Source organism: Miscanthus floridulus, chromosome 2 (genome assembly GCF_019320115.1).
Source record: "Miscanthus floridulus cultivar M001 chromosome 2, ASM1932011v1, whole genome shotgun sequence".
Taxonomy (NCBI): Eukaryota; Viridiplantae; Streptophyta; class Magnoliopsida; order Poales; family Poaceae; genus Miscanthus; species Miscanthus floridulus.
The window spans coordinates 142,334,684-142,406,772 of record NC_089581.1 but is presented as its reverse complement, the minus strand read 5'-3'; the positions used below and the strand labels follow the sequence as shown (position 1 = coordinate 142,406,772).

The 72,089-nt window shown below is 52.5% G+C and overlaps 3 protein-coding genes across 3 annotated transcripts; all 3 read left to right on the top strand.

The window, feature by feature from the left end:
- Nucleotides 1-24,562: 24,562 nt before the first annotated feature.
- Nucleotides 24,563-24,886, top strand: LOC136537193 (large ribosomal subunit protein uL2x-like). The gene has a single exon (XM_066529244.1). It carries the CDS (start codon nt 24,563-24,565, stop codon nt 24,884-24,886), a length of 324 nt encoding a protein of 107 aa, XP_066385341.1.
- A 25,000-nt stretch (nt 24,887-49,886) lies between these two features.
- Nucleotides 49,887-50,864, top strand: LOC136537192 (uncharacterized). The gene has a single exon (XM_066529243.1). It carries the CDS (start codon nt 49,887-49,889, stop codon nt 50,862-50,864), a length of 978 nt encoding a protein of 325 aa, XP_066385340.1.
- A 183-nt stretch (nt 50,865-51,047) lies between these two features.
- Nucleotides 51,048-51,350, top strand: LOC136537190 (uncharacterized). Its single transcript, XM_066529242.1, has one exon. The coding sequence runs from the start codon at nt 51,048-51,050 to the stop codon at nt 51,348-51,350; it is 303 nt and encodes a 100-aa protein (XP_066385339.1).
- Nucleotides 51,351-72,089: the final 20,739 nt, after the last annotated feature.

Genomic DNA, 72,089 nt, shown 5'->3' with positions numbered 1-72,089 from the left:
ATAGCCCTCGGAATATAGCTTCTCTTGCAAGAGAGACCGCAATTGAAACAATCCATCTTCTCATCAGTATCCACATGAGTCCTAGCATACTGTGTAAGGGGGTTGAACTTGTTCACAAATTCCATCACAGTCATGTTTCCTTGCTTCAGCTCCAGAAACTCAGACAACTTCCTGTTCGGCAAACTAACATGAATATAGTACTGATGGAAAGCAGTGGTAAACTCTCGCCAAGTCACATGGTGGTCCATAGGCTGCATGGTGTTGAAAGTGTCCCACCAAGCACTAGCAGATCCTAGAAGCTATTGTGCGGCAAAGTGCACATTCTGCTCATCCGTCACATTGAGCAGCTGAAACTTCTGCTCTAGAATACAAAGCCAATGCCCCATGTCTAGAGGCTCAGCAGTCAGCGTGAATATGGGCAGGTGCGTCCCCAAGAAGTCCTAATAGGAATAGGGCCTCTCGGGACCGCAGGCACCACCCCCGTTCTCGACATTGCCACCGGGGGCTCCACGGGAGAAGCCACCAATAGCCTGTGCCAGCATCTCCAAGGCACGGGCTGACTCACGATGAGCAGCCAACATCTCAGCCATCATCTCGGTATCAGTCATCAGAGGCGATGGCTGTAACACCCTAGGTGTTTGGCTTCCACTAATTGCATTTCATTTCATAAGCATGTGTATCATCTATGTCATCATTTCCATTGTCACTGAAACATACATATGCAACATTCGCACATTCTGTTTGTTTCGTATTTGAGTGCTTATGAATGATAGTATTGCAACATATGAATGCAGCATAAATTTCTCATACCTTGCAACATGGCAACATGGTAGAAATATGACAAGTGTAGAATAACAACCAAGCCATGAAACATATGAAACATTTCATTGCAACATATGATTGAATTGTTTGTTTTAGTTGTTTTATTCCATGTGATCATTAGAAGTGGTATAACAAGTTTGTAAAGTGGTTGATTATGGTCTAATACACCTTAACTACACTTAGGTTACTTGTTGGAACATTGTTCATGTAGATCAAAATGACCAAAATGCCCTCAAGTGCAAGTTTGACTTGAATTGACCCTTGGAGTCTCACTGTTTGACTGTTTAAAAAGTGTAACTTAGAGTCTATGCATGCTTGAGCAACCTAAAGCAAAGTGGTAGCTAATTTAGTAAGGAACAAAAGTTGTTTTATGGTCAACTCATGAAAATGTCTAGAACATGGTCAAACATGGCCCACAAGTCAGAATTTCATGCTAATCAACACTGAAAAATCTTGCTAAGTCATTGATGTCATTTCAGTGTGATCGAGCCATCTTTGGCTTGTTGTAACTTCTGATCCATGGCGAATTAGGTGATGGTTCTTGAAAGTAAATTGCAGATGGATGTTTGGTCTACATTTTTCATGAACACTGTTTTTGCAAACCAGCAACGGATTAGCCAGTTTACCGCGAGGAAGTCACGCTGTCAGGCTGCTCACCCCGACTGAATGGAAGCTACAGTGGTCGCGTTTTTCAGAAAACGCCGGACGCGTGTGCGCCGCGCGTCGACGGCCGGCTGACCGCGCTGGCCACGCGCCGTGCGCCTCCTGGCGTCGCAGATGCGCCTTGAAGCCACTCGCGCCTGCCCGAACGCACTCGCCTCCCCATTTCGCTTTTCCTCTCCTCCCACAGCACGCAGCGACGAGAGCTCTGCCGTCCGCCATTGCCGACCAAGCATCGCCGCTGCCGTACGAGCAAACCACCGCAAAAACACGTTGCCCCGTCCGCCTGTAGCCTCGCCGTGTTCCCCTCCATCACCTCCACCGTTCAATCGAGTCGATTGAGCCTCGGTAAGAGCGCATTGCCGTTTTCCCCCACCGCAGCCATGGCGGGAGCTCGCCGGAGTTGGCGCTCCACGTGGCCAGATGCCCTCGCGCCGCTCCCATTCCTTCCTCTGCCACGCGCTAGGTCATGGCGAACGTCGTAGAGTAGATGGTGTCGCCGGAGAAGCCACCGGCGTTGAGTTCCACCGTCGCCGAGGCCGCCTCCCCTGTTTCCCTCGCTGACGCGCGGGCCCTTCTTGTCAGCCGTCGCGGCTGAGGCGGGAGCCCAGCGTGGGCCGCGTCGCGTTGGGCCGCGCCAGCGCGTGAGTCGCGGGCCGCCGGTTCTTGGGCTGGCCCGTGTAGGGCTGAGTGTTGTTTTCCTATTTTATTTCATTTATTTATTTCATAGATTTATGTACATCTTGAAAAATATGTAGCTCCTAGTATATAGATCCAAACGCTATGGTTCTAATTTTGTTAAGTTCCTGGTCATGTCTAGTATTTAATAAAAATATAATAGGAGCACATGTTTTAGAAAACTTGGATGAATTAAATAGGAGTTTGAAATGTGTTTTTAGAAGCATGCAAACTTGTTTGAATTTTATCTTGAGTTTCTGTGGTCCAAAAATTATGAAATTTTGTGGGTCCTCTATTTTTGTTTATTAGAAGCTCTGGTAAAAATTTCAGAGCTAGTGCATGTGTAGTTTTTAAGTTATAGAATTTCCTTTTATTAATAGGTGGATCTTGTGTGAATTTTCATAATTTTTCTATAGATCCAGTGAAGGTGAAATTTTATGGGTGCTATTCTTATGCTAGAAGGATGCTAGGAAAGATGGGAAATCTATTGCTTGACACTTTTTAATAAGGTTTCCTAATTATGCTAGAAATAGACATGTCATCTGTTATTTTGGATACAGCAAGTTATGTTGGTCCAATGGCTTTGAAATTTTTATGGTAGTCTATGTGCAGCATGAGATAGCTACTGTAATTTTTGTAGATGTTTATGAATAGTTTTACTATATATTGCTTAAATCACCTAATTAACTAAATAAATTGGAAAAGGATATTAAATAATTTATTTAGAAGTTGGCACTATACTTTCTGATGTTTCTTAGGTATGAAAAACAAGTTGGTAAACTTGGTTTGGTCAAATTAGGCTTTTGCACCATCGTTAAATAATTAAGTTAGCAACCCTGTCATTGCGGGACAGATTCTAGGTCTACTGGAATTGGAATTGGTCAACTTCAGAATCATGCTTTGATGTTTACAAATAAATTGTAGAGAATTTCATAAGCTTTCCAGAATGTCCTCTTGCAAGTCATTTGGAGTTATAGAACTCTGGTTATGATAGAATTAAGTTACTACTTGTTGCATATGAAGCTTTAACTGTTGTTTTAAGTATGTCTTTACTATTCTAAATTCATGGTACTGTTCCTAGGTGTTAGGCCTTTAACTGAAGATGAGCATCTTTATCTTAGGTTATGCAAGTTAGGTAAGTTGCTCTTGTTATTTAAGTTAAGTTGAGTACATGCTTAAAGTGATTTGAATAGAGCTAATTACTCGGTAAACGAGTGTCCAGTGACGTTTTCTTAAACACCCATTGTGCTTCATTCATCATGAGCATCATGTCATCCCTTATGCATCCATGATATTTATCTCGTGCATCGGCATGCAATAGGTGTACCGGAAGGAGTAACCCTGCTGGAATTCGAGGAACTGAACGAGCAGCAGCAGCCGACACCGGAAGTTCAGGAGGAGCAGCCTTCAGGAGAAGTGCCAGACGAGGTCGCCGTTGAGTGCCCTGACCACCGTCCTTGCAACTTTGTGAAAGGCAAGCCCCGGAGCATATTAAGCCTCCTATTTTCCGAACTGCAGTTACAGTATTATTATTACATATATTGTTGCATTAAGTTTAGGTGTTGGATGCAAACACTTGCTGCATTGGTTACCCATTCCTTGTCCAGATATTGTTACCCTGAATCCTATGTAGCTCAGGCTCGAGTAGTGCTTAGCCCTGCTTTAACGCGGTAGAAGTCGGGTGATTTCCTATCACCTGCGAGATATAGGAAGATACATGTGGCACGGTTGGCTATATTTGCTATCGTGGAAAAGAACCAGTCCTAATTTGAAATGAAGACCGGACGGAGGCTTGCCGGTTTGCAGTGACTCCGTCTGTGTCGCTTAAGGACTAATTCTTGGAGCCTTTCCTGTTCATGTTGAACGCATGCCTCTCTCTTAGTTGGCCGGCCCGATGACCGACCGCGAAGCCGAGTAGCTCACCTCAGGCCGGGAGTCGATAAGTATAAAGTGCGCCTCGGAAGGGAGCCGTAGGCGTGAGTCCAAGGGCAGGTGATTTAAAAGTCCTGGTCGTCCTGGCAAAAGGGTAATCCCTGAGAGTGTTGGCGCTGATCGAACCCGCGAATTTGGTTCCTGAGATGTTCCAAAGGTGACCCACGGCTACCCTTGCAAAGTATGCCAGGGTGAGAGTTAGGAATATCCCCTCAGCTGAGTTGTAATTCGATTCGAATCGCCGTCTCTCCCGGTTAGTGAGAACTTGACGGGCTTATCTCCAATGTAGATACACTTAATAACTTAATGGTTCGGAAATGATGATATGATGATAACAGCCTTATTATACCTGCTATGGTTAATATTGTTTGCTCCTAATAAGTGAGTGCTCTAGTACAGGTGCTAATCTAGCGGACAGGTAAATAATGATAAGCTTGATGCTAAGTTTAAATTGGTTACTATAATCTTAAGCTCTTTTATGCAACTGTGTCAAGCTAGCCCACCTGAAAAGCCTTGCATGATCCTTGGTGTCCTTTATTCTGATTTTTGTCGGGTAAGTCTAGCTGAGTACCTTCTCGTACTCAGGGTTTATTTCCCACCTGTTGCAGATGACCAATTCTTCTTTGGTTGCTGCAAGTACTGCCTTCTCCCTGCTGGGGATGAAGACTAGACCGTTGGGCACGGTCTCTACTAGTTCTCGTACCTGATAATGCTTTTGTGGGACATGACTCTGATCTTGGCAATGTATTTGAAAACTATGGTGTTTTGTACTAAACTATGTTGCTTCCGCACACTCAAACTTGGTTTGTAATATTTATTTGAACTCTGATGGATGTAATCCGAATGCTACTTATGAAATGTTGTAACGGATGATGTGTTGTGTTGAATCACTACGATCTTGGTTTGTATGTCGAGAGTTGGTTGAAATCCTTCGTGGTTTCCGGACTACCGGGATTATGGGAGCTTAAGTACAGGAATTTGATCACTTCGGTGATTGTTTTTGTACTTACGTTCTTATGATTTGGTCGGTTCTGTTACAGTGGTGGAGGAGGAGGACCAAGGAATGGAGCCTCGTGTCTTTCCCCATTGGCATTGCCATGACCATCGCCATGACCATTTTTGCCCTAGTCTTCACCAAGACCACGGCCCATCCTAGCACTAGCGCTCCTGTGACCAGACCTCAGGTTCATCTATAAACATATAGGAACCCACCGTTAGGGACTAGGTCTCCGTAAGAGTGAGTGGCTAGCACAAGCCTCACTGTGTCCGTCTGAGTTTTAACAAACAACTACGCACCCGAGGTTCTAATTCTATAGGCAATAGGAATAGCCATAGTAGATATATTGTGCCTTTGTGCAAACCCCATACTCATGAATGAATGTGATGCACTAGAATCAAATAATATATATGCTGGGTGGGAATCAATGGTGAACATACCAGCCATCATAGGCTCTCCCTGTGGGATCTCCTCAACCTCGGTGAAGTTAAACTGTCCCGAGCGGCTCACAGGCACCTTCTTCCTGATGATAGTCCTCTTGACCAAATGAGAGTTGGCTGAAGGCTGAGAAGACTGAGTAAGCTGGTTCTAGGGGCACTCACGAGCATAGTGGCCTTCCTTGCCACACTTGAAACAAGCACCCAGCTTGTTCCCCTATCCCTGACAAGGTGGAACATGTTGTCCTTGAGGCTGCCGCACCTGCTAAGTAGGTACATGGTACTAGGCGGGAGGCTTGGTAAGTCTACTGAGTCTGACGAGATGACTGTCCACCCAGAGAGTGATAGGACACCCTCCTCACAACCTGTACCTTTTGCAGCTATGGGTGACTAGAAGACCCAGTGATCACCCTCTTATGTTTCCACTCAGCCTAAGAGTCACGCTGGAGTCCCTCCATAGCAATGGCAGCATTTATCAAAGCACCAAAGGTCTAATAGCCCTCGGTATACAGCTTCTCTTGCAAGAGAGACCGCAATTGAAATAGTCCATCTTCTTCTCATCAGTATCCACATGAGTCCCAGCATACTGTGCAAGGTGGTTGAACTTGTTCACATATTCCATCACAGTCATGTTTCCTTGCTTCAGCTCTAGAAACTCGGACAACTTCCTGTTCAGCAAACTAATAGGAATATAGTATTGATGGAAAGCAGTGGTAAACTCTCGCCAAGTCACATGGTGGTCCATAGGCTGCATGGTGTTGAAAGTGTCCCACCAAGCACTAGCAGATCCCAGAAGCTATTATGCGGCAAAGCACACATTCTGCTCATCTGTCACATTGAGCAGCTAAAACTTTTGCTCCAGAATACAAAGCCAATGCCCCGCGTCTAGAGGCTCTGCAGTTGGCGTGAACATGGGTAGGTGCATCCCCAAGAAGTCCTAATAGGAATAGGGCCTCTCGAGACCGCGGGCACCACCCTCGTTCTCGACATTGCCACCGGGGGCTCCACGAGAGAAGCCACCAATAGCCTACGCCAGCATCTCTAAGGCACGAGCTGACTCACGATGAGTAGCCAACATCTCAGCCATCATCTCAGCATCAGTCATCGAAGGCGGTGGTGGTGGAGGAAGAGGACCAAGGAATGGAGCCTCGTGGCTCTCCCCATTGGCATTGCCATGATCATCGCCACGACCATTTTTTCCCTGGTCTTCACCAAGACCACGACCCATGCCAGCACTAGCGCTCCCACGACCAGACCTCAGGTTCATCTATAAACATATAGGAACCCACCATTAGGGACCAGACCTCCATACTTAGAAACAAACGGCTAGAGAGATGATAAGGCCCAACAAATGGTTACTAGCACGACTTTTCCTTAAGAGTTAAAACATTTCTCTTTATTTATTATCCTATCAATTTACTACCCAAAATTATACGTGTGGAGAGAGTTTAATTTAAACAAGATTCTCTTCTCATGATGCATGGATCGACCTATTCATTCGCTCAAGCCAGAATATAGCGGCATTTGCACATAATTTTTGGCACAGCGCACACTCACTTCTCGTACGCTAAATGATTCTTATGCAGTGTAAGTTAGTGTACCTACAGAAGATTGATTAGATAAAACTAGTGCCACTATCCTAGATAGACCATATTACTAGGGCTTATACTTATTTACATAATTTATCGCATCCTACTTTTCACAAAGCTTTTGTTGGTCAAATTTTAGGTTTTGAAAAGGGTTTTAAACTCGTAGACTCATTATTGGGCTCTGATACCACCTGTGGCAGAACCACCCAAAATAACACGCTTTCAGAGGTGCTCATCTTCCACTAGACACTAAGCACCCTAAAAGTTTGCTACACCGAACAGTTCCATCGAGCACACCCCATTGGAGAACTCGAATTAGTCCACATTTTACCTCTAGAATCCGATAATGAGTACGCGTTTACAATACTTAGTCTATTTCATACAACAAGAGTTCTTGGAAATTATTTATTACAATACTAGGGTTTAGAGTGAGATAATGAAACAGTGGAATAAAAATAAACATCTAGCGAAAATGATACAAGAATCCATCTGTGCCCACCAGAAGAATCCTCCACATAAGAGCTACTCCTCAAGCTGCACCTGCAATAGGGGTAAAATAAACCCTAAGTACACAATGTACTTGCAAGACTTACCCGACTAGTGGGAATACTTTCTCGACTCCAATGAGTATGATAGGCAATATGGGTTTGCTGTTTTCTTTTTGTTTGCGAAAAGCATTACTAGGAGTATGTCCTTCAGATCAAGTTTTATTAGCAGTCATGGTTACTTCATTAGCTAACCATTCTAAGTAAGAACCTATTCTACTTTCAAGCAGGGGTTGAGCAATCAGAACCATTTTACCATCTTTTATCTTTCAGTTCTTACTATGGTGCTAGACTATAGCCAAGTTGTACCGTCTCACAGAAATGGCGATTCGCGAACCAATGTATCCCAGCTGGGTACCTCGAAACACATGCCCTGTTTATACCCAGGCACAAACAAGACTAACCCATCCCACTCCTATCAAGGAGTCCAGATCCCCGTCCAAACTTGGACTCCAAGCCCCCACACTTGAGACCCGGTCTCAGTATGGTGCTTAGACCTTCACCTTTCCCCGCCTCCAATTAGTCGGTCCAAAAAGAGCCGAAACCCACAACAAGAACGTAACAAGCCTCCCCGCTCCCATAAGCAAGTATGTGCTTAGGATAATAAGTCTGTGACTTGACTACCATCCACAGCAACAGACGGTCCTTAATCGACACGGACATGGAAAATAGTGTAACCAAGCTAAGCCCCATGGCCATGGGACACAACTCGTCACACCCAGCAATACCCATACCATATCCCTGCATGGTCTCCATTTTTTTCCTTTCATCATTTTATCATGAGAGTAAATATAATAATCACTTATTATGAGTAACGGCAGGTTACTCACGCTACCGAAAACCTAAGCATGCCATCTACTCAAACCTGCACTAGTAAGACTCATAGGACAGATATATCTATGCATGTGGTTTTCATAAAAATTCCTGTAACATAAATGCACATCATATATATATATATATATATTCAGTGATTATAAAAAATAAAGGTTATGCACCAGGGCTTGCTGCCTCACGAGGATCTCCTCCTTGTATTCCTGCCTCACGAGGATCTCCTCCTTGTATTCCTCGATGATCTCCTCGAACTCGCAATCATCGATGGTCACTATCTCCACCAACTTGTTCTCTACATGCATGCGATGATGATGCAACACTTAACATTTAGGCAACAACAACTCTTAAAATAAGAATATGCATACTAAGCTAGCTCAAATGACTAAGATACTAAGCTAACTATCATCTTCATCAAGCATGGTGTTGGATTCAACTAACAAACCCTTAGCTTGGAAAATTAAGGATATATCTTTATTTCTTCTAGTGATTTAATGTATATTGAAACAAAGAGCATTTAACGACACTAATGCTTAGTCTACCCTAAGGCTACAAAAATTATAGTGAGCATGCAATAATACCATGAAGCTACTATAAAAATTTCAAGACCAAAGCTAGCACCAATTTACCACAAAATTTCCTACAATGATTAATTTAATAATATGAAGCATTCTCAAATGATTTAATAGCTCCTGGTATCAACATGTATATATATGAACTACATACACCAACAGATAGAGCACAATTTTATGAATGTAACAAAATTTGTTTCACAATTTTTGGACACATACATGATTTTATATTAATTGCCAAAGATCAGCTCAGAAATTAAATTAGAAAACTATTTCTAATTCCTTATGAAAAGAAAAACTATTTCTCCCGCACGGCCTAGGCGACGCAGCGCGCGTGTGGCGGCCCGTGGTGCGGCCCACGTGAGGCCGGCCAATAGCGCGAGATGGACGGAGGCAGCGGCCTCAACATCATGTATGCCAAGACGCTCGACGAGATGGGCGTCGACCGAACCAACCTCCGCCCCGTCCAAGCGCCTTTCCATGGCGTCGTGCCTGGTAGGCAGGCCATGCCACTGGGGCAGATCAATCTGCCCGTCACTTTTGGGGATCGGTCCAATTATCGGACTGAGACCCTCACCTTCGACGTAGTGGGGTTCCCGGGTACTTTCCATGCCATCCTAGGACGACCATGCTACGCAAAGTTCATGGCCGTCCCCAATTATACGTACCTTAAGCTGAAGATGTCGGGCCCCCGCGGGGTCATCACCATCGGCACCTCCTTCCAGCGCACTTATGAGTGCGAAGTCGAATGCTGCGGACACGCATCCGTAGTCATCGCCTCCGAAGAGCTCGCCACCCTCAGGGAGGAGGTCGTTGAAGAGGCACCCGACGCGAAGAGGTCATCCGGGTCGTTCAAATTGGCGGAAGGACCCAAGGAGGTCCTCTTGGACCCCAGCAACTCCGAGGGCAAAAAAGTCCGTATCGGGACCACGCTCTCTTCCGAATAGGAAAGCACGCTCGTCGACTTCCTCCGCGATAAGAAAGACATCTTTGCGTGGAAACCCTCGGATATGCCAGGCATCCTGAGGGAGGTCGCCGAGCATACTCTCTAGATCCTCCTGGGCTCCAAGCCAGTGAAGCAACGCCTGCGCCACTTCGACAAGGAAAAACACCGAGCCATCAGTGAAGAGATAGCAAAATTGTTAGCTGCTGCGTTCATCAGGGAAGTACACCACCTAGAGTGGTTAGCAAATCCTGTTCTTGTGCGAAAAAAGAGCGAGAAATGGAGAATGTGTGTCGATTACACAGGCCTCAACAAGGAGTGTCCAAAGGATCCGTTTCCTTTGCCACGAATAGACCAAATAGTTGATTCCACCTCAGGGTGCGAAACCCTCTATTTCCTTGACGCATACTCTGGTTACCACCAGATCGCGATGAAAGAGTCCGACCAGCTCGCGACATCTTTTATCACCCCCTTCGGATCGTTCTGCTACATTTCAATGCCGTTCGGTCTGAAGAACGCTGGGGCAACTTACCAGCACTGTATGCTCAGTTGCTTTGGAGACCTCATCGGGCGGACCATAGAGGCCTACGTCGACGACATCGTAGTCAAGTCCAAGCGAGCTGACCACCTTGTCGCCGATCTTGAAAGAACCTTTGTGAAACTCTGGGCAAACAGCATCAAACTCAATCCCGAAAATGTGTTTTCGGGGTTCCGAGGGGCATGCTGCTCGGCTTCATTGTTTCCGAGCGTGACATCGAAGCCAACCCAGAAAAAATATCAGCCATTGCAAAGATGGGCCCGATCCAAAACATAAAGGGGGTTCAGTGGATCATAGGGTGCCTTGCCGCCCTCAGCCGATTCATTTCGTGCCTCGGTGAACGAGGACTCCCCCTGTAGCCAGGACGCTATGGGAAGAACCGCAAAGTGGGCACTCGAGCTGATGGATCAAGGCATTTCTTATGCCCCCAAATAGTGATCAAATCTCAGGTACTGGCTGACTTCATCGCGGAGTGGACCGAGGTCCAGATGCCACCAGCAGTCATCGATCAAGAGTACTGGACAATGTACTTCGACGGATCGCTGATGAAGAAGGGCGCCAGAGCAGGACTAGTTTTTGTATCTCCCCTCAGGGTCCACATGAGGTACATGGTTTAGCTCCATTTCCCCTCATCAAACAATACTGCAGAATATGAAGCGCTCATCAATGGCCTACGAATCGCCATCGAGCTGGGCATCCGACGCCTCGATGTCAGGGGTGACTCCCAGCTAGTCGTCAACCAGGTCATGAAGGAGTCATGCTGCCACGACGCCAAGATGGAGGCATACTGTCAAGAAGTCCGATGGCTGGAGGACAGATTCGATGGCCTCGAACTCAATCACATCCCAAGGCACCTCAACGAAGCAGCCGACACGCTCACGAAAGCAGCGTCCGGCCGAGAGCCAGTCCCGGCAGGCGTCTTTGCCAGCGATCAACACAAACCCTCGATACGCTACGCGGGGTCGGAACAAGGCGACGATGGGCCATCTAGTCCGACCCCAAGGGCCGATCCGCCAACTGCTCCGCCTGACCCCGAGGTTATGGAGCTTGGAGAGGACCCAGCGGCAGAGTCCGACCCTCCTGACAACTGGAGAACGCTTTACCTCAACTACCTCCTCCACGACATACTACCAGCGGACAAGACGGAAGCCCGATGGCTAGCACGATGCACCAAGTCCTTCATCCTTGTAGAGGGCGAACTCTACAAACAGAGTCATATCGGGATTCTGCAACTTTGTATCCCTAGCGAACAGGGAAAACTTCTGCTAAGCGATATCCACAGTGGAGTCTGCGGTCATCATGCCGCACCAAGGACCTTGGTTGGGAATGCATTCCGACAAGGCTTCTACTGGCCCACAGCAGTATCCGATGCCGAGCAAATTGTACGCACCTGCGAAGGGTGTCAGTACTATGCTCGGTAGATTCACCTCCCAGCCCAGGCCCTCCAGATGATCCCCATCATGTGGCCCTTCACGGTCTGGGGGCTCGACCTGGTTGGGCCACTCAAAAAGGAGCCCAGGGGCTTCACCCACCTACTTGTCACCATAGACAAGTTTACAAAATGGATTGAAGCTCGACCAATATCCATGATCAAATCCGAGCAAGCTGTGCTATTCTTCCTCGACATCATCCATCGCTTTGGAGTACCGAACTCCATCATCACAGACAATGGCACGTAGTTCACCGGCAGGAAATTCATTCGATTCTACGATGAACAACACATCCGGATCGATTGGGCAGCCGTCGCGCACCCCCGGACAAATGGGTAGGTCGAGCGCGCAAATGGCATGGTCCTACAAGGCCTCAAGCTGAGAATTTTCAACCGGTTGAACAAGTTCGGCGCGCGCTGGCTCGCTGAGCTTCCGGCCATACTCTAGAGCCTTAGGACAACTCCTAGCCGAGCCACTGGCTACACACCCTTCTTCATGGTCTATGGTTCCGAGGCCATTCTCCCAATGGAACTTGACTATGGAGCACCAAGAATTAGAGCATATGACGAACAGGGGGCCGAGGCATCCCACCAAGACGCCATGGACCAGCTAGATGAAGCCCGCGATATTGCCCTCCTCCGTTCGGCTAAGTACCAGCAGGCGTTGCGACGGTCCCACAGCCGACGGATACGGGGTCAAGCCTTCAATGTCGGGGACCTCATCCTCCGCCTTGTGTAGAGCAACAAGGACCGCCACAAACTCTCACCGCCTTGGGAGGGTCCCTACGTCGTCATGGAAGTACTTCGCCCGGGCGCCTACAGGTTGAAAACCATCAACGGCGAGGTCTTCACCAACGCCTGGAACATTGAGCAGCTACATCGTTTTTACCCTAAAAAAAGCGCATACTCTTCCTTATCAGTTTTTGTCATTACAAAACCTCGATCCTTAGTGTCTTCCGACCCCTGCAAATCGCAAGGGGTCAGACCTCACTCGGGGGCTGACATGAATGATACAAGTGTGCTTGCAAAAAACTTCCTGTGTTATATTTGCAAACATTCTCTAAGTTTTCCGTTCTTCTCATAAACAAGTCCTAAGGGCTAAGATTTTAGGAACAAATTCTGAATACAACTGGTAGGACTGCGGGAGACCCACGCCCCAGCGGCTGCAACCTCTTTGCTCACCAGCGCAATCAGAATTAGTTCACCCGCGTTCCTAGTTTCTTACGACTTAGACCATGAGAAGGGTCGGAGGGCACTAAAACCACTTCTACAAAAAAGAGAAAGTTAAAAAAACTGCTTGCCATAAGCAAAGGATGAAAATTTGTTCATTTTTGCACAAACTCGCCACTTACAAAGTGATTTCATTAAAAAAGGACTAATATACTTGTAAATTCAGAGGACTGTTTACTTGGGGGCTTCCCCACAAAATTATTCAATTACAGTCTCTGCCTAGCTTTACTACAAGTACTGCTGCGGTCGCCGCGCCACGCTCTCCATCGGCAACACCCGGGGCATGTACATGGGCCGGTTCGTCTACTGCGGCCGCCACGCCATGCTCTCCATCGGCAACGCCTGGGGCATGTGCACGGGCTAGTTCATCTACTATGCCCACTGCGCCATGCTCTCCATCGGCGATGTCCCGCCGCTCCATGGGATCCTCGAAGGCGCCGTCATCTGCAATGTCGAGCACCACGCCGCTGACGGTGGCGCCCCTCCACTGGGGACTACGCCATCATCGTCAGCCGCAACCCCAATAGTGATGCCTCCGCCGGGGCGTCCGGGGACTGCGCCATCGTCGTCAGCCGCAACCCTGACAGCGACGCCTTCGCCGGGGCATCTAGGGACTACGCCATCGTTGTTAGCCGCAACCCTGACCACGACGTCAGGGTAGGAAGCCCCTCCCGCCAAAAGAGGAACACAGCAAACGACGGCAAAGTCGACGACGTACGGCGCCCACCAGCGCTCCTTCTCCTTCGGCAGCAGCGACTCCTCAGCAAGGGCGGCACGCACCATCTCATCTATGTTGGATGACCTCTGGCTCGACATCACGCTCTAGATTCACGAGCAGATTTGTGAGTTTTCTCTCTCTCTGGCATTACCCTTCCTCACTCAAGAACTGCCGCGACACACGGACGCATTCGGTGGAAAGGAAGAAGAAGGAGAGGTAGCGGCTCAGAGGCAGAAGAAGAGGTGGGATGAGAACTCCCCTCCCCCTCCCTATTTAAAGAGGAGGTGCTGCAGCTAAGGAAAGGCGAAAGGTTGGATGAAAAATTCTCTCCCTTCCCCTCCTTAAATACGGAATCAATGCTGATAGACACCTGAGGGGACACGCCGGAACTGACGGGACGTGCCCCGGTCGACGAGGCGTCCCCCCCGGTCAAACTGGACACTGCCTGGGTATGGCCCGCCGCTGACCCGCTCCAGACACGGCAATTAAGGCGCCCACATGGGCAGACGACCCTTCGCCTCCCCATGCAGGACCACGGAACGATCCGACGATAGGACCTCTGTAAAGGGGAGCCCAACAAATCTCCTAGGTCGACCATGCGGCCCAGGAGAGACGACGAATGAACGTCCAAAGAAAGATAAGCATCTCTACCTTCTTACTTTACGCGTTAAAATTCATTACCGAGCTTCCGACCCCGTCAAACGGCGGGGACACGAACATCACTCGGGGGCTACCGAGGATGTCTACCAGTCTAGACATCCTCCTCACCCGACCCCTCCGTACGCTTGAAACCAGGGGCGCGAAATACGGACATAACTTTGAGTAAAACTGGATGAACTAGCAGACCCTATGCCTCGATGGCTATGGTGTTTCTGTTCACCAGAAAAATCATACTCAACGCCCCCTGCGTCTCCAGCTTCGACATCTGCCTTCTCAAGAAGGGTTCGGAGGGGTCCGCCTATAGAATCTCCCCCAAAGGAGAAGCTGTCAGGTTGCCCAAGTCAATCGAATGGCTCGGACTGCCACCGAGATACGAAAAACAAAGAATAGCAATTCTTATGTAGGTTACTCCAACCTCGTCGCAAACATCAGGGCCCGAACCCATCTGGTAGGAGCTTTTCTGTCACTCATGCCACCAAGGTAACGTTACCAACCCTGCCTTTATTTTGATTAAATTATGTGTTCAAACATTACATATGCAAAACGTTGCATCCCAACGCTTCGTGTCGCGTCATGAAACAGCCGTCGCCTCATTCGATATAGGTGGTAGCAGGCCGAGGTTCAAAGGCCAGCCCGCAAAGGGCTCGAGGTCGCCTCGTGCCGAACAAAGCCAGGGAGAAATAACTGAGACGAGCCCCAGCGGCCCTGCCCAACCCCGCTCAGAAGCGGACAGGGATGTCTCAACCTTTTCTCGTTCGATTCTAACCCCGAGCTAAACCCACAGAATCTCCATCGAGGAAAGGCCATCGAGCCACCTAAGCCTATCGAACGGCTCGGGCATCTATCGGGAGGCGGGTTAAGAAGGTATGGAATGCCACCAGAGGGCTCTACCTACCCCATCAGTAAATGATGGACCCGGATTCCACACGAACGTACCCGTTAGCGAGCTCATTGAGCGTGATACTCGAGCCGTCGAGGCAAGTGTCGTCTACTCAGCCCCTCCGATTACGAAAATCGAGGATGGGGTAACGCGCGAAACACGGCTGACCCCTATTAGACCCTAACAGGGTTCAGGGGCTTGAGCCGCTCGATGCAGGGACATAGGTTCAAAGACCCCTTTTGCTGAGCTCATAGAGTCCCCATTTAGGGAATTCTGTTGGAAGGCAGGGCGGGGAATAGTGGAACGCCATCCAAGGACTTTGCTGACCCTATCACAAAACCACGGAACGAGGTTCTGTCTAAACATCCCTGTTGGCAAGCTCATCGGGCACACCATCACTCTGGTCTCTAGTAACACCCGACCCCAGCAACCCCAAGGGGTCGGATCTCACTCGGGGGCTGGTAAAGGTACGGCTACCTCCCTTCCTCTTTTCGAAACAATCATTACATCAGATTCCCTCCTCGCGTCAAGACCAGCGGCAAGATTTGGGGGAACAGATTGCTAAGACCGCAAAAAAAAACAAACGACCAGACGGCTACGGTATGTTTTGCTCAAGCAGCACAACCAAAACTTTTTCCTGGAAGCACCACCAGCCCTACGGCCTTAGGCAAAGGGAAGGTGTCGGGGACCTAATACCGGGGTACCCCAGAAGGTGGAACCAATAACCACCGAACGTTAAAAACTTCTGGACGCATAAGAGCGCCGTTTCATCCCTTGTTTGAATGACAGGAGTTTGGTTCTGCCTCGCCCGACGCCTTTTGAGATAGCTCTGCCTCGCCTAAGGGCTCAGGGCTAGTCTTCGTCTCGCCCGACGCCTTTAGGGCAGGCTCGGTCTCGCCCGAGGGCTGGGGGACTCGGTCTCGCCTGAGGGCCGAGGGATAGACTCCGTCTCGCCCGACACCTTTGAGGTGGCTCTGCCTCACACGAGGGCTCAGGGCTAGTCTCTGTCTCGCCCGACATCTTTAGGGCGGGCTCGGTCTCGCCCGAGGGCTAAGGGATAGATTCCGCCTCGCCCGACCCCGGAGGGGCAGGGTCGGTCTCGCCCAAGAGATAGGGATTGGTCTCCATTTCGCCCAATGGCAAGGAATGAGCCTCACCCTGCTCCATATTTAAAGACTGGATTCATCTTACCTGACTACTTCTCCCCGTTCCCTCAAAATGATAGGTACAGGGCAAGATAAGACGTTTGGGTCAACCATGGCTCCAAGGACCATACCCTGCGCCCTGGCAGGAAAAGTACTGCTAGGGGATGACGGGACAGGTGCTTTAGACCCTTCTAGGCGCCGTAGAGCCCGAAAGGTATTACAGGTGCGTACTCCTCGCCCTGTAGAGTTATAGGCGCCGCCTTCAGCCCTAGGACACAGAACCCGACGAAGATATACGACAACCGCCATGCTCCAGAAAAGGATTTGCCATATCCACGAACGACGGATATTCCATCACCACGCCATGGACCCGAGGGAGCAGCGCCCGCTTCCCGACCCCTAAGGTCCACCAAGTCAGAAGACCTTGACCATGATGTTACTCCGGACCTCGACCCCTCATCCCTTCGACAAAGACTCATAGGAACCAGAAGGCGTGCGGAGCAAGGCTGGGAGAGGCTAATAAGTCAAAACCACTGTACTACAGCCCATACCCTGCGTAGGGTAGCATTCTGTAATCAACCTGACATCAACAGTATTGTAGGCACTTATCTTCCTTCATACTCATTAGAATGAAGAACCAGACCAGGTAGACGTGAGCCACAAGACTAAGTAGAGTACGCATCCTAAAACCCTCACCCTTGTAAAAGCCAGCCCCTTCATCTATAAAAGGGGATGCGCTTCCTACATCAAAGGGGCGGACTTTTGACCGAATAATACAAGACACACACACACAGTCAAGCTGCTACCAAGCTCTTGACCTCCTTTCAACCCTTCCATCAGAGACTTGGGACCAGTCCCTCTCTCGATCATTTGTACCCCCTACTACAACCGTTCACGGTGCTAATAACACAAGCAGCAACCAACTGGACGTAGGGACATTCAGCCCAAACCAGTATAAATCTTGTGTCCTTTAGCGCACCATCCGAGCCTAACGTGCATTACTATAAATTTACTTGCCGGTGTTCGTACGAAACACCGACAGTTGGCGCGCCAGGTAGGGGTGCTTGCGCATTCCAAATCAGGCCTCGGATGGCCACCCATGCAATCATTTGGGCGCCGGGCGCACATGTGCGTTTCGGCGACCTAGATTTCATCATCACACTAGGAGGAGAGCTGGCGCTGACTCACACAGCCGCCCTGTCTCTCCCTTCCATCGACCTCAGCCGTCTTAGGCTTGAGGGCCCGCCGGGCGACTCCCTTGGACCCCAGTCATCAAGGGACGCCTCGCACAACATCACTCTGTGTCCGGAAGGTCCCGTACGGAGCGCCCCGATAGCGTTTCCGTTCGGTCTCTGCAACGCTGCGGCAACCGCTGGCCACCTTCTGGCACTACGCATGGTTCAGCCGCCTACGGACAGCGAGTTCATGGGGGTAATCGAACACGATCCGGAGACACTCTACGGGCTCCTCGCGGAGGAACCAGAGTCGTCCTCCGGCTCTAAATCCAGCAAGGGGAGCCATCACCCTTCCCGGGAATGCTTCATGACGCAAACCCCCTGAGGGGCACGTCCAAAGCGTCTCCAGAGAGGAGACAACCCCAACAGGCAACCCCAACACTAGGATCGAGGAGGAGACGGCGGCTCCATCCCACGTAAGGATGGAGCAACTAAGAGCACAAAAGCTAGAAATCGATGACGCCAGACAACAGCTTGTCCGAGAGTACCGAAACATCGAGGAGGAGATCAAGCGTCGCGGAGACGGTGGGCACACACGTGCCTCGGCCCGTGATGTGCACTGAAGGATCCTCACCGATGATGGGACTCTCCCTCACTTCGCTCGGGCAAGCCAGAACATCGCCGCTGCAACAGCCTTGCTTCACGGCCTCCCAAACACCGCGACATCTGAGGATCGCCGGGCCCACAGGGAGATTCACACGTTGCTTGAACGTGCGGTAGCGCAGCAGGCAGAAAGTTCGTTGTCTCGATGACGCGAACCCGACACCAGCCAGTGCACGCCCTCAGTGCGTCCCACCAGGGACGCATCTGTTCACCAAACACCGCCAGCCGGCAGGCAGCCCTCCACCGTCCCAGTACATCAACGCCTTAGCCATGGCCGCGACGTACGCAACATCATCGACGCTCGGAAACACGCCCATGGTGACGATGGAGAAGCAGCACGCCGCGGCTACCATCCCCGATGTGGCGAACACTACGACAGCAACGAGGACCGAAGCCCGAGCCCCGGCCTCCCAGGTCCTCAGGCCTTCGGTCGGCACATCCTCAACGCCGCGTTCCCCCTAAGGTATCGACCGCCTACCAACATCCCTAAATATTATGGCAAAACAAATCCTGGGCTTTGGCTCGAAGACTATCGGCTTGCATGTCAGGCCAGTGGTGCGAGTGATGATGATTTCACTATTCACAATCTCCCGCTGTTCTTGGCCGATTCGGCGCGAGCATGGCTGGAGCACCTACCGTCCAATACCATTTAGAGTTGGGCGGATCTTCTTGAGATCTTCGTGGGCAACTTCTAGGGCACGTACAAACGCCCTGGAAACCCATGGGACCTCAAGAACTGTCGCCAGAAGGCCAATGAAACCCTTCGCGGGTACATCCGGCACTTCTCTCGGCAGTGCAACGAGCTCCCTAATGTCGCCGACGCCGACGTGATAGGAGCTTTTCTATCTGGGACAACCTGCGAATCCCTGGTCCACAAGCTCAGACACAGGGGCCCATGGACTACCAAGGAACTCCTGGACATCGCCACCAGTCACGCCTCTAGAGAAGAGGCGGTCGGAGCCATCTTTGATCGCTCCGATGGAAAGATGAGGCGGGACGAGGACGCCGGCGAAGGCGCCTCCAACCATCCCGCCAAAGGGAAAAATAAGAAGCAATGGCACGACAACTCGCTCGTGGCCGCGGCCGACCGCAAAGGTGGCCGGAAGCCCGCGAAGGGCACTCCGAACCACTTCGAGAAGATGCTCGAGAGGCCATGCCCAAACCACGCCTTCCTGGCCAAGCATCTATACAAGGATTGCGGCCTCATGCACAAATACTTGGCCGGGGGCCTTAACAAAGGGGAGCAGGGGAAGGAACATGTTCCCACCATAGACGACGCAGAGGAGAAGGACAACGCCATCCCAACACCGACCGTCTCCCTCATGATCTTCGAAGGATCAACGGCCTACGACTCCAAGCGCCGCCAGAAGGTCGCGCGCCGCGAGGTCTACACGGCCAGACCGGTCACACCTGCCTTCCTCCGATGGTCGGAATCCGCCATAACCTTCGACCAGACCGACCATCCGGATGCCGTCCCACACCCGGGAAGGTACCCGCTTGTCGTCGATCTAATCGTCGGTCCAAAGCGACTCACGAAAGTACTGATGGACGGAGGCAGCGGCCTCAACATCATGTATGCCAAGAACCTTAACAAGATGGGCGTTGACCGAACAAACCTCCGTCCCATCCGAGCGCCTTTCCATGGCGTCGTGCCTGGCAGGCAAGCTATGCCACTGGGGCAGATCGACCTGCCCGTCACTTTCGGGGATCGGTCCAATTACCAGACCGAGACCCTCACCTTCGACGTAGTAGGATTCCCAGGGACTTTCCACGCCATCCTAGGATGACCATGCTACGCGAAGTTCATGGCCGTCCCCAATTATACATACCTCAAGTTGAAAATGCCGGGCCCCCGCGGGGTCATCACCATCGGCACCTCCTTCCAGCGCGCTTACGAGTGTGAAGTCGAATGCTGCGGACACGCATCCGCAGTCATTGTCTCCGAAGAGCTCACCACCCTCAGGGAAGAGGTCTTGAAGAGGCACCCGACATGAAGAAATCAACCGGGTCATTTGAATCGGCAGAAGGCTCCAGGGAGGTCCTCCTGGACCCCAGCAGCTCCGAGGGCAAAAAAGTCCGTATCGGGACCGCGCTCTCCTCCGAATAGGAAAGCGCACTCGTCGACTTCCTCCATGAGAACAAAGACATCTTTGCGTGGAAACCCTCGGATATGCCAGGCATCCCGAGGAAGGTCGCCGAGCATACCTTAAAAATTCACCCGGGCTCCAAGCCGGTGAAGCAACGCCTGCGCCGCTTCAACGAGGAGAAATGCAGGGCCATCGGCGAGGAGATAGCCAAACTGTTGGCCGCAGGATTCATTAAGGAAGTATACCACCCAGAGTGGTTAGTAAATCCCATTCTTGTGCGAAAGAAGAGCGGGAAATGGAGAATGTGTGTCGATTATACCGGCCTCAACAAAGCGTGTCCAAAGGATCCATTTCCTTTGCCATGAATAGACCAAATAGTCGATTCCACCTCAGGGTGCGAAACCCTCTGCTTCCTTGACGCATACTCCAGCTACCACCAAATCGGGTTGAAAGAGTCCGACCAGCTGGCGACATCTTTTATCACCCCCTTCGGATCGTTTTGCTACGTTTCAATGCCGTTCGGTCTGAAGAATGCTGGGGCAACGTACCAGCGCTGTATGCTCAATTGCCTCGGAGACCTCATCGGATGGACCATTGAGGCCTATGTCGATGACATCGTAGTCAAATCCAAGCGAACTGACCATCTTGTCGCCGACCTTGAACAAACCTTTGCGAAACTCCGGGCAAACGGCATCAAACTCAATCCCAAAAAATGTGTTTTTGGGGTCTCGAGGGGCATGTTGCTTGGCTTCATCGTCTCCGAGCGTGGCATCGAAGCCAACCTAGAGAAAATATCAGCCATCACAAGGATGGGTCCAATCCAAAACATAAAGGGGGTTCAGCGGATCATAGGGTGCCTTGCCACCCTCAGCCGATTCATTTTGTGCCTCGGTGAACGAGGACTCCCCCTTTATCGACTCCTGAAGAAATCTGACCACTTCGAGTGGACAGCCGAGGCTCAGGAGGCGCTTGACATGGTCAAGCGATTTTTAACTAAACCTCCAGTCCTAGTTCCTCCATGCAACGGAGAATCCCTCCTACTGTATATATCGGCCACCACCCAGGTGGTTAGCTCCGCCTTAGTAGTAGAGCGAGAGGAAGAGGGGCACGCCTTCAAGGTACAGCGCCCTGTATATTTCATCAGCGAGGTGTTATCCGACTCCAAAACCCGCTACTCCCAAATCCAGAAACTCCTCTACACCGTCCTCATCACCAAAAGGAAGCGACGCCACTACTTTGAGTCACACCCCATGATAGTAGTGACGTCATTCCCCCTCGGTGAGGTCGTCCGTAGCCATGATGCTACAGGAAGAACCGCAAAGTGGGCGCTCGAGCTGATGGATCAGGGCATTTCTTATGCCCCCCGAACAGCGATCAAATCTCAGGTACTGGCTGACTTCATCATGGAGTGGACCGAGGTCCAGATGCCACCAGTAGTCGTCGATCAAGAGTACTGGACAATGTACTTTGATGGATCACTGATGAAGAAGGGTGCCGGAGCAGGACTAGTTTTTGTATCTCCCCTCGGGGTCCACATGAGGTACATGGTTCGGCTCCATTTCCCCTCATCAAACAATACTGCAGAATACGAAGCGCTAGTCAACAGCCTACGAATCGCCATTGAGCTGGGCATCCGACGCCTCGACGTCAGGGGCGACTCTCAGTTGGTCGTCAACCAGGTCATGAAAGAGTCATGCTACCACGACGCCAAGATGGAGGCATACTGTCAAGAAGTCCGATGGCTGGAGGACAAATTCGACGGCCTCGAACTCAATCACATCCCAAGGCGCCTCAACAAAGCAGCCGACACGCTTGCGAAAGCAGCATCCAGCCGAGAGCTAGTCCCGGCAGGCGTCTTTGCCAGCGACCAACACAAACCCTCAGTACGCTACACGGGGTCAGAACAAGCCGACGATGGCCCATCTAGTCCGACCCCAGGGGCCGATCCTACAACTGCTTCGCCCAACCCCGAGGTCTTGGAGCTTGAAGAGGACCCAGTAGCGGAGTCTGACCCTCCCGATGACTGGAGAACGCTTTACCTCGACTACCTCCTCCACGACATACTACCGGCAGACAAGACGGAAGCCCGACGACTCGCACGACGCGCCAAGTCCTTCGTTCTTGTAGAGGGCGAACTCTACAAACGGAGTCACATCGGGATTCTGCAACTCTGTATCCCTGGCAAACAGGGAAAACTCCTGCTGGGTGACATCCACGGTGGAGTCTGCGGTCGTCATGCCGCACCAAGAACCTTGGTTGGGAATGCATTCTGACAAGGTTTCTACTGGCCCACCGCAATAGCCGATGCCGAGCAAATTGTACGCACCTGCGAAGGGTGCCAGTACTACGCTCGGCAAACACACCTCCCGGCCCAAGCTCTCCAGATGATCCCCATCACATGGCCCTTCATGGTCTGGGGGCTCGACCTGGTTGGGCCACTCAAAAAGGTGCCCGGGGGCTTCACCCACCTGCTTGTCACCATAGAAAAGTTTACAAAATGGATTGAAGCTCGACCAATATCCACGATCAAATCCGAGCAAGCGGTGCTGTTCTTCCTCGACGTCATCCATCGCTTTGGAGTACCGAACTCCATCATCATAGACAACGGCACGCAGTTCACCGGCAGGAAATTCGTTCGATTCTGTGATGAACAACACATCCGAATCGATTGGGCAGCCGTCGCACACCCCCGGACGAACGGGCAGGTCGAGCACACAAACGGCATGCTCCTTCAAGGCCTCAAACCCAGAATTTTCAACCGGTTGAGCAAGTTCGGTGCGCGCTGGCTCGCTGAGCTCGCAGCCGTGCTCTGGAGCCTAAGGACAACTCCTAGCCGGGCCACCGGCTACACGCCCTTCTTCATGGTCTATGGTTCCGAGGCCGTTCTTCCAACGGACCTTGACTATGGAGCGCCGAGAATCAGAGCATACGATGAATAGGGGGCCCAGACATCCCACCAAGACACCATGGACTAGCTAGATGAAGCCCACGACGTCGCCCTCCTCCGTTCGGCTAAGTACCAACAGGCGTTGCGACGGTACCACAGCCGACGGGTGCGGGGTCGAGCCTTCAACGTCGGAGACCTCGTCCTCCGTCTTGTGCAGAGCAACAAGAACCGCCACGAACTCTCCCCGCCCTGGGAAGGGCCCTATGTCATCGTGGAAGTACTTCGCCCAGGCGCCTACCGGTTGAAAACCATCAACGGCGAGGTCTTCACCAACGCCTGGAACATTGAGCAGCTACGTCGTTTTTACCCTTAAAAATAAGCGTATACTCTTCCTTATTAGTTTTTATCATAACAAAACCCCGATCCTTAGTGACTTCCGACCCCTACAAATCACGAGGGGTCAGACCTCACTCGGGGGCTGGCATGTGATCATAACATATGACATATGTAATACAAGTATTACGCTTGCAAAAACCTCTTGTGTTATAGTTACAAACATTCTCTAAGTTTTCCATTCGTCTCATAAACGAGTCCTAAGGGCTAAGATTTTGGGAACTAATTCTGAATACAACTGGTAGGACTGCAGGGACACCCACACCCCAGCGGCTGCAACCCCTTTGCTCACTAGTTCAATCAGAATTAGTTCGCCCATGTTCCTAGTTTCGTATGACTTAGACCATGAGAAGGGTCGGAAAGCACTAAAATCATTTCTACAAAAAGGAGAAAGATAAAAATTGCTTGCAATAAGCAAAAGATGTAAATTTGTTCATTTTTGCACAAATTCGTCACTTACAAAGTGATTTCATTACAAAAAGGAACAATATACTTGTAAATTCAGAGGACTATTTACTTGGGAGCTTCCCCACAAAGTTATTCAATTACAGTCTTTGCTTAGCTCTACTACAAGTACTGTTGCGGTCGCCGCGCCACGCTCTCCATCGGCGACGCCCGGGGCGTGTACACGGGCCAGCTTGTCTACTACGGTCGCCGCGCCACGCTCTCCATCGGCGACGCCCGGGGCGTGTACACGGGCCAGCTCGTCTACTGCGGTCGCCGCGCCACGCTCTCCATCGGCGACGCCCGGGGCATGTACATGGGCCAGCTCGTCTACTGTGGTCGCCGCGCCACGCTCTCCATTGGCGATATCCCACCGCTTCACGGGATCCTCGAGGGTGTCATCATCTGCAACGCCTCCGCCGGGGCGTCCGGGGACTACGCCATCGTCGTCAGCCGCAACCCCGACAGCGACGCCTCCGCCAGGGCGTTCGGGGACTATGCCATCGTCACCAGCCACAACTCTGACAACGGCGTAAGGGTAGGAAACGCCTCCCGCCAAAGGAGGAGCACAGCGAACGACGGGGCAGTCGACGACATACGGCGCCCACCGGCGCCTCTTCTTCTTCGGCAGTAGCGACTCCTCAGCAAGGGTGGCACGCACCATCTCATCTACGCTGGATAACCTCTGGCTCGACATCATGCTCCAGATTCACGAGCGAATTTGTGAGTTTTCTCTCTCTCTGGCATTACTCTTCCTCACTCAGGAACCGCCGCGATGCACGGACGCATTCGGCGGAAAGGAAGAAGAAGGAGAGATAGCGGCTCAGAGGCAGAAGAGGAGGCGGGAGGAGAACTCCCCTCCCCCTCCCTATTTAAAGAGGAGGCGCTATAGCTAAGGAAAGGCGAAAGGTTGGACGAAAAACCCTCTCTCTTCCCCTCCTTAAATACAAAATTAATGCTGATAGATACATGAGGGGACGCGCCCCGGTCGACGAGGCGTCCCCCCTGGTCAAACTGGACACTGCCTGGGTATGGCCCGCCACTGACCCGCTCCGGACACGGCAATTAAGGCGCCCACATAGGCAGACAACCCTTCGCCTCCCCATGTAGGACCACGGGACGATCCGACGACAGGACCTCTATGAAGCGGAGCCCCAACGGATCTCCTGGGCCGGCCATTCGGCCCAGAAGAGACGACGAACGAACGTCCAAAGAAAGATAAGCATCTCTGCCTTCTTACTTTACGCGTTAAAATTCATTCTCGAGCTTCCGACCCCGTCAAACGGCGGGGACACGAACATCACTCGGGGGCTGCCGAGGATGTCTACTAGTCTAGACATCCTCCTCACCCGACCCCCCCCGTACGCTTGAAACTAAGGGCGCGAAATACGGGCATAAAACTTTGAGTAAAACTAGATGAACTAGCAGACCCTATGCCTCGGTAGCTACGGTGTTTCTGTTCACCAGAAAAATCATGCTCAACGCCTCTCGCGTCTCCAGCTTCGACGTCTGCCTTCTCAAGAAGGGTTCGGAGGGGTCCACCTATAGAATCTCCCCCCAAAGGAGAAGCTGTCAGGTTACCCAAGTTAATTAAATGGCTCGGACCACCACCGAGATACGAAAAACAAAGAATAGCGATTCTTATGCAGGTTACTCCAACCTCATCACGAACATCAGGGCCCGAACCCCGCATGGACACATCTGGTCGTCACTCATACCGCCAAGGTAACGTTACTGACCCCGCCTTCATTTCGATTATATTATACGTATGCAAAACATCCCAATGCTTCGTGTTGCATCACCAAACGACTGTCGCCTCATTCGATATAGGCGGCCGCAGGCCAAGGTTCGAAGGCCAGCCCGTGAAGGGCTCGAGGCCGCCTTGTGCCGAAAAGAGCCAGGGAGAAATAACTGAGACAAACCCCAGCGGCCCTGCCCGACCCCACTTAGAAGCGGTCAGGGACGTCTCAACCTTTTCTCGTTCGATTCTAACCCTGAGCCAAACCCACAGAATCTCCATCGAGGAGAGGCCATCGGGCCGCCTGAGCCTACCGAACGGCTCGGGCATCTGCCGGGAGGCGGGTTAAGAAGTTGTGGAGTGCCACCAGAGGGCTCTGCCGACCCCATCAGCAAATGATGGACCCAGATTCCACACGAACGTACCCGTTAGTGAGCTCGTTGAGTGCGATACTCGAGCCGTCAAAGCAAGTGTCATTTACTCAGCCCCTCCGATTGCGAAAATCGAGGACGGGGTAACACGCAAATTACGGCCGACCCCTATCAGACCCTGACAAGGCTCGGGGGCTCGAGCCACTCAATACAGGGACATAGGTTCAAAGGCCCTACCTTGCCGAGCCCATAGAGTCCCCAGTTGGGGATTTCTGTTGGAAGACAGGGCGGGGAATATTGCAATGCCATCCAAGGACTTCATCGACCCTATCACCAAAACCACGGTTCCGGTCTCCAGTAACCCTCGACCCCAGCAAATGCAGGGGGTCAGACCTTACTCAGGGGCTGGTTAAGGTATGGCTACCTCCTTTCTTTCTTTCGAAATAATCTCCTCGCATCAGGACTAGCGGCAAGATTCGGGGGAACAGATTGGTAAGATCGCAAAAAATCAAACAAAATGAAATTACGAAGTAAAATCACGAAACTGCGTCCAGACTCGAAAATACCAACACTTGTTCACATATTACATATAAGTTGTTCTCAAAATTATTCGACTAACTACTCCCACGAAGGGAGAACCATCTCTTTCAGACTATCCGCCAGGTTTTTCGCAAGGGGAGCAACCATCTTCTCCATTTCCTCCAGCTCTTCATCCTCATAGGTGGACGGGAAACCTTCGCTCATCACCTTCAGGTTGATTTCCTTCTCGTAATGGGCATGGGCGATGGTGAAGGCCTAGGTGATCCCGGCGTGAAAAGCACTCTCCTCAAGCTGGCCCACCCGAGCCGTGATACCTGCGGCACGAGCCACGAGCGGGCTGGTCTCCACTGGCTCCACCACCTTTGGGGCATTAAGGACCACCCCGACCGCAGCTTGCAGAAGATCGTGCTCATCGCTCTCAACCTGAAGGGCCCTTCATGCATGGGCAACCTCCTTTTCTAGCTTGACGGAGATGTTTTCGGCGCTCAACCTTTGGCTCACCGCGTCACCGAGCTCCGCCCAGAGAGAGCGGACCACCTCGATGTCCTCGTTCACCTTCTGCTGAAGGGCCATGGCCCTACTCTTGGCCTTCCGCTGGAGGTCCCGCTCCATCTCCAGCTCCTTCAGGACTTCGCCGACCTTCTCATTAGCCATGGCATTCCTCTGCAACAGCTTGTCTCGCTCCTTTTGGAGCCTAGCGATTTCCTCCCCATCCAGCTTGGACCTCGCCGACAAATCCTCGAACATCCTGTGGGCCTCCTCCATGTCTTGACGCGCCTGGGCCTCCCACTCCTGGGTGGCAGCAAGCTGTGCGGCCATGTCTGCTCGCAGCCGGGCCTCCTCGGAGAGGCGATCCCACTCCGCCTTCTGCTCGCGGAGGAATCGGGATTTATTCTGGCTACGAGCAACAAGAACCTGAAGAGGAAGAAGACTGGTATCATAAATGCGAAAACACAAAAACATGCGAAGAAAGAAGAAAATCAAGCAAATACCTGGGTAGTAGGAACAACGATTTCACGCAGGGCTCCTCTGGCTTGGTCTAGGGCCTCCAACATGGTCGAAATTCTGATGTCAAGACCCTCCCGCTCCATACTCTCAGAATGATCATCGGGCGAGAAAAGAGCCGACGTCGGGTCCTGAGCGGCCATCCACTGAAGCGGCGGCTCCCCCCGCGCGGGGGAGCGGCTTCCTCCCGACAAAGGGGCCGGGGGCGGCTCCCTCCTGACCCTATGCGGCACCACCGCCGTGCTCGAGGACCCTCCGACTGGACCCTCCTCCATCTGGGCTGCCTCGGGTGCCACGGGCGAATCCACCTGGGCCCCCGGTGGTGCGGATAGCACTACGCCCTCGAGCGCCACCATGGCCGCGCCCGGTTGATCCTGGCTTAGCGCGGTCACGACCACCTCCACCGGCGGTATGCGGCCCTCGGCCGGCTGTACCACGTCTGCCATGGAGGAAGCCGCCTGCTCGGTAACCTCCGTGGGCGTGGGCGCCACCACAGACGCCGTCGGGTTGGCCAACGCAGATCCAGCGTCAGCACCACTCCTGCCCGAAACAGGGGTGACGCCAGGCGACGCCATCTGTCCCACTTGAATGGCGAGACTCTTCTTAGGCGCTAGCCCCAGGGGGTGACCCGTCCACAAGAACCTACACAAAGGTAATAGCCATTAGATCAAAATAGAAATGGAAAAAGGATGAAAACAGGGGAATCAGTAGCTCACGTTGACGTCCTCGGCCGGCGGAAGCGTTTTGGGGATGGATCCCCAGATCCTTGCCCCGACTCATTTGGGCAGGACCATTTCGAGCCTGCCCCCTGCTCCAGGGCAGGGGGGCTCACCTCGTGGGGTGCAGCACCAGAGCCGCTCCCCTCCATCGTCTCATGGGGCATGGCACTAGAGCCACTCCCCTCCACCATCACCTCGTGGTCGGCAGCGGTAGGCCCGCTTTCCTCCAACCACCGGTCCTCGACCGGCACACCGTGCGAAGCGGCGGACTCGCCGGCCTCCACCGACCTCACCGATTCACTTCCCTCCACGTGGAACGAGAAGGGTCCCTGCACGGACGGGTGGCCACTTGTCAGCATGTCCTTGTCCTCCAGGATGTCCCAATCCACGCCGACGGCTACCTCGTCGTCATCGTCATCGTCGTCGTCGTCATCCTCACTGCTCACGTCCTCTCCCCGATCCTGTGCCTCCTGCTTCAGTCATTTCGCCTTCTTCATCTGCTCCCTTGCTTCCTTGTCCCGCTCGGCCATGAGTCGATTCGCCGCCGCCACGGCCTTGTCCTTCGGCAGCAGAACTGGACTATCCTTGAAGACTAGCCCCCTCGGCTGGTCCCAACGTCACAAAAGCAAGTATTAAAAAATGGAGATTCAGTAAAAAGAAAAGAGCACGGGAGAAGAGGGCTTATGAATTCGAAGAACCCAGGTTCTGGCTGCATTGGGGGATGTCCAGGCACCGGATACACAATGTCGAGGACGCTGCCTTTGGAATCCTTCGTCGGCTCCATCGCCTCCTTAATGTGCTGCGCCACTTCTGAAAAAGGGAGTGCCTCATCAACAAGCACCGTCCCCTCGAACGACATTCCGGGCATCATCCGATGCAGGGGAACCACGCGCGCCATCAGCGGCGCCACCCTCCTCGCATGATAGGCACCGATAATCCCCGTCCCCTTTAGGCCCCGATCCTTCAGGGCTTGAAGGGCGGAAAGAAGGTCAGAGAGATGTTTCTTGTCTTTGGATTGGACGCCCCAGCTCCACGACTCCGGAGCCTCTTCGATAAGGCGTCCAGTGTACCTTGGTAGGGTGGCACTCGCATCATCCCTAACATAAAACCACTGCGAATGCCATCCCTTGTTGGATGTCGCCAGACGCATGTATGGGTAACCCCTCGACCAGGTATGGCGCAGATGAATGCTGGCACATCCCATTGGCGCGTTCACATCTTTCACCCCAATCTTCCTCTTCGACAAACTAATGTTAAAGAAATACCGCCACAGATCAAAATGGGGATCGATCCCTAGGAAACCCTCGCACAGGGCAACAAACGCCGCCATATGTTGAACCCCGTTGGGAGTTAGATGCTGCAGCTCCACCTCATAATAATCCAGCAGCCCCCGAAGGAATCTATGTGCGGGTACCGCAAATCCCCGCACATGGAAGATGGCGAAAGAAACGACATACCCTTCGGGCGGCACCGGCTCACCCTCGTCGCCAGGTAGCAGCCACTCTTGGACAGCGGGCGGAGAAGGCCACGGCGGACGAGGCCCTCCAAATGCCGTGGGGTGATGCTAGATCTGCCCCACAACTCCATCAAAGCAATTGGGGAGAAAGGTGGGCGCGAGCTCAACGACGGCTATGGGGTAGGCGCAAGCTTGACGGCGGCTGCAACATGAATGCAAGCCAGCTGACGGTGGTGGTGCGGGCACAGGAGGCTGGGGCGATTGGCGGCGGGTGTCTCGAGACGCAGAGGCAAGGGAGGAAAATACGGAACCATGGGGGTGAACCCCGTGGTTTTATAGGGGCGACGGACGCAAGAAGGGCAACCGTCCGCCTTGATCTCCGGGCCTGCCATGCGCCCTGCCACGTCACGTCGTGGGACATGCGCCCGCAGTCCCTATCCTCTCACCCCAAAAATCGCGGTGGATGGTTCGCCTTCCCTAGGCGAATCCAGACTCTCTACCCATCTAGGAAATGTAGGTCATGGAGATTTTCTCTCTCTTTGGCCCACCTAAGGCCTAGAAGCTCGGCGACCGGCCCAACTGAGGAAGGGTCCGCGAACGATCCAAAATCAAGGGCGCAAGCACCAGTTAGGTCAACCCTGAATGAGTTCCCCACGAACGGGATGCCACGATCCCCTCGGAAAAACATCTAGTTGATGAAAAACTAGGTCCTTCAGCCTTACCCGCGAAGGGACCAATACAACCCCCTGGGCGACTCTACTCGAATCACCCGGGGGCTCGGGGGCTACACCCATCGGGTGCGCTCGCGTGCACCCTTCGGCAAAGTAACTTCGACGAAATCAAAAAACACCCTCCAGGCGGTTCTACTCGAATCACCTAGAGGCTCAGGGGCTACTGTCGGGGACCTAATACCAGGGTACCCCAGAAGGTGGAACCAATAACCACAGAACGTTAAAAACTTCTGGACACATAAGAGCGCCGTTTCTTCCCTTGTTCGAATGACAGGAGTTTGGTTCCGCCTCGCCCGACGCCTTTTGAGATAGCTCTGCCTCGCCCAAGGGCTCAGGGCTAGTCTTTGTCTCGCCCGACACCTTTAGGGCGGGCTCGGTCTCGCCCGAGGGCTGGGGGACTCGGTCTCGCCTGAGGGCCGAGGGATAGACTCCGTCTCGCCCGACGCCTTTGAGGTGGCTCTGCCTCGCCCGAGGGCTCAGGGCTAGTCTCTGTCTTGCCCGACGCCTTTAGGGTGGGCTCGGTCTCACCCGAGGGCAGAGGGATAGATTCCGCCTCACTCGACCCTGTAGGGGCAGGGTCGGTCTCGCCCAAGAGATAGGGATTGGTCTCTGTTTCGCCCGATGGCAAGGAATGAGCCTCACCTTGCTCCATATCTAAAGACTGGATTCATCTTACCTGACTACTTCTCCCCGTTCCCTCAAAATGATAGGTACAGGGCAAGACAAGATGTTCGGGTCAACCATGGCTCCAAGGACCATACCCTGCGCCCTGGCAGGAAAAGTACTGCCAGGGGATGATGGGATAGGTGCTTTAGACCCTTCCGGGTGCCGTAGAGACCGAAAGGTATTACAGGTGCAGACTCCTCTCCCTGTAGAGTTGTAGGCGCCGCCTTCAGCCCTGGGACACGGAACCCGACGAAGATATATGACAACCGCCATGCTCCAGAAAAGGATTTGCCATATCCACGAACGACGGATATTCCGTCACCACGCCATGGACCCAAGGGAGTGGCGCCCGCTTCCCGACCCCTCAGGTCCACCAAGTCAGAAGACCTTGACCACGGCGTTACTCCGGACCCCGACCCCTCGTCCCTCCGATGAAGACTCACAGGAACCAGAAGGCGTGCGGAGCAAGGCTGGGAGAGGCTAATAAGTCAAAACCATTGTACTACAGCCCATACCCTGCGTAGGGCAGCATTCTGTAATCAACCTGACATCAACAATATTGTAGGCGCTTATCTTCCTTCGTACTCATCAGAATGAAGAACCAGGCCAGGTAGACGTGAGCCACAAGACTAAGTAGAGTACGCATCCTAAAACCCTCACCCTTGTAAAAGCCAGCCCCTTCCTCTATAAAAGGGGATGCGCTTCCTCCATTAAAGGGATGGACTTTTGACCGAACAATACAAGACACACACACAGTCAAGCTGCTACCAAGCTCTTGACCTCCTTTCAACCCTTCCATCAGAGACTTGGGACCAGTCCCTCTCTAGATCGTTTATACCCCCTACTACAAACCGTTCACGGTGCTAATAACACGAGCAGCAAACAACTGGACGTAGGGACATTTGGCCTGAACCAGTATAAATCTTGTGTCCTTTAGCGCACCATCCGAGCCTAATGCGCATTACTATAAATTTACTTGCCAGTGTTCGTACGAAACACCGACAGAAGGGTCGGATAGAATAAACACTCTTTTTTCATTGCAAAAAGGAAGAAGGTGAAATCTAACAAAACAAAATTACGAAGCAAAATCACGAAACTGCGTCCAGACTCGAAAATACCAACGCTTGTTCACATATTACATATAAGTTATGCTCAAAATTATTCGACTAACTACTCCCACGAAGGGAGAACCATTTCTTTCAGATTATCCGCCAGGTTTTTTGCAAGGGGAGCCACCACCTTCTCAATTGCCTCCAGCTCATCATCCTCATAGGTAGGCGGGAAACCCTCGCTCATCACCTTCAGGTTGATCTCCTTCTCGTAATGAGCATGGGCGACGGTGAAGGCCTGGGTGATCCCGGCGTGAAAAGCACTCTCCTCAAGCGGGCCCACACGAGCCGTGATACTAGCGGCACGGGTCACAGGCGAGCTGGTCCCCTCCTCTTGTGCCACCTATAGGTTATCGTAGACCGCTAGAATGGCGAGGGATAGGCAATCATATTCATCACCTTCAGCATGAAGAAGCCGCCGCGCCTCGGCAAGATCGGTGCGCAAACCGGCAGAAACTTCCTCGGCATCCAACCGTCGGGTCACCTCGACTCCAAGATCCGTCTGGCGTGCCTTGGCCTCCCAACGCGCTTTGTCGCGCTCTCGGATCGTCCGCTCGATCACTGTGGCATCTTGGTTCACCTTCTCCTGCAACGTCGTGGACCTCTCCTCAGCCTTCAGCTTGAGGTCCCGCTCTGTCTGTAGCTCCGCCAGGAGCTTGCTGGCTTTCTCACCAGCCCCGGCATTCTTCTGCAACAGCTCGTCTCGCTCCTTTCGGAGCTTGGTGATCTCCTCCTCATCCAGCTTTGTCCTCACCAACAAGTCCTTAAACATCCCGTGGGCATCCTCCGTGTCCTGACGCGCCTAGACCTCCCGCTGCTGGGCGGCAGCAAGCTGCGCACCCACATCTCCTCGCAGCCGGGCCTCCTTGATGAGGCGATCCCACTCCGCCTTCTGCTCACGGAGGAATCGGGATTTATTCCGACTACGAGCAACGAGAATCTGAAGAAGAAGAAGACCGGTATTAGAAATACGAAAACACAAAAACATGCGAAGAAAGAAGAAAACCAAGCGAATACCTAGGTAGTAGGGATAACAATCTCACGCAGGGCTCCTCTGGCCTGGTCCAGGGCGTCCAGCATGGTCGAGATCCCGACATCAAGACCCTCCCGCTCCATGCTCTCGGCATGATCGTCGAGCGAGAAAAGAGCCGATGTCGGATCCTGTGCGGCCATCCACTGGAGCTGCGGCTCCCCCACACGGGGGAGCGGCTACCTCCCAACAATGGGGCCGGGGGCGGCTCCCTCCTAATCCTATGCAGCACCACCGCCACACCCAATGATCCTCCGGCCATGTGCACCTCCATCCGGCCCGCCTCGTCCGCCACGGCCTGGGCCGCCGATGGCATCAACTGCGCCACCCCCTCGGACGCCATCACGACAACATCCAGCCCCACTGGGCTTGGTACGGCCACGGCCACTTCCACCTAGGCCTCCGGCGGCATGGACTGCACTGTGCCCTCAGGCACCACCTCCGTCGGCGATACCAGACCCTCGGCCAGCTGTACCATGCCCGCCACGGAAGATGCCGCCTGCTCAGCAACCACCGAGGGCGCGGGCGCCACCACAGGCACCGTCGGATCGGCCAACATGGCTCCAACATTGGCACCACTCCTGCCTAAAATAGGGGCGATGCCGGGAAGCGCCATTCGTCCCACCTGAATGGCGAGGCTCTTCTTGGGCGCCAGCCCTAGGGAGTGGCCCGTCCGCAAGAACCTACACAAAGGTAAAAGCCATTAGGTCAAAATAGAAAGGGAAAAAAGGATGAAAACAAGGGAATCAGCGGCTTACACTGACGCCTTCGGCCGGCGGAAGCGTTTTGGGGATGGATCCCTAGATCCCTGCCCCAACTTGTCTGGGCGGGACCATTTCGAGCCTGTCCCCTGCTCTGAGGCAGGGGGCTCATCTCCACCGTCTCATGGGGCGCGGCACCAGAGCCACTCCCCTCCACCATCACCTCGGGGTCGGTGGCGGCAGGCCCGCCTTCCCCCATCCACCGATCCTCGGCTGGCACGCCGTGTGAAGCGGCGGACTCTCCGGCCTCCACCGACCTCACCGACTCACTTCCCTCCGCGTGGAACGGGAAGGGTCCCTGCACGGACGGGTGGGCACTTGTCAGTGTGTCCTCGTCTTCCAGGACGCCCCAATCCACGTCGACGACTACCTCATCGTCATCATCATCGTCGTCGTCATCATCATCACTGCTCACGTCCTCTCCCCGATCCTGTGCTTCCTGCTTTAGTCGTTTCTTCTTCTTCATCTGCTCCCTTGCATTCTTGTCCTGCTCGGCCACGAGTCGATTTGCTGCCGCCACGGCCTTGTCCTTTGGCAGCGGAACCAGACTGTCTTTGAAGACTAGCCCCCTCGGCTGGTTCCAACGTCACAAAAGCGAGTATAAAAAAATGGAGATTTAGGAAAAAGAAAGAGCACGGGAGAAGAAGGCTTACGAATTCGAAGAACCCAGGTTCCGGCCGCATTGGGGGATGTCCAGGCACCGGATACACAATGTCGAGGACGCCGCCTGTGGAATCCTTCGTCGGCTCCATCGCCTCCTTAATGCGCTGTGCCACTTCTGAGAAAGGGAGCGCCTCGTCAACAAGCACCGTCCCCTCGAACGACATCCCGGGCATCATCCGATGCAGGGGAAGCGCGCACGCCATCAGTAGAGCCACCCTCCTCGCATGATAGGCGCCGATAATCCCCGTCCCCTTTACACCCTGTTCCTTCAGGACTTGGAGGGCGGAAAGAAGGTTGGAAAGGTGTTTCTTATCTTTGAACTGGATGCCCCAAGCCCATGACTCTGGAGCCTCTTCGATAAGGCGCCCGGTGTACCTCGGCAGGGTGGCACTCACATCATCCCTGACATAAAACCACTGCGAGTGCCATCCCTTGTTAGAAGTCACCAGATGCATGAATGGGTAACCCCTCGACCGGGTATGGCGCAGATGAACACTGGCGCATCCCATCGGCACGCTCACATCCTTCCCCCCAATCTTCCTCTTCGACAAACTGACGGTAAAGAAATACCGCCACAGATCAAAATGGGGATCGATCCCCAGGAAACCCTCACACAGGGCAACAAACGCCGCCATATGTTGAACCCCGTTGGGGGTAAGATGCTGCAGCTCCACCTCATAATAATCCAGCAGCCCCTGAAGGAATCTATGCGCGGGTACCACAAATCCCCACTCATGGAAGATGGCGAAAGATATGACATACCCTTCGGGCGGCGCCGGCTCACCCTCGTCACTAGGTATCAGCCACTCCTGGACGGCGGACAATGGACAGAGAAGGCCACGGTGGATGAGGCCCTCCAAACGCCGAGAGGTGATGCTAGATCTGCCCCACAACTCCATTAAAAGCGATTGGGGAGAAGGTGGGCGCGAGCTCGACGGCGGCTACAAGATAGGCGCAAGCTTGACGGCGGCTACAACATGGACGAAGCCGATCGACGGTGGCGGTGCGGGCGTAGGAGGCTAGGGCGATTGGCGGTGGATGTTTCAGACGCAAAGGCAAGGGAGCAAAATACGGAACCTTGGGGGCGAACCCTGTGGTTTTATAGGGGCGACGGACGCGAGAAGGGCAACCGTCCGCCTCGATCTCCGGGCCTGCCACACGCACCGCCACATCATGTCGCAGGACACGCGCCCGCAGTCCCTATCCTCTCCCACCAAAAATCATGGTGGACGGTTCACCTTCCCCAGGCGAATTCGGACTCTCTACCCATCTAGGAAACACAAGTCACGAAGACTTCTTTCTCTTTGGCCCACCTAGGGCCCAGAAGCTCGGTGGCCGGCCCAACTGAGGACGGATCCGCGAACAATCCGAAATCAAGGGCGCAAGCATTACTGGAATCTCGATCCACGGTCAAGCCCCAGTTAGGTCATCTCTGAATGAGATCCCCGCAAACGGGATACTACGACCCCCTCGAAAAAATATCCAGTTGGCGAAAAACTAAGTCCTTCAGCCTTACCCGCAAAGGGTCCGATACAACCCCCTGGGCGACCCTACTCGAATCACCCGGGGGCTCGGGGGCTACACCCATCGGGTGCGCTCGCGCGCACCCTCTAACAAAGTAACTTCGATGAAATCGAGAACACCCCCAGGCGATTCTATCCAAATCACCTGGAGGCTCGGGGGCTACTGTCGGGGACCCAATACTAGGGTACCCCAGGAGGTGGAACCAATAACCATCGAACGTTAAAAACTTCTGGACGGACAAGGGCACTGCTACGTTCCTTACCCAAATGATGGAAATTTGGTTCCGTCTCGCCCGACGCCTTTGGCTAGCCCCGCCTCGCCCGAGGGCTAAGGGCTAGTCTCCGCCTCGCCCGAGGGCTAAGGGCAGGCCTCCGTTCCACCCAACGCCTTCAGGACAGCTCCACCTCACCCGAGGGTTGAGGGATAGACTCCGCCCCGCCCGACCCCCGAGGGGTGGGCTCGGTCATGCCCAAGGGATAAGGACTGGACTCTGTCTCGCTCGACGACCGAGGACGAACCTCGCCCCCGTTCGATGTCCAAAGGCTGGTTTCATCTTACCTGATAACTTCTCCTTCGTTCCCTCATGATGATGGGTATAGAGCAAGATAAGACGTTCGGGTCAACCATGGCTTCAAGGACCATACCCTACGCCCCGGCAGGAAAGGTACTACCAGGGAACGACTAGACTGGTGCTTTAGACCCTTTCGGGCACCACAGAGCCCAAAAGGTATTGCAGGCGCGTGCCCCTCACCCTGTAGAGTTGTAGGCGCCGCCTTCAGCTCTGGGACACAGAACCCGACGAAGATATACGACAACCACTACACTCCAGAAAAGGATTTGTGATCTCCACGAAGGACGGACATGCCATCACCACGTTAGGGACCCAAGGGAGCGGCGCCCCGCTTCCTGACCCCTCGAGTCCACCTAATCAAAGGACCTTGTCCATGGCGCTACTCCGGACCCCGACCCCGCGTCCCTCCGACAGAGACTCATAGGAGCCAGGAGGCGTGCGGAGCAAGGCTGGGCCAGGTTCATAAGTCAAAACCATTGTACTGTGGCCCATACCCTGTGTAGGGTAGTATTCTGCAAACATCCTGACATTCTACAGGGGCATCGACAGTATTGTAGGCGCTTATCATCCTTTCACATCCATCAGAATGGGTAACCGAGCTGGGTAGACATGAGCCACAAGGCTAGGTGGAGTACGCATCTAAGTCTTCACCCTTGTAAAGCTGTCCCCTTCATCTATAAAAGGGGATGCGCTTCCTCCAACAAAAGGGGGATGAGACACACACACACAGTCAAGTTGCTACCAAGCTCTTGGCCTCCTTTCGACCCTTCCATCAGAGACTTGGGACCTATCTCTCTCTCGATCGTTTGTATCCCCTACTATGAACCATTCATGGTGCTAATAACACGAGCAGCAACAAACTGGACGTAGGGATATTCAGCCCAAACCAGTATAAATCTTGTGTCCTTTAGCGCACCATCCGAGCCTAACGCGCATTACTACAAATTTACTTGCCGGTGCTTGTACGAAACACCGACATATGGGTACTGCATCTTCCTCGGCGATGCCTTAGTGTCATGGTCGTCGAAGCCCCAAGTCACCATGTTGAGATTAAGCACAGAAGCTGAGTACAGGGCCATGGCAAATGCCATGGCTGAATGCATATGGCTCCAGTAACTTCTTTGCGAGCTTCACTACGATGTTCCCAGCGCCGACAATGTATCGGCCGTCTACATGAGCAAGAACCCCATCCACCATCGACGAATGAAGCACATCGAGCTAGACATCCACTTCATCCGAGAACGCGTGGCGCTTGGCGAGCTGCGTGTTGTTCATGTGCCAACGGACCAACAGTTCACCAACGTGATGACGAAGGGCCTGTTGATGAACATGTTCACCGGATTTCGTTCCAGTCTCACCGTCGGAGCTCCCAACGCTGGTGTGATAACGGAGTCCTGCCCACATGCTATACACGTCATGTCGAACGCACGGTCAAACACACGCGTGCATGCATGATGCCAGCTCTGCGACACGCCACGCACGCCACGCCTCTGCTAGTCGCTCTGCCGCGCCATAGAGCAGTTTTCCCAGTAGAGGTTGGAGGCCTTGTACTTGTATAAATATGAGCACACGAGATCAATAGAGAGTTGAGGTTGATCTGTATCCTCTTTCAAAATGACTCAACGTCACCATCTCCGGCGACACCAACTGGCCTTAGCGACCCGCCGCGGCAACAGTCAAGCCCGGGGTGGAAGCGGTTGTAGTTGCTGTCGCCAGAACCATCATCTTCGTTCGCCCGCCGTCACCAAAATCGTCTTCATCCGGCAATGGCCCCCAAGGATTGTCATGCCCCAGGAGATGGCGATCGAGGTTGCCATCATCAGAGCCGTCTTCATCATCCGTCTTCTTCATCATCTGTTCGCACTTTTCACATCCATTTCATATAGTTTCATTTCATGATGTGATGCATATGCAAGTAGGATATGAATGGCTTCTAATCTTGCAACTGGTGCAAAGGTCTCTCCAAAATCCACACCTTCAACTTGGGAGAACCCCTTTGCAACTAGTCTTGCCTTGTTCCTCACAACAACACCTTGATCATCTTGCTTGTTGCGGAACACCCACTTTGTTCCAATGACTCTTGCACCTTTTGGTCGCTCTTCAAGAGTCCAAACCTCATTGCGAGTGAAGTTGTTCAACTCTTCATGCATGGCATTGATCCAATCAGGATCTTTCAGAGCTTCTTCTACCTTGGTAGGCTCATAGCAAGAGACAAAAGAGTGATGAGCAATAAATGAAGCAAGTTTTTGAGATCGAGTCATTACACCCTTTGATGGACTCCCTATGATGAGATCTTGTGGATGATCTTGTAGGAGAGGTGTATTTCTTCTATTTACCACTTGAGGAGGTGGTTGTGGAGCATCAACATCTTGTGCTTGTACCACCATTTGCTCATGGGAGATATGAGTGTCTTCATTTTCTACTCTCCCATCTTTTTCACCATCTTGTGGCACACTTGATGAAGAAGGTTGATCAAAGACTTGTACATCATCTTCATCATCTTTTGGCTTAATGTCTCCCACCAGAATATTCTTCATAGCCTCCCTCAATGGTTCATCACCTACATCATCAAGATTCTCATGTGCTCCATGGGAGCCGTTAGATTCATCAAATTCCACATCATATGTTTCTTCAACCAAGCCGGTGGCATGATTAAATACTCTATATGCTTTGGACTTTGATGAGTAACCAACAAGAAAACCAATATCACAATGTCTTTGGAACTTCCCTAGGTGTTGCCGCTTCTTGTAGATGTAGCATTTGCAACCAAACACCCTAAAGAAGGAGACGTCCGGCTTCTTCCCATTGAGCAACTCATAAGGTGTCTTGCCAAGGAACTTTTGAAGGAATAGGCGGTTTGATGCATAGCATGCGGTGTTGATTACTTCCGCCATAGAGCTTCGGGGGTGTTGTATTCATCTAGCATTGTCCTTGCAAGAGTGATCAAAGTCCGGTTCTTCCTCTCAACTACACAATTTTGTTGAGGAGTATAAGTTGTGGAGACTTCATGCTTGATCCCAACATGAGCAAGTCTTCTATGCCATAGCCACCCAAGTGTTGTTTTGGTGAATAGGTAAGTTTTCAAATTTGCATCTTTGGAGGTGAAGTCCACTAGATATAAGTTGTTGTATCTAAATCCATTGAATATCACTTGATTATCATCTACCTTGGATACAACAACCTCCTCGGTGAACAAGCATTGGAAGCCAAGATCACACAATTGTCCAACGGATAGCAAGTTGAAACTCAATGAAGCAACATATAGCACATTGGAGATGGAATGATCATTTGATATTGCCACTTTGCCCAATCCTTTAACCTTGCCCTTTGAGTTATCTCCAAATGTTATTTTCTCTTGTCCATCTACCTCTTCATCTAGTGAGGTGAACATATGAGGATCACCAGTCATATATTGAGTGCAACCACTATCAATGACCCAATGACTTCCACTGGTCTTGTAGTTCACCTACACACAAGAGATTCAAGCTTTAGGAATCCAAACTTGTTGAGGGCCCTTCACCTTCTCAACAAGTGACTTAGACACCTAAATCTTCTTAGACCTATTCTTGTTAGGGGGTCCTAAGAACATGACTTTCATCTTTCCACTAGAATCCTTTCTAAGCATGTAGTGAGCATTGAAGGCAAAGGGTCTAGCATGCTTGGGCAAGGGTTGTGGTGGTGGAGTTTGGCACTCATGAGCAAAGTGGCCTTCTTGTCCACACTTAAAACATCTCTTTGGCTTTGGCTTTGGCTTTGATTGTTGTTGTTGAACTTGAGCCTTCTTCTTCTCTACACTTGCCACATATCCAATGCCACTTCTATCCATCTTCATGACGGTGTTCATGAGTAGCTCACTTTGGAGGTGCTTGCCTCTAGCAAACTTGCTCAACCCAATCTTGAGATGCGCTTTCTCCAACTTGAGCTTCTTATTTTCTTCCTTTAGAGCATCATCTTTCTTCTCTTCCTTGAGCTTCTTGTTTTCTTCTTTGAGCTCCTCATTCTCAAGGATCAACTCTTCATGATGATCAAGAGTTTCTAGCACAATGGTGTTGTGGCTTTTGATCTCTTCAAGATCTTTCTTGAGCTTCTCATTATCACTCTTGAGCTTGACATACTCATCATAGTCATTGCACTCAACCACTTGCTTGCCTTTGCCACTAGATCCTTGCTCAATGCTCTCATCAATTAAATCATCACATGATGTAGCTATATCAATCTTAACAACAAGGTTAGTAGCGTCATGTGGCTCATTTGGTAAAAATTCTTGAGCAATAACAAGAGTGTCATGATTGATCTTAAGAGTAGTGTATTCATCTTTTAGCTTGTTATGGCTAGTGATGAGCTCATTGTGCACCCACTCAAGTTTATCTTGTTTATCTTTAAGCTCTTTCTTAGAAGATTTGAGCTCCTTGAGTTTGGATGATATAGCATCATTTGTTTCTTTAAGCTCAACATTTGCCTTTTCCAATGTATCGCATTTAGCTAAGAGTGAATCATTTTTAGCATCAAGCTTTTCATTTTTAGCTCTACTATTTCTAATGATCTTAGTGTATTTTCTTAGTATTTTGACAAGATCATCATATGAAGGTGAATCATCATCATCGCTATCGCTATCATCATCACTAGCTTGCTCATCATCACTACTATCATCGTTGTTAGTTACCTTGCGTTCACCCTTGACCATAAGGCATAGGTGTGTAGAGGATGATGGCGATGGTGGTGGTGAAGATGAAAGATCAATAGCAATGGTGGCCACCTTCTCATTGTCACTATCATCATCGGATGATCCGCTAGATGAATCAATGTCCGTGAGCCAATCACCGACAATGTAGGCCTTTCCACTCTTCTTCTTCTTGTGGAAGTCTCTCTTCTTGCCATCTCTCTTCTTGTATGGCTTGTTCTTCTTCTTTTCATCTTCATCTTCGTTACTTGAGTCATCTTTCTTGCCCTTGTTCTTGTTCTTGAACTTGTCTTTCTTGGGCTTGGTGCATTGATGTGCTAGATGACCAAGTTCACCACAATTGAAGCAATCCATTTTGGAGATTGGCTTCCTTCTAGAGCTTGTGAAGAACTTCTTCTTGCCGTCAAACTTGATGCTACTCTTGTTTAGCTTCTTTAGCATCTTGGTGGCTTTCTTCACCATGAGAGTAAGATTTTCATCTTCATCTTCTTCATCATTTGAGCTCTCATACTCAAGTCTTGCTTTGCCCTTATCTTAGCTAGCTTTGAATGCTAAGTCCTTCTCTTTCTTCTTGGTAGAGGATGAGCCATCTTGTGGCATGATGTGCATGTACATCTCATGAGCATTGATCTTTCCCAAGATTTGTGTCGGTGTAGCAGCGAAAAGATCACCTTGATGTAGCATGGTCACAATATGCCCATATTTGTCAATGGAGAGGACACTCAAGATTTTTCTCACAACGTCGGATGGTGACATTTGAGTAAGTCCAAGCCCATTGACTTCCTCTACAAGAACATTCAAACATGAATACATCTCATTAGCACTTTCTTTGGGAAGCATCTCAAATGAATTTAGCTTTTTAATTACTAGATGATAGCGTTCCTCACGCTCACTCTTGGTTCCCTCATGGAGCACATAAATGTCTGACCATAGTGCATGGGCGTCTTTGTGGTTCCTTACGTGGTTGAACACATCTTTGTAAAAGCCTCTAAAGATGGTGTTTCGAGCCTTTGCATTCCACTTTTCACAATTAACCTCATCATCTTGTAAGTTAGTAGCATCCCGAGGTTTTGGGAAGCCTTGTGAGGCGGCTCTAAGAATACCAACGTCTAGAGCTTCTAAGTACGCCTCCATGCGGATTTTCCAATATGGAAAGTCATCTCCCTCAAAGATAGGAGGAGGTCCATCCCTGTGAGACATTTTGCTCTAAGCGATTAAGCTTAAAAACGTGAGCACGAGGCTCTGATACCAATTGAAAGGATCAAGATGCCTAAGAGGGGGGTGAATTGGGCTAATTCTAAATTTTCTTGCAATAATTAAATCCTACAGTTAGCCCAATTAACCCCTTGTGCCTAGAAAAGTGTTTCTATTAATCTAACGCATAAAAGGACTTGCAACCTATGTTCCAAACTTACTCTAGCATGGCAATTCTATGAATGTAAAGACGAGTATTGAATTGCTCAAAGTAAATGCTTAAAGTAAATGCTCGAAGTAAATAGAGAGAGAGGAACGCGGCGATGTTTTGCCGAGGTATTAGAGAGTTGCCACTCCCCACTAGTCCTCGTTGGAGCACCCACGCAAGGGTGTAGCTCCCCCTTGATCTACGCAAGGATCAAGTGCTCTCTACGGGTTGATTCTTTGACACTCCGTCACGGCGAATCACCCAAAACCGCTCACAACTTGAGTTGGGTCACCCACAAGCTCCGCCGGGTGATCACCAAGCTCCCAATCACCACCAAGCCGTCTAGGTGATGGCGATCACCAAGAGTAACAAGCACAAACTCTCACTTGACCACTCGAAGCCTAATGAGAATGGTGGATGCACACTTTGCTACTCTTGATTCAGTAATGAGCCTACTCTCTTGGATTCTCAAATCTCAATCACCTCACTAGGACCTTACTCTTCTTGGCACTCACAAACGTGTTTCTCAACTGTTGGAATGAGCAAAAGTGACTCCACACATGAGTGGATCTTCTATTTATAAGGTAGCCTAAAAAATGAACCGTTATGAGCCTCTACGGGGTGACCGGACGCTCCGGTCATGTTGACCGGACGCTCCGGTCATGTTGACCGGACGCTCCGGTCATGTTGACTGGACGCTCCGGTCAGTTCAACCCGCACACCAGTGTTTAAGAGTTGACCGGACGCTAGCAGGGTCTGATTACCACTGACCGGACGCGTCCAGTCGCATTAAACCCTCATTGGATGCTTACTGTACTCGACCGGACGCTGAACCCCCAGGGTCCGGTCAGTACTGACTGGACGCGTTCGGTCGCAGATTCACTCTTCTGGAACCTTACTAGAGTCGACCGGACGCTGCCTCTCAGTGTCCGGTCACTTGACCACTCCAGCGTCTGGTCGCACCGAACGCAATCACCTTGGTCAAATGAACTGACCAGACCCTACGGCCAGCGTCCGATCACACTGGAGCCAGCGTCCGGTCAGCATTTGACCCTCCATTCACTTCCAACTCTCGAGCATATGTGAATGAAGTTTGCTCCATAGGATCATAGGGCTATTGTGGAGCTACCTAGTGCTAGTTTTAACAAGTGTGCACCACACCTAACTCACTAGACTCATCTAGGTCAAGCTACCCATCCATACCCCCCTTAATAGTATGGCCAAAGGAAAAACAAAGTCCTAAACTACTCCAAGTGTCACTCCAACCCCAATCGACACTTAAAACTAGTCATCCTTAACCTTGTCGTCCATCTTTTGAAAACCAAAATGATTTCCATCGTAGGGGCATGACCACCTCGATTGCCCAATCGATCCCCATTACCATGACCTAACTTAATTGCCTCTGCAAAACACACGTTAGTCATAGTAATCTTGTATTGTCATTAATCACCGAAACCCAACTAGGGGCCTAGATGCTTTCAGTGTTGTCATGTGCTAACGGACCAACAGTTCACCAACGTGATGACGAAGGGCCTGTCGACGAACACGTTCACCGGATTTCGTTCCAGTCTCACCGTCGGAGCTCCCGACGCTGGTGTGATAACGGAGTCCTACCCATGTGTTGTACACGTCATGTCGACCGCATGGTCAAACACACGCGCGCACGCACGATGCTAGCTCTACGACACGCCACGCATGCCGCGCCTCTACTAGTCGCTCTGCCGCACCGTAGAGCAGTTTTCCCAGTAGAGGTTGGAGGCCTTGTACTTGTATAAATATGAGCACACGAGATCAATAGAGAGTTGAGGTTGATCTGTATCCTCTTTCAAAATGACTCAATGTCACCATCTCCGGCGACGCCAACTGGCCTCAGCGACCCGCCGCGGCAACAGTCAAGCCCGGGGTGGAAGCGATTGTAGTTGCTGTCGCCAGAACCATCGTCTTTGTCTGCCTGCCGTCAAAAAATCGTCTTCATCCGGCGATGGCCCGCAAGGATTCTCATGCCCCAGGAGATGGCGATCGAGGTTGCCATCATCAGAGCCGTCTTCATCATATGTCCCACCACCAAGACCACCTCCACCTAGGGAGGACGGTAGCATGTTTCAATCCTGGAACACGACTAAACGTACGCGCACCAGATAATGCAGGCCAGGGAGCTCATAACGTAGGCCAGGGAGCTCATCTTCAACAACTTCGACGGGGTTGGGGACGCGTGGCTCTGGGATGAAGATAATCTTCTCGTCCGGGATGAAATGCGGGTGCAAACACCACACTGCGACAAAGAATTCTCGGTCGTCGTCAGCCGACACATCCCTTGTCCAGACGACTTCGACGTCCGTGCAAGCGGGACCGAGGATTGTTTGTGCCATGGAGGCATTCCTAGCATGGAGGGGCACATGCTTCATCTCCACCAGGACACAGAACCTAAAGGAGCCAGCAGAGGCCAGTGACATCCGCCGCCATGGCCGCTAGATCAAGGAGAACTAGGCGCCCACCGCCGGGGTGCCGAGAACACGGTCCCTGTCCTTGCGGCACTGGAACCAAATGACGAAGTCCTTGGGGTCATGGCGACGAACCCTAACATCATCACCCGCCACACCGAACTACCGAAGCGGTCGAAGAGGAATTGGCGTACCATGGTAGGCGACACAGGAGGTCTGGTACCGCCAACGAGCGCGACAAGCGCCTAGCCAAGCTCATCCTCAGTAGCTTGCAGCTCCGTGGAGTGAGGGACGACGATGAACTCCATACGACGTGGACCGTTCATCTTCTTCCTCTCACCGCCACACCCGCCCGCTCCCACCACCGACCTCCCCCGCCGCTCCATCCAATGGCTCCCCCACCACGGCCGCATCGCTCACCAGCCACCACCGTCCTCCCCTAATCCCAATCTCGTGAACTCGCTGTTGATCCCTCGTCCCGCCACCGGCACTTGCCATCCGATTGTCCTACCTCGCCCCCTCGGTAGCTCCCTGCCGCCTCGCCACCGGTGAACCTGTCACCACCCCTGTCCAGTCGCCTGTTAGAGCCAACGGTGGCCATCGAGCTCCTACTGCTGCTGGAACGCCGGTGATCGCCTAAGCACGATCACCAGACACACTCACAACTCGCACGATGAACTGGAACTGAACACAAGTATTTCGCTGCACAACCGACGTAGCCTTTTCGAGCGTTTTTTCATTGCTTATGTACAATGCAGATACATGGGCCAGAGCCCGTCCCTCGCCACCACACGATCGCTGCTCGATCCGGCTTTGCGCCACGCCGAGCGACATGCACGACGACCATGCAATGGCGGTGACCACGCACCCAACTTGCGCAGCCACGCCCTGGACTGGGCACATCTCCATCTAGGCTCGTGGTTCTACGCGCTAACTAAACCAAATATGCAGTGCTTACAACTGGATTACATGAATGAAAATAGAAAGTGAAATGTAAACATGCTAATTCTAACAAATCACCCCCTTAATCCTGTTGTAACTTGACGATGCCCAGCTTTTGCCTCAGCTCCATGAACCTGATCCTGCCTAGTGCTTTTGTCAGTATATCAGTGTCGAATACCAGAAAAACTGCTTAGACCCTAAAAAGCAAGAACCAATAGAACAAACAAGGTCTCGGCCAAAATCTCTGATTCGCCCGAGGCCCCCTCGCCGAGGCCTCAGAGGAAGCAATGAATCTCCGATTCGCCCGAGGCCCCCTCGCCGAGGCCTCAGAAGAAGTACCGATTCTCCGATTCGCGCGAGGCCGGCTCGGCACCAGCCCCGCGACCACCGCTTTGACCAAACTGCTCTGGCTGAACATCACATCCAATCAAAGCGCTCAACTACTCCGACAACCGCACGACGGCACAGTACAGCGAAGTGGCCGACTATACGTCAGTCGCGTCAACACCCTGCCATCTGTGATAGGACGAAGCAGGGGTTACCGACCACTGTGCTGCCTAACTCCTGCACCAAGGATAACGTGACGTGGGGAGTCAGGGTTGGGTCCCTGTAACCTTGGAATCAGTGCACCAACCGCTCCATCTCGCCCGAGACCCCTCGACAAGGCCTCGGACTCACTGATCCCGCTCCGTCTCGCCCGAGACCCTCCAGAGGGGCCTCAGACAAATTGTTCGTGCTCTGCCTCGCCCGAGGCCGGGCTTGTCCCGCAACCTCATCGTCTCCGCCTCAAACGTCTCTCTGGCAAGTTGTCGCATCCAATTAATGCGCCCAGCTGCACCCACTACGTAAGCCACGATCGGCAGTGCACTACTATAGGAGCGACGGGACAACGGTCAAATCTCCTTTTTACCATCCCTTACTGACAATACAGGTACCATACCCTGTAGACACACGTCCCGCACTGTTCCGCCTAAATCAACTACGACGATGGCCGCCGAGACCCCCGCATTGTCGCATCTAAAGGCCTCTGCACAACGGGCCTCGGCGCGACCAGCGACAGCAGCCGCCAGGCCTCGGCACTTCACAAGTCAACAAATCTATAGGAGCGCAGCATGTCGCCTACCTGACCATACTGACTAGACTTCTACGGGAACTCCCACGACGGCACACTGCCCCAGGAGTAGAGTACGTCATCAAATAGTCCTTTAAAAGCTCTACGTATAGCTCTCTCATGTACGCTGGCTTCCCCCTTGCGGCTATAAAAGGAGGTAGCCAGTACCGTTTTGGAGGACGGCCAGTAGGACATATCAAATCGGCTCACGAATGCCCACACAAGTAACGCACCTCACTCTGTAATTCATATTTCCCCTCGTAGAGACCTGGGATGAACTCCCTCTCTCGCCTAGCTTGTAACCCCCTACTACAAGCACCCCGGTGCGAGGAATACAAGAACACTCTCTCAGACTGGACGTAGGGCATCCATTGACTGAACTAGTATAAACCTTGTGTCTCTTTGCATCACCATCCAGAATTGGGAGCACGCAGCACAAATTCACTCGTTGGTTGAGGACCCCTGGTCCAAAATACCGACAGTTGGCGCGCCAGGTAGGGGCCTCTGCGTGTCAGCTTAGTCATCCCAGCAGATTCCAGATGGCAGATCCCGTGCGACCGCTGCGTCTTGGGATGATCATCTAGTTCGGGAGCCTAGAGTTCATGTCTCTAGGGCACGAGTACGACATGGTTCTCCTCTCACCCAGAGCACCGTCGACCGACGACGACGTCACGCACCGCAGCCCACGCGTGAACGGCGCCCGGGCCACTGCTCCGGTCAAGCTCGCCAGGCGCGACGCGAGCAGGGCCACCCCAACGCCATGCGAGTTCAGGGCAATGCTCCGCGCTCCACCGATGTCCCGTGCCCGGCTGCTGGTACAGAGTCCCTGCACGGGGACCTGTCTGGATTAAGCCTCGACAGGGGGAAAACACCGGTCGCGCACGGCGTCACCCCATCATCAGGCTCTGTCCCGTCTCCTCCCGAGAAGCCAGCTCCGGCGGAGCAGGGCCCGGTGACGGCACCATCCCCGTACTCTTTCGGGCTGACCAATGCCGCCGCCTCCTACGCCACCGCTCTCGTCTCCATTCATCAACGTCATGCCCTTGACCCCATTACCACAACTCCGATCCACGCCCACACTGACTCCTCAGAGGAGGACGAAGCGTGGGCCGGAGCAGACTTCACCGGGCTTCACGACCCCGAGGCGATGCGCCGCTTCAGGGTCGCAAGCGACTACTGCTTCAGCTACTCCGACTCCGACGATGAGGACGCTCATGACCCGACTCGTGAGTGTTTCCAAATCGAGCTCAGAATGCCGAGCACGGGCAACGAAGGCGGAGCGGCAGCCAACGCCACGCCGCCACACAGAGGGTCCCCGCCAGCGCTAGCGGGTGTCCCCACCCCCGATGAACTTCGACGCCTAGACCTGGAGTAGCTCCGTGAGCTTTAGGCCAAGGTTGAGCAAGACTGACTCCTCCTGCAGTAGCTTCGAGCCACCCTCGAGCAAGAGCAGCAGGGTCGCGGTGATGGCGGAGCGGCCCGATGGAGGGCTCGTGACGTCCACCGCCGCATCATTAATGACAAGGGGAGTGAGCAGCCCCCAGTCTTTAACCGCGCTAGCCAGAACGTCGCGGCAGCGGCAATGCTAGTCAGAGCGATGCCCGAGCCCTCTACCACGGAGGGACGACGGGTCCGCGGTGAGCTCCAGGAGCTTCTTGAGACTGCCGCGGTACAGCAAGCTGAAAGCTCCGCATCTCGACGGCGTGGGGACACCCCAAAACAGCCCTCGGTGCACGACCGTCTCAGGGCTCCCTCGGTGCACGACCGCCTCAAGGCTCCCTCGGTTCACGACCGCCTCGATGACCGATGTGAGGTGCAAGATGACCACAACGTGGTCAAAAGGCGACGGTGCCATGACCGTGATGGGGCCACCCGAGGCTACCAGGTGCACCGAGGCGGCCGCTATGACAGTGGGGAGGACCGCAGTCCTTCTCCCGGGCCACCTGGCCCTCGGGTCTTCAGCAAGGCCATCCGCAGCGCCCACTTCCCGACCTAGTTTCGACAACCGGCCAACCTCTCGAAGTACAGTGGCGAGACCAACCCTGAACTGTGGTTGGCCGACTACCGCCTGGCATGTCAGCTAGGCGGCGCGGACGATGACCTGCTCATCATCCACAACCTTCCCTTGTTCCTGTCAGACTCAGCACGAGCCTGGCTCGAACACCTTCCCCCCATGCAGATCCACGACTGGCGAGACTTGGTAAAGGTCTTCGTTGGGAATTTCCAGGGCACGTACGCGTGCCCAGGGAATTCCTGGGACCTCAAGAGTTGTCGCCAGAAGCCAGATGAGTCTCTCCGAGACTTTATCCGACGATTCTCCAAACAATGCACCGAGCTGCCTAGCGTCGGCGACTCGGAGATTGTCCAGGCGTTCCTCTCTGGCACCACCTGCCGAGACCTGGTCCGGGAGTTGGGCCGGAGCATGCCAACCACAGCATCGGCACTCCTCGACATCGCCACCAGTTTCGCCTCAGGCGAAGAGGCCGTTGGGGCCATCTTCCCCAACAACAATGCCAAAGGGAAGCGGAGCGACGAGACCCCCGAGTCCTTGACATCTCGCCCAGCCCAGAAGAAGAAAAAAGGTCGTCAGGGGAAGCGGGAGGCCCTCGAGGCCGGTCTCGTCGTGGCCACGGACCGCAAGAACCCCCGAGGCCTAGGGCTCTTCGACGACATGCTCAAGAAGCCCTGCCCTTACCATCAGGGCCCGATGAAGCACACCCTCGAGGAGTGCACCATGCTCCGGTGTTACTACGCCAAGCTCGGACTCCCTAACGACGATGCCAAGAAAAGGGGCGTAGGTGACAGGGAAGACGACAAGGATGATGGGTTCCCCAAGGTTCAAAATGCCTTCATGATCTTCGGCGGACCTTCAGCGTGCCTCACGGCGCGTCAGCGGAAGAAGGAACGCCGAGAGGTCTTCTTGGTTGAGGTAGCCACCCCCCAGTACCTCCACTGGTCTTGGGAGGCAATCACCTTCGACCGAAAGGACCATCCCGATTATGTCCCGAACCCTGGGCAGTACCCACTTGTCATCGACCCAATCATCGGCAACACCCGGCTTACCAAGGTGCTGATGGACGGAGGCAGCGGCCTCAACATCCTCTACGCCAACACCTTAGAACTCCTAGAGCTTGACCGGTCACAGCTCTGAGGCGACGCCGCGCCCTTCCACGGCATCGTGCTAGGGAAGCGCACATGACCCCTCGGACGCATCGACTTGACCGTCTGCTTCGGCACCCCCTCCAACTACCGCAAGGAGGTTCTTACCTTCGAGGTGGTTGGGTTCAAGGGAACATACCATGCCATTCTAGGGCGCCCGTGCTACGCCAAGTTCATGGCGATCCCCAACTACACCTACCTCAAGCTCAAGATGCTGGGCCCAAACGGCGTCATCACTGTCGGGTCCACGTACGAGCATGCATACGACTACGACGTCGAATGTGTCAAGTACGCCAAGGCTATCATTAAGGCCGAGACCCTCATCGCCAACCTCGACCAGCTCGGCAATGAAGCACCCCACTCCAAGCGCCGAGCCAGGACCTTCGAGCCAGTAGAGGCCGTCAAGCTCGTCCCAGTCGACCCCACCTGCTCTAGCGACCGAGCACTAAGGATCAACGCCACCCTCGACAACAAATAGGAGGCCGTGCTCGTCGACTTTCTCCGCGCGAACGTCGATATTTTCGCGTGGAGCCCCTCGGACATGCCGGGCATACCGAGGGAGGTCGCCGAGCACGCCTTGAACATTCGGGCCGGCTCCAGACCGGTGAAACAGCGCCTGCGCCGATTCGACGAGGAAAAGCGTAGGGCCATCGGCGAGGAGGTGCAGAAGCTTTTGGCGGCCGGATTCATCAAGGAAGTGTCCCACCCAGAGTGGTTAGCTAATCCTGTATTAGTTAAAAAGAAAAATGGAAAGTGGAGGATGTGTGTAGACTACGCCGGTCTAAACAAGGCATGGCCAAAAGTTCCGTTTCCATTGCCTCGAATCGACCAAATCGTCGACTCCACTGTGGGATGCGAGACCCTGTCTTTCCTTGACGCGTATTCTGGTTACCATCAGATCAAGATGAAAGAGTCCGACCAGCTCGCGACTTCTTTCATCACCCCATTTGGCCTATACTGCTATACGACTATGCCATTCGGCCTCAGAAACGCAGGGGCCACGTACCAGCGATGCATGACCCAGGCCTTTGGCGAGCACATCAGGCGAACTGTCGAGGCCTACATGGACGACATTGTAGTCAAGTCCAGGCAGGCTAGTGACCTCGTCAAGGACCTGGAGATAGCCTTCGAATGCCTCAGGGAAAATGGCATCAAGCTCAACCCCGAGAAGTGCGTCTTTGGGGTCCCTCGAGGCATGCTCTTGGGGTTCATAGTCTCGGAGCGTGGCATCGAGGCTAACCCAGAGAAGGTCTCAGCCGTGACCAACATGGGACCGATCCGGGACATCAAGGGAGTGCAGAGGGTTATGGGATGCCTTGCGGCCCTGAGTCACTTCATCTCACGCCTTGGCGAAAAAGGTCTGCCTCTATACCGCCTCTTGAGAAAATCCGAACGCTTTTCCTGGACCCTCGAGGCCGAAGAATCCCTCACCAAACTCAAGGCACTGCTCACCAATCCTCCCATCCTAGTGCCACCAACTGAAGGCGAAGCCCTCTTACTCTACGCCGCCGCAACGACCCAAGTGGTCAGCGCGGCCGTAGTGGTAGAGAGGCAGGAAGAAGGGCACGCTCTACCCGTCCAATGACCTATTTACTTCATCAGCGAGGTGCTCTCCGAGACCAAGACGCGCTACCCCCACATCCAGAAGCTAATCTACGCCATAATCTTGGCTTGACGCAAGCTGCATCACTACTTCGAGTCCCACCCGGTTACCGTGGTGACATCTTTCCCCTTGGGAGAGATAGTCCATAACCAGGAGGCCTCGGGTAGGATTGCCAAGTGGGCCGTGGAACTCATGGGGGAAGCCCTGTCTTTCGCACCCCGAAAAGCCATTAAGTCTCAGGTCTTGGCCGATTTTGTGGCAGAATGGACCGATACCCAACTACCACCTACTCAAGCCCAGGCAGAATACTGGACCATGTACTTCGACGGGTCTCTGATGAAGATCGGGGCAGGCGCGGGTCTGCTCTTCATCTCACCCCTCGGAGTACATATGCGCTACGTAATCCAACTCTACTTCGCCGCTTCCAACAACATGGCTGAATACGAGGCCCTCATCAACGGCATGCAGATCGCCATTGAACTTGGGGCACGGCGTCTCGACGTTCGAGGAGATTCGCAGCTCGTCATCAACCAAGTGATGAAGGAGTCAAACTGCCATGACCTCAAGATGGAGGTATACTGCACGATGGTACGCAGCCTAGAGGACAAGTTCGATGGCCTCAAACTCAACCACATCACACGAAAGTTCAACGAGGCCGCGAACGAGCTGGCAAAGATGGCGTCGGCACGGACCCCGGTCCCCCCGAACGTCTTCGCCAGAGACCTCCACAAGCCTTCCATCAACTACGTATCAACGGCAGAGGCAGGCCCCCCGGTTGAGCCCACCGTAGGGCCTGAGGCCCCCTCTATCGCCGAGACCTCTGCTGCCGAGCCCGAGGCCATGGCAATCGATGCGGAACCTCCCAAGGGTGACCAAGGCACGGACTGGCGAGTCCCGTTCCTTGATCGCCTCGTTCGAGGAGAGCTTCCTACTGACAGGACCGAGGCCCGACGGCTTGCGCGATGAGCCAAGTCCTACGTCCTTTGCAATGGCGAGTTGTATAGGCGTAGCCCATCCGGTATTCTCCAACGATGCATCACCACCGAGGCTGGCCAATCCCTACTTTGGGACTTGCATGCGGGAGCCTGCGGGCACCACGCGGCGCCTCGGGCGCTCGTGGGAAATGCCTTCCACCAAGGTTTCTACTGGCCAATAGCGGTGGCCGATGCCACAAAGCTAGTACGCTCCTGCGAGGGATGCCAGTACTACGCTCGATAGATGCACCTCCCGGCCCAAGCCCTCCAAACCATCCCCATCACATGGCCATTCGCCGTGTGGGGGCTGGACATGGTTGGGCCTCTGCAGAAGGCACCCGGGGGCTATACCCATCTGCTGGTAGCCATCGACAAATTCTCCAAGTGGATCGAGGCTCGTCCAATCACCCAAATCAAATCCGAGCAAGCAGTGATGTTCTTTACAGATATCATCCACAGGTTCGGAATCTCGAATACCATCATCACCGACAATGGGACGCAATTCACCGGCCACAAATTCCTGACATTCTGCGACGACCACCACATCTGTGTGGCCTGGTCGGCCGTAGGACATCCCAGGACAAACGGCCAAGTAGAACGTGCAAACGGCATGATCCTACAAGGTCTCAAACCTAGAATATACAACCGGTTGAAGAAATTCGGCAAGAAATGGCTTGCCGAACTCCCGTCATTCATCTGGAGCCTGAGGAATACACCAAGCCGAGCCACGGGGTTCACACCGTTCTTCCTGGTCTATGGTGTCGAGGCTATCCTCCCCATCGACTTGGAGTACGGTTCCCCGAGGCTACAGGCCTACAGCGAGCAAAGCAGCCGCACTACCCATGAGGACGCCTCGACCAACTTGAGGAAGCCCGAGACGTCGCACTACTACACTCGGCCAAATACTAGCAAGCCCTACGACGCTACCAAGCTCGGCGCATTCAGAGCCGAGACCTGAAGGTGGGCGACCTGGTGCTGAGGCTAAGGCAGAGCAGTAAGGGCCACCACAAGCTGACCCCGCCATGGGAAGGACCGTACATCGTCGCCCAAGTACTGAAGCCCGGAACCTACAAGCTAGCCAACGAGAAGGGCGAAATCTTCACCAACGCTTGGAACATAGAACAGCTATGTCGTTTCTACCCTTAAATTTCCAAACGTTGTTTACATTATTTCTCGAAATACAATAAAGAAGCGTTCTTTAGTTGTTATAGTCTTTCGAGGAACCCCCTTATAGACAAGTCGATTGTATGGAACCTAAGGACCGAAAGATCGTCCCAAAGGCAAAAGGCCGGCCGAGCCGTGAGAACGGCCTACGCCCCCGGGCTACGGCAGCTCCCTCACCACCTTTTCACCCAAGGGACAGCTTAGGCTCCGAGGAAGTTCTTTGCAAAAAAGCTGTCTATCGATAGGGGCTCGACATCACAATAACGCTATAAGGGAGACTCGGCTCTGCCTCTGCAAAGCCGAGCCTCCCTCGGGGGCTATAAGGGGGAAACCCCCCCCCCTAAGTCCCGGACATCGTTTTTTAACCATCTTTCAAAAATTTCTACGCCAAACTCTCTCGTGCTCCGACAGGACCATCGCAAAAAAACTAAGGACCAAAAGCTTGTCTCGAGGCCAAAGGGCCGGTCGAATCGTGAACACGCCCTACGCCTCTGGGCTACGGCAACTCCCTCGCCACCCTTCGCCAAGGGACGGCTTATGCTCCGAAGAAGTTCTTTGCGTGTGTCCAAGAACGAGATAGAGGGTACAGGCTCGGAAATAGAATAGAAAACGGTTAAAAAACGCACACGCGCAAATACTTTAAAGGCCTCGACGACCACAAAACGTCACGATATGACAATTAACCCAATCCGGTTACATGGCCACTTTTGGCCTAGGTCAAAGCATAAGGATCGGTGCCTGGCGCGGGAGGGACCACCTCTTCTCCAAACAGATGGGCCAGCACCGTGCCAGGCGCCTCGGCCGCCTCCATCAGCTTCGCGACCTCTGCATCGGCCTCCTCGTGATCTTCCGACAAGACGTAGCCATCGCTGACAGCCTCGAGGTTGACGGCGTAGTGCAAAGAGACAACGGCTAGGGCGCGCTTGACACCCGTGTGCAACGCCCCCTGGAGTCGCTCATCGATGCGGCCGCTCAACGTAGTCAGGCGGCTCCCAAGGGAGTCGGCTGATTCGACCCCCTCAACCTCCAGAGCCTCGTAGGTGGTACGGGCGGCACTACGCAGTGCCTCGTGCTCCCGGACCTCAACGTCCAGCACCGCTTGCATTGCGACGGAGGCCTCAGCCGCCCGGGAGAACTCTGTCTCCAAATCTATGACACAACAAAGAGTCAGGAGTCAAATGCAAACCAGAGCAAATGGAACAAGGGGCGCAGCTCGGCAGAACTTACCCTCGACTTTTTTCTTCCAGTCTAAAGCCTTGACTCGAGAGGCCTCGGCCGCCTTGGTAGCCTCTGCCAAAGCGACTTTCGTCAGCTGGTGTTCACTCTGCTCCGCACCCAACTGCCCGGTGGTGGCCTTGGCAGAGGCCGTCGCTTCTTGAGCCCAAGACCTAAAGGAGTCCTGCTCCTCCTCCAGCTCCTTGATCTTTGCCACCAAAGGGGCAGACTGCTCCTTAGCCGTGGCCACCTCGGCCTGAAGGTCAGCACAGCGAAGGCGGAGGTCCCCCACTTCCGCACTCCGCGCCGACAAGAGCCCCTGGGCATCAGCAAGCAGGCCCTTCTGCCACCGGAGCTGGTCCCAGATGTCCCTCTCCTTTCGTAGGAACACCGATTTCCCAAGGGACCGGGCCTCGAGCTCCTGAAAAGGCAAAAACGCACGTCAAATGCTACGACGGGGCTCGGAGAGAAAACAACGCGGCACGAGAGAGGAAAGTACTTACCTGGGTAACACCAGGCAAGTCCCCTTCCATAATAGACATCGCTGTCTGCAGCGACTGCACTGCCAGTTGGCGGTACTGCTCGAGGGTGTCCCATCGCCCCCCCTCCGCAACATCTTCAAGGGCGAACACGGGCTCCCCCTCAGGGTCAGCCCGGTCCCACCAGAAAACACGTGGGAAGTTCCACCCACGGGGCTCAGGTCGGACCCGGACGAGGACCGAACTCCCCTCGGCGGGAGCCGGGACTGGCTGCTCCGTGGTACTGGCCGCCTCGATGTCTGCCGCCTCCTTCCTATGGGAGGAATCATCAGACAAGATCGCCTGAACCAGGGGCGGTGCCAAAACTTGCCCCGTCTCCGTCTCCACCGCCTCGGCCTCGACGGAACCGGGGGCTCTGGCCTCTGCCATCTCTACCTCGATGACCCCTGCATCCACCGCCATGGCTTCGGAAGTCTTGGGAGCTCCGGCCTCACCCTCGATGGCCTCGGCAGAGGTGGACGCCTCGGCCTCATTCACCCCAAGACCCACGACACCACGGGGTGTGGGCTCCTCCTCCCCCACTCGTTCCGTGGCCGCCTCGGCGCCCTTTTCTTGGGCAGCCGGTTCCTCCAGGACGGCCTTGCCCGATGCCGTGCCACCCTACATGCCAGCCTGCGCCTCCTCTGCCTGATGGGCGGTGGAGCTGATGTCCACCTTGAGCGCCTTATGGGGCGCCAAGGCAGGTTCCTCCACCCGACGCTTCAGGCTGGACGCAAAGACACTCCCAAGGTCAGCGTACAACCAAGGGGCGAGCAGGGAATACTACAAACTCCGCCAAAAAAAATACACTTACCATGAACGGGGACACAACCGCTTATGTACGACGTTCCTCCTCTTCGACGGCGGCGGTGGTGGCGGTGGCACGGCCTCTGTATCCACCGGTACCGACTGGTCACTGCCGGACCCCGGCACCCCCTCAACCATCCGCAGAGACGGTTGAGGCGCCCCCACTGTCGCTCGCTCTACCTCCGCCGCCGAGCTCACCGGGCTGACAGCCCGCTTCCCCAACACCCGTGCCTCGGGCGTATCGTCCTCGACAACAAGACGGACGTCTCCCAGAGACACCCCGGGTGCCACCTCCCTAACGTCGGGGAGGTGGTCTAGGGTACCCTTCCCTGCCTCGCTCTCATCGTCATCGCCTGAGGATTCTGATGACGATGGCATCGGCGATGACTCCACCGGGAGACCCTCAAGCTTCTAACGCCGGCGACGTTCGTCCAGCTTTTCGCGCTCAAGGATCTTCCTCATACGCTTTGCCTCCTCGGCATCCTTCCGCTTCTTTTGCGCCTCGGCACGCGTCCGGTTCACCGCCCGTCGAACCGCGTCCTCAGGAACAGGCGGCGGGGAGGCTCGCACGTCTCTCATCCCCTGCAGGAACGACGAAATAAGGTGACGGACAAAAAAGACAAGGAGCAAGAAGGCCGTGAAGGCCTCGGCAACACCCAACTTACCAGTGAGATGTACCCCCACGACAGGCGCATTGGGAAAGGCATCAAATCATCAAGCTTCACCTTCTCATCCACCGCCTCTCTCACCCGACGCAGGGTCTCGTTGTTTGAAATGGCGAAGGCGGACATCTTGATACCTTCGATCGGATCACTCGGGGTCATCTCAAACAGGCGCCGCCGCCGAGCCATCAGCGGCAGCACCCTCCGGCGATGAAAAGCCGCCACGACCATGGCCGCCGTAAGGCCGCGGTCACCCAGCTTCCCCAGGGCCCTTAGGAGCGGTTCTAGCCTGGGCTGATCGACCTTGACAACGCCATAACCCCATTTCTCCGGCTGACTCTCCACAATCCGCCTAGTATAGGGGGGAAACCCGCCATCATCATTGCGGAGGTAGAACCATCCGTTATGCCAGCCACGGTTGGACGACGCGAGCTGAGCCGGGATATAGAGGGACTGCTAGTCTTGGCGCACTTGGAGAGTGCAGCCGCTGGCCCTCAACGCCTTTCGAGCGCCCTTCACGCCCGCCGGCTTGGTGGTGAAAACCGCCCAAAACAAGTGGAGCCACAGCTCCTAGTGGGGAGCGATCCGTAGATACCCCTCGCAGACGGCGACGAAGATGGCCGCCTGCGCGATGGAATTGGGGCTGAAGTTGTGAAGCTCCACACCATAGTAGTGCGGGAGCGCCCGCATGAACTGGTCCGCCGGCAAACCGAGGCCTCGCTCATGGAAAACGACAAAGCTCACCACGTAGCCGTCACGTGGCCTCGGCTCTGACTCGCTCCCTGGAGCGATCCACTCTGGCCTATCGGGGTCGGTGATCGGGCAAAGAAGACCAGCGTCGACAAGCGCCTACAGCATCTCCACCGACACATCGGAGCGACCCCAAGGATCCGCCTAGAGGATTCTGACGCCCGCCATCGATGCAGTGGAGAACACAACTGTAATGGTAAGACGAACCCTCGACTACTCGCTCCCTCTTTCTCTCTTTTCCCCTCTCCCCATTTCTTCCCGGCGCTCTCCTCTGCTCTTAGCAAATGCTCGAAGGCAGAGAGGGTGATTGCGAGCGAAAAAGGTAAGGAGAGGCAGAGCCGCGGCTCGTCGCGTATTTATAGGGGAGAGGGCGAACAACGAACGACGAAATCGGAAACGGGTGAGCGACGAAATCGGGGTGATGATTTTCTAGATCTAGCGCGATTAATGCAGATCCGGTAAAACCGCTCACGCGTCCATTTTTTACTAATTGCGCGTAGTAACGTCCCGTCCGTAGACAGCGCGATAGAGTCTATACGCAGCAACGGCAGGCGCCTTTTTCGCCCCCCGAGAAACCGCCGTGAAAGGCGCGCCTACCGTTGTCAGCCGATGGAAAGGGAATATCCCCCACGCGATTCCTTCCAGACTAAGGAACTGGGCACCGAGCCCATTACGGTCTAGAGGTTCGAAGGCTGGGCCCCCGAGGGTCTCGACAGCCGCCTCAGGACAACAGAGTTAGGGACAACTATGGGCGAGCCTGTACATGGCCGAGGCCCAGGCAAGCGATTGCTTGGGATGCCCTATGTCATGTCCGAGACCAGCAGGAGTTCTCTAAAGGGGATCCTATCGTAGGGAGGCACTGAGCCCCTAGGGCCAATCGAACAGCCCTGGCACCCGCTAGAGAAGCCCTCTGGTACCTTTTTGGAGTGCGTCTCTGGATCACTAGCCGACCCCTATCGAATGGGGCACGGGCCTCCACTCGGTCTTACCCGATAACAGCTCACCGGAAGTGTCACCGCTCGCACCCACCGAGGGTAGCCAGGCATATTCCACCCCTCCTTCCGAGCGAAAAGGATGTGCGAGGGTCGTACAAAAAGCGAGGGGAACTCCTGATCGCCCTCTCGCTTCGTGTGGAGGCTCGGGGGCTCTTCCTGCAACCTTGCCGAGACCCAGCGACCTAGGCTCGCACGCGAGGGCTCTGCAAACAACCCCTCCGTCCGAACGAAAAGGACGCGCGAGGGTCGTACAAAAAGCCAGGGGAACTCCTGATCGCCCTCTCGCTTCGTGCGGAGGCTCGAGGGCTCTTCCTGCAACCTTGCCGAGACCCAGCGACCTAGGCTCGCATGCGAGGGCTCGGCAAACAACCCCTTCATCCGAACGAAAAGGACACGCGAGGGTCGCACAAAAAGCTAGGGGAACTCCTGATCGCCCTCTTGCTTCGTGCGGAGGCTCGGGGGCTCTTCATGCAACCTTGCCGAGACCCAGCGACCTAGGCTCGCACGCGAGGGCTCGGCAAACAACCCCTCCGTCCGAACGAAAAGGACGCGCGAGGGTCGCACAAAAAGCCAGGGGAACTCTTGATCACCCTCTCGCTCCGTGCGGAGGCTCGGGGGCTCTTCCTGCACCCAAAAACAAAAACAAGTTACCCAAGCTCACACCCCGAGGGTCGGAAAAACACGACGAAAAAGGCACCGAGCCCGTTACGGTCCAGGGGTTCGAAGGCTGGGCCACTAAGGGTTTCGACAGCCGCCCCAGGACAACAGAGTCAGGGACCACTATGGGCAAGCCCGTACATGGCCGAGGCCCGAGCAGACAATTGCTTGGGGTGCCCAAAATCATGTCCGAGACCAGCAGGAGTTCTCTAAAGGGGATCCCATCACAGGGAGGCACCGAGCCCCTAGGGCCAATCGAACGGCCTTGGCACCCGCTAGAGAAGCCCTCTGGTACTTTTTTGGAGTGCATCTCTGGACCACAAGCCGACCCCTATCAAATGGGGCACGGGCCTCCACTCGGACTTACCTGATAATAGCTTACCGGAAGTGTCACCGCTCGCGCCCACCGAGGGTAGCCTGACATATTCCACCCCTCCTTCTGAGTGAAAAGGAAGCGCGAGGGTCGTACAAAAAGCCAGGGGAACTCCTGATCGCCCTCTCGCTCTGTGCGGAGGCTCGGGGGCTCTTCCTACAACCTTGCCGAGACCCGGCGACCTAGGCTCGCACGCGAGGGCTTGGCAAACAACCCCTCCTTCCGAACGAAAAGGATGCACGAGGGTCGTACAAAAAGCCAGGGGAACTCCTGACCTCCCTCTCGCTCCGTGCGGAGGCTCGGGGGGTCTTCCTACAACCTTGCTGAGACCCAGCGACCTAGGCTCACACGAGAGGGCTCGGCAAACAACCCCTCCTTTCGAACGAAAAGGATGCACGAGGGTCGTACAAAAAGCCAGGGGAACTCCTGACCGCCCTCTTGCTCCGTGCGGAGGTTCGGGGGCTCTTCCTGCAACCTTGCCGAGACCCAGCGACCTAGGCTCGCACACGAGGGCTTGGCAGGCTCAGGGACTCCTCCTGCACCCTGAACGAAAAACTAACGACCTGAACTCACCCTCATGGGTCTGACAAACACGACAGAACACCTTGCTCGACGAAGAAAAAAGCCCCTAGAGGAATGAACTCACTCCTCTAGGGCCTCGGGGGCTACACTCGGCGGGTGCGCTCGCGCGCACCCACCGGAATCATGAGTACAAAACAAACCCGACAAAAGCCACTGAGAAACAAAGTCTCGAAAAAACCTCAGGGAGAGTGCCTCACACTCTCGCCCGAGGCTCGGGGGCTACTGTCGGATACCAGAAAAACTGCTTAGACCCTAAAAAGCAAGAACCAATAGAACAAACAAGGTCTCGGCCAAAATCTCCGATTCGCCCGAGGCCCCCTCGCCGAGGCCTTAGAGGAAGCAACGAATCTCCGATTCACCCGAGGCCCCCTCGCCGAGGCCCCCTCGCCGAGGCCCCCTCGCCGAGGCCTCAGAAGAAGTACCGATTCTCCGATTCACGCGAGGCCGGCTCGGCACCAGCCCCACGACCGCCGCTTTGACCAAACTGCTCTGGCTGAACATCACATCCAATCAAAGCGCTCAACTACTCCGACAACCGCACGACGGCACAGTACAGCGAAGTGGCCGACTATATGTCAGTCGCGTCAACACCCTGCCATCTGCGACGGGACGAAGCAGGGGTTACCGACCACTGTGCTGCCTAACTCCTGCACCAAGGATAACGTGACGTGGGGAGTCAGGGCTAGGTTCCTGTAACCTTGGAATCAGCGCACCAACCGCTCCATCTCGCCCGAGACCCCTCGACAAGGCCTCGGACTCACTGATCCCGCTCCGTCTCGCCCGAGACCCTCCAGAGGGGCCTCGGACAAACTATTCATGCTCCGCCTCGCCCGAGGCCGGGCTCGTCCCGCAACCTCGTCGTCTCCGCCTCAAACGTCTCTCTGGCAAGTTGTCGCATCCAATTAATGCGCCCAGCTGCACCCACTACGTAAGCCATGATCGGCAGTGCACTACTACAGGAGCGACGAGACAACGGTCAAATCTCCTTTTTACCATCCCTTGCTGACAATACAGGTACCATACCCTGTAGACGCACGTCCCGCACTGTTCCGCCTAAATCAACTACGATGATGGCCGCCGAGACCCCCGCATTGTCGCTTCTAAAGGCCTCTGCACAGCGGGCCTCGGCGCGACCAGCTACAGCAGCCGCCAGGCCTCGGCACTTCACAAGTCAACAAATCCACAGGAGCGCAGCATGTCGCCTGCCTGACCATACTAACTAGACTTCTACGGGAACTCCCACGACGGCACACTGCCCTAGGAGTAGAGTACGTCATCAAATAGTCCTTTAAAAGCTCTACGTATAGCTCTCTCATGTACGCTGGCTTCCCCCTTGCGGCTATAAAAGGAGGTAGCCAGTACCGTTTTGGAGGACGGCCAGTAGGACATATCAAATCGGCTCACGAATGCCCACACAAGTAACGCACCTCACTCTGTAATTCATATTTCCCCTCGCAGAGACCTGGGACGAACTCCCTCTCCCGCCTAGCTTGTAACCCCCTACTACAAGCACCCCGGTGCGAGGAATACAAGAACACTCTCTCAGACTGGACGTAGGGCATCCATTGCCTGAACCAGTATAAACCTTGTGTCTCTTTGCATCACCATCTGGAATCGGGAGCACGCAGCACAAATTCACTCGTTGGTTGAGGACCCCCGGTCCAAAATACCGACAATCAGCTAACTTGTTGTCGGTTCTCACATGATCAACTTCAACCTGTCCACTGCTGATACACTCTCTGATGTAATGGAAACGAGTGTCTATATGCTTGCTTCTCTCATGGAACACCGGATTTTTACTCAACTCTATGGCCGACTTGTTGTCCACAAGAAGTCTGAACTTCTGAACATCTCTTCCCATCAGATCAGCAATGAGTCTACTAAGCCAGACTCCCTGACAAGCACCTGCAGCTGCTGCCACATACTCAGCTTCACACGTTGATAATGCAACAACTTTCTGCTTTTGTGAAGTCCATGTCACCAAATTGTTTCCTAGGAAGAAAGCCATGCCAGTGGTGCTTCTCCTCAACACGAGATCGCCACCATGGTCACTGTCTATGTATCCTAGCAGGTTCAGACCTGTCTCTCCCCCTTTCACATATTTGCAGCCATAGTCAGTTGTTCCAGACACATATCTGACAATTCTCTTAACCACAGCCCAATGTTCATTGTTTGGTGACTCCATAACCCGACTTGCCATCCCAACTGCATATGCTATATCTGGCCTCGTGTTGACTAAGTATCTGAGGCTCCCTATTATGCTTCTGTACTTAGTAACATCAAATGCCTTATCTATAGTTCCTGATACAAGCCTGACACGCTGCTCCATTGGTGTGTCTGTTGGTTTGCATTCTAACAGACCACATGTTCTACTATCTTGGTTGCATATGCACTCTGACATATCATTATTTCTCCATAATTTTGTGTCACCTCAATCCCAAGGTAGTAACTCAGTAGGCCTAGATCACTCATACTGAAGAGCCTCATCATCTGCTGCTTGAAACTAGCAATTTTGTCGCTATCTGGCCCACAGATAATAAGATCATCCACATAGACACCAACTATGAGAAATGAATCACCTTCACTCCTCCTGTACACAGCATGTTCTTCTTCATTTTTTTCTGAAACCAAGTCTACATAGCTCTTGATCAAGTTTTGCATTCCATGCTCTTGGAGCCTGTTTCAACCCATAAAGGGCCTTTTTCAGCTTTAGCACCTTTCCTGCATTATTTGGTTCCTGAAAACCTGGTGGCTGATGAACATACACTTCTTCCTATAGTTCTCCATTGAGAAAAGTTGATTTTACATCCATATGGTGAACCTCCCATCCACCATTGGCAGCCATAGCTAGAAGTAGTCTCACTGTTTCCAGTCTTGCTACAGGAGCAAACACTTCATCAAAATCCACCACCCTGTTTCTGTGCATACCCCTTAGCTACAAGTCTTGCCTTGTGCTTTGCAATGTTCCCTGCTGGATCCCTTTTTACCTTGAACACCCACTTGAGCCCTATAGCATGTTGACCTTTAGGTAATTCTGTCAAGCTCCAAGTGTTGTTCTCTTTGATAGACTGCAATTCTGCATTCATGGCATTCTTCCAACATTCTTCTTCAAGAGCCTCATCAACATTCCTTGGTTCATCAGCTGCTAGTAGGCATAACCCACTATACTCATAGTCATGTATTTCTTCAGTTGCATCTAGCAGATCAGGCAGGGTTCTGAAACGAACTAGTCCCTGACTTGATCCCGAGCTTCCTGCAGAATTTGAGACTGTGGTATTAGATCCTGCTGCAGATCCGATTATTTGATTGATCAGTGTTGATGGTGACCCCGGCATTGCTGGTATGGATGCCTGGGGAGACTGTTCTTGACCCTGTCCCCCTTGGTCTTGCTCACTACCTCCACCTTGCACTGAATCCGCTGGAAAATCTATTGTCGGATTAGCTACAGTAGACTGAAACTCAACTGTAAATGTTTTAGAGTCAGCCTGGCCTGTACTATCTTGGGCATTCCAATTCCACTTTGCATCTTCTTCGAACACAACATCCCGACTTACATGTAGTCGATTGTTCTCTGGATCAAACACCCGATATCCTTTGGTCCCTAACTCATACCCAAGAAATACCATTTTTACTGATCTATCAGACAACTTTGTGATACCGGGTCCAACTACTTTCACATGAGCCACACACCCGAAGGTTTTCAAGTGATCCACCCTGGGTTTCTTCCCATGCCAAGCTTCATAAGGTGTCATGTTCTTCAGACTTTTCGTTGGAGCATGGTTCAAAATGAACACTGCTGTCACAACGGCTTCTCCCCAGAACCTAGGTGGCATTCCTTTTGACTTCAACAGGCACCTAGCCATCTCAACCACTGTTTGGTTTCGACGCTCCACTACTCCATTTTGCTGTGGGGAATATGGAGTGGTGGTGTAGTGCTTTATCCCTGTTTCATTGCAGAAGACAGTGAACAGATTTGAGTTGAACTCTCCTCCTCTGTCAGTTCTCAATGCTTTCAACTTTTTGCCATGCTCTAGTTCTGCTTGCTGCTTAATTTTCTTGAAATATGACAGTGCCTCATCTTTGGTTTTCAATAGCTCCGCCCACATATATCTACTATGGTCATCTACCACTAGCAGAAAATATTCTTTGCCACCAGGTGTTGGTGGACTGATCTTCCCACACAAATCAGCATGAACAAGCTCTAATCCCTGACTAGCTCTGAAAGAGGATTGGTGTGGGAATGGAATTCGGTGTTGTTTGCCTAATGTGCACCCATCACATACTTGCTCTACTCGATCAACAGTTGGCATACCTTCAACCATCCCTTTACTTGCTAGATCACAAAGTGCTCTGAAATTTAAATGGCCAAACCTTGCATGCCACAACCAATTCTTATCCTCCAAGTTCATGTGCAGATAAACAGGTGAAACTACTGCATTTTTCAGGGTGTACAGTCTATTGTTGGTTCTAGGAGCACTAATTATTAATGTACCCTCAGAGTCAACCACTGTAAGTCTGCCATTTCTCAACCTCACATCACAACCAGCCTCTTCTAGCTGTCCTAGACTGATGATATTGCTTTTCAACTTGGGAATATAATAGACATTGGTCAATACCTTATGCTGTTCATCTCGTCCTTCCATGACGATTGAGCCAAGCCCCTTGATCTCGACGCAGGAGCCATCACCGAAGCGGACTGTGCCGGACACCTCATCATCAAGATGATTCAGTGCCTCCCGTGTCCCTGTCATGTGGTTGCTAGCCCTAGTGTCCAGCACCCACACGCCATTGTCGCACTGCATCGGCACAACCTTCTCCTCGGCCAGGTGTACGGTCTTGGTTGGCCCGTGCACGACGCCGCTCACCGATGCCAGGAACAACGCCGGCTGCGCATCTGCCACCGCCAAGTTCGTCGCCTCCTCCTTCTCCGGTCTCTTCTCCTTCTTGGGCCGTTTACAATCCTCAGCCCAGTGCCCGTAGATGCCACAATTGCGGCACCTACCTTTACGCCGAGGAGTCCCCTCACACGTGAGTTTGACGGTGCCCTGACCGCCAGATCCGCCGCCATCTGGTTTCATCGGCGACTTGCCCTTTCCATGACCGCCACTGCCGCCTCCAGTGTTGCCATCCTTGGGGGAGTTGGACTGAAGACGATGTTTGTTTCTCGCTAACCAGTCCTCCTCCGCCAACAGCAACCGGCCGGCCTTGTTGGCTATCTGATCTACCTTCTCCTCCATGCGGTCCTCCGCTGCATGCAGCTTTCCCACCAGTTCCTCAACTGTAAGTTCTTTGAGATCACAAAACATCTCAATAGACACCACAACTTGAGTGAATTTTGCTGGGGCTACTCGAAGGAATTTCTTCATGACTCGGGTCTCATCTACTGTCTCCCCGAGACTCTTGAGATTGGCGACAAGACTGTTTATCCTCATGCCAAAGTCGTCAACTGTCTCCCCCTCCTTGAAACTGATGTTCTCGAATTCTTGTATCAGCTTCTGGGCATTGACATCCTTGACGCGATTGGCACCGAGCCTCATCGTCTTGACCACCTCCCAGGCCTCCTTGCACTACCGGAGACTGTGTATTTACCGAGTGCCCCGACAATTACCGAGTGTCAAAAGTCGGGGCACTCGGAAAAAAGTATTTACCGAGTGCCAACACTCGGAAAACATAAACACCCGGTAGTCAACCGCTTTACCGAGTCAGCACACTCGGTATATTCAGACACTCGGTAAAACTACAAGTTAACCGACGGGGTGCACTCGGTAAAAATGGTCACTCGGTATTAACGTGCCACGTCACCTAGGACAGCAACCGTGCCCAGACGGCGTCAAGGCATGACATGTTTACCGAGTGTTATGATCACACACTCGGCAAACATGAAAATTTTACCGAGTGTTGGGCCAATACACTCGGTAAACACTATCTTTTACCGAGTGTATTGGCCCAACACTCGGTAAAATTCAACCAAATTTCTTGTTTTTCCCTTCATTCTTTTTCCTCTATCCACATATGATATTTAGTACTCCATTCCAAAATATGGTGTTTATTTCGATTTATTTACTATATTTCACAAAAGTTTCATTCTTTATGAAAATTAGGAACATATCATGTGAATTTAATTGTAATAATTAAAATCGAACTCGATAAATCACAAGATTGGAAGAATTAACATTGAAGCATACATCTATGTTATAGAAAAAATTTCATAACGTTTTGGAAGTATTTTTACATTCGTCGCTGCCGAACCGGTACATCTCCCAAAGAGACGCTAAACATTCACAATGACGAGTAGGATTTCTATTAAGAGTGAAATTCAACAATATGATTTGAACTTGGAATTTTTTAGATAGTAAATAGATGACATGAAATAGTTCATGTGAAAGTTTGGTGAATTTTAGGATTAAATTGGCATTTTTTCTTTTTTGTTTTGCATGAAATAATGGAGACTTTTACCGAGTGTGACCTCAAACACTCGGTAAAGATTAGCCACGGCCCACCTGTCTCTTTACCGAGTGCCGTAGATCTAGGCACTCGGTAAACATGTACCAGGCCCACATGTTATTGGGCTGCGGTGCTTCTGTTTACCGAGTGCCGTAGATCTGGGCACTCGGTAAACATGTACCAGGCCCACATGTAATTGGGCTGCGGTGCTTGAGTTTACCGAGTGCCGTATATCTAGGCACTCGGTAAACAGAGGCATTCACTTAGTCGTTTCTCCCTCAAATCGTGCAGACGACACACACACCGCACGGCCGCGCATCCCCGCCGCACCGCCGCCGTCCCCCGCGCCGGCGCCTCCCCGCCGTCCCCCGCACTTGCGCCCGCGCCTCCCCGCGCCCGCGCGCTCCACGCCGACGCCGGCGCCTCCCCGCCGTCGCCGGCGCCTCCCCACCGCCGCGGCCGCCTCCTCCCCTCCACGCCGTCGCAGAACCGGCGCGCGCGGTGGAAGACGAAGCAGCTGGAGAAGGACTACGACGCGCTGAAGCTCCAGCTCGACGCCGTCAAGGCCGACAACGACTCCCTCCTCTCCCACAACAAGAAGCTCCACCGCCGCGGCCGCCTCCTCCCCTCCACCACCGCCGCCACCGGGCGGTCCCCCACAGCCGCCGCCACCGGGAAAGGAAGGGCTGCAACCTCATCCATTGCCGAGGTTTGTTGCTAATCTATCTTCTCAGATTGCAAAAAAACGATATGCATGACTTATTCTGATGCTCACAGCCATAGGATTCTAGACCTTATCATTTTCGTTTTTTTCCGTCACAGAAAAGACATGATTGTGGTAGACGAACTGTATATATGCAGACTAAATTAATCCGACATGGACTTGTTTGAATGTATTTAATCCAGTGTTAGTTCAAGAAAAAAGAGGCACACAATTCCAACCAGATGAGAACTTTTGATGCCAGTGCTAATCTATATTCGTAGTGTCATGTATGGGTCCTAGGAAACTTCAATCTTGCCTTAGCCTGGTCGATCTGAAGTTTTGATGGCAGCAGCTCCCTGCCGATTTCTGATTATTGATCACAGAACTGTGACAGAGTGTATGAATGGAAAGGAGTACTAGTATAGGTTAACTCAGCTGTCAGGCATACAGGGAATCGCAGTGTTGGTGTATGAGAGGAATCTGTGAGCTAGTGAGAACAGAGCTTACGAAGTGGAGAACAGAGCACACATGTTACTGTGTCATTTGTCATTTATGCATTTCCTCATGGTGATGTATATGCATCCTGCATGCTTTAGCATAATACATATACCAGTGTAGTGCTTGATTAGATCATTGCTTCTACTAGTAAAACAAAGTAAATGGATGAGTCCTTGATAAATCAAGGACCCTATTTCTTTTCTAGGAAAGTGTAACCAGATCACCATTTAGGGAAAATGAGTAAGCTACATTGAGTAGTTAGTTGAGCACCAAGGAAGGAATCTCAAGCTTTTCCTTAATAAGAGGAATAATTCTTAAAACGCATTGTATGCCCTTTTGTATGTTAGCTTACAACTTTATTGTGAAATAAAGTTAAAAATGTTAAGTCGTCTTAGATTCACTTGTTTCATAATTTATATTGCAATATCGCAGGGTTGGCTTGAATGTTGTCATTCTTACACACGTGTTCATACATTCAGTTACACACTTGTTTCCGTCAAGTTCACTCCAAATTAAGTTGAATGTTGCATTGTCACTTAACCATGTGTGATGTCTACCCGGCGTATATGTATTTCACTCAGTGCATATTTTGTTCTTGCTTAACTGCAATGTAATTATTTCACTAATAATAAGGGGAAGAAAATACAATATGCTTATGTGAACTGCTGATTAAACTTTAATTTGGCATGCATAATGGAAACTTCATATAATTCGTTCACAGCATGCTAAAATGCTCTCATAGTTAGATATTCTGTTGGATTTGAATACTAGCCCACTATGCAGTGCAACAGATAAAAACATAATAATTAGCTCGTGCATACACGAATAAGCTGACAGAGCGCAGACTAGATGAAATGAGTATATATTTTGTCGCATTGGTATAGAAGCCTCCAAATTAAGGAATTGGTACACAATATTGACCTGCCACCATTATTATAGTGGGCAACATATAGTGTTATGTATATTTATTTATGTTAATAAATGGAAGATGGCTATATATCTAGCTAGCAAATTATTAGTACAGCTAGCTATAAACTTGTGGGCCCATAGAATTGGCTGGCTAATTGCAAGGTGGTTTAGCTAGCTATAGATTCAATCGAGTACCATATTTTAGTGTTATTAGTACTGATTTAGGTGTTCGAATTGGACAGCCATATTAGTTATCTAATTAATACTCCTAATTAAGTGTAATGCACATAGCACATACCTTGTCTACATATCTATAGGAGCTTAATTGATATCCTTTGTTTTTTACATATATGAACATGCATGCCTGATTGACAGCACAATGAATATCCAAAAGAGTAATAAAGGGGACCAATAGATAAACGGACCTTATGTGCAAAGAGAAAATAAAACAAATAAAAAGGAGACTCTTATCTGTAAGGAATGTATATGATGAATGCAATGCCTGAACTATATATGCATGTGTAGTATGATGATATTATAATATAAGATTTGCACGAATATATATGCTGCTTAACCTACCCACCAGTGGCACACAATTTGCACAAAAAAATACTTCTCTTTGATCAGTTGAAACAAGCAGAAGAAGCCACTATTAAGCCTTTCAGATTCTTACCTCACAAAGAAAGCAACAAATAAAAGCATGTGCCAGACAACAACCAAGAATAACACATGAGGAAAGAACCAAAGAGAAAAAATAGATACAGTCAAGTACACAGAATAGTCTTTAGAGACGGTGGCACCTAAAAAGGAGCTGGGAATAATTAGTTGGCCTAGCTGATTGAAGGTGAGAGGAGGCAAAAAATATAAGATTATGTGTGCAATTACACTATGCTTCTTAGATCCAGACAGATACCGTGACGCTTGTATTTCCAAGTGTCGACCAAGAACATGAATGTCTCTTTATCATCTCATATGGTTTTTCTCTCGCACTACTACTCTATTGCTCTAAACTGCAATATCGTCTATATGTTAGGATGGATGACCGTCAGTGGATGTACACGGGCTATCAGAAGAGGGGTCAATACACAAATGAATGGATTGAGAAGGCCAATGATTTCATGACGAAGGCATTTGCAAACGGACGGCGACATGCCTGGTGTCCCTGTAGGAAGTGTAAGAACAAGGCAATGAAAACATATGAGGAGATGAGTAAAGATCTTGTCAACAATGGATTTGTAGAGAACTATACCCGGTGGACCATGCATGGTGAACGCCATCGTGCGAGAGAAGAGGTCGTGAGACAACGGATCGAGGAGTTTGATTCTGAAGCCGGGGTGGCAGAAATGTTAAATGACCATGACATGGCTTTCGATGAAGGAAGTGCAGAGCAGGAGCCAGAGGAAACTGCAAAGGCGTTTTACGCCATGTTGGATGCGGCACAACAACCCCTTCACGGGCGCACCAATGTTTCTAAACTGGATGCCATTGCACGTCTAATGGCTGTGAAGTCCCAGTTTTAGCTGGAGTAGAGAATCCTTCGATCAACTGTTGACAGTAGTTGGCACCCTACTTCCGGATGATCACGTTCTGCCAAAGAACACATATGAGTCAAATAAAATCCTTCGTGCACTCAAGATGTCGTACGAGCAGATACATGCTTGTCCGAACGGATGCATCTTATTCAGGGGAGAACATGCTGACGATAAGTACTGTCCGAAGTGTAAGGCATCTAGGTACATTGAGTTAGAATCTGGTGATGGTCGGAAGACGCAAACAAAAGTCGGCGCAAAGATCCTGAGGTACCTTCCTTTCATACCGAGGATCCAACGGCTTTTCATGAGCGAGGAATCCGCAAAACAGATGACGTGGCACAAAACTGGACGCCGATACACTGACAAGATGATACATCCGTCCGATGGTGAATCATGGAAAAGCTTCGATCGGAAGCATACCGACAAAGCTGATGAGGCTCGTAATGTACGCATTGCACTGGCAACTGATGGGTTCAATCCTTATGGAATGGGTTCTTCACCATACACATGTTGGCCCGTATTCGTCATCCCTCTCAACCTCCCACCTGGCGTCGCCTTTCAACGGCAAAATATTTTCTTGTCACTTATAATTCCAGGACACCCGGGGGCTAATATGAGTGTGTACATGGAGCCTTTGATAGACGATTTGGTCCGTGCATGGGACGAAGGGGTAGTGACATACGACCGATTCACAAAGACAAACTTCAGAATGCATATTTGGTACCATTATTCCATGCATGACTTCCTGGCTTATGGGTTATTTTGTGGCTGGTGTGTTCACACGAAGATGCCATGCCCGATATGCAAGTCAGCTGTGGAGTTCTTTCGGTT

Coding starts and splice junctions, on each gene's coding strand:
- LOC136537192 (XM_066529243.1), top strand. CDS start 49,887: ATGCAGATCCACGACTGGCGAGACTTGGTAAAGGTCTTCGTTGGGAAT.
- LOC136537190 (XM_066529242.1), top strand. CDS start 51,048: ATGGCGATCCCCAACTACACCTACCTCAAGCTCAAGATGCTGGGCCCA.
- LOC136537193 (XM_066529244.1), top strand. CDS start 24,563: ATGTACATGGGCCAGCTCGTCTACTGTGGTCGCCGCGCCACGCTCTCC.